The sequence below is a fragment of the Leptonotus elevatus genome, chromosome 8 (genome assembly GCF_054856555.1).
Source record: "Leptonotus elevatus isolate MCC_2025b chromosome 8, RoL_Lele_1.0, whole genome shotgun sequence".
Classification (NCBI taxonomy): Eukaryota; Metazoa; Chordata; class Actinopteri; order Syngnathiformes; family Syngnathidae; genus Leptonotus; species Leptonotus elevatus.
This window is the reverse complement of record NC_141246.1, coordinates 6577421-6649150: the sequence shown is the minus strand read 5'-3', so window position 1 is coordinate 6649150 and position 71730 is coordinate 6577421. Positions and strand designations below refer to the sequence as shown.

The 71730-nt window shown below is 38.6% G+C and overlaps 4 protein-coding genes and 2 pseudogenes across 5 annotated transcripts in view; 1 reads left to right on the top strand and 5 right to left on the bottom strand.

Moving 5' to 3' along the window:
* The window catches only part of LOC147169392 (polyunsaturated fatty acid lipoxygenase ALOX15B-like), a 36282-nt gene extending 26303 nt beyond the window's left edge, over positions 1 to 9979 (bottom strand). Inside the window, 1 exon segment of the mRNA XM_086082702.1 lies at positions 9793 to 9979. Coding sequence (XP_085938828.1) covers positions 9793 to 9933 — 141 coding nt within the window. The 5' untranslated portion in view covers positions 9934 to 9979.
* On the bottom strand, positions 1542 to 7791 carry LOC147169393 (TBC domain-containing protein kinase-like protein; annotated as a pseudogene). Its single transcript, XR_015095748.1, has 6 exons — positions 7776 to 7791; positions 7193 to 7347; positions 3818 to 3990; positions 3302 to 3462; positions 2734 to 2893; positions 1542 to 1673 (listed from the first exon to the last, which is right to left on the bottom strand). The product of XR_015095748.1 is annotated as a TBC domain-containing protein kinase-like protein (transcript).
* A 1593-nt stretch (positions 9980 to 11572) lies between the features above and the next one.
* Positions 11573 to 18184, bottom strand: LOC147169391 (arachidonate 12-lipoxygenase, 12R-type-like). The gene is made up of 14 exons (XM_086082863.1): positions 18044 to 18184; positions 16323 to 16527; positions 16152 to 16233; positions 15893 to 16015; positions 15670 to 15773; positions 15301 to 15467; positions 15010 to 15153; positions 14126 to 14329; positions 13935 to 14021; positions 13691 to 13860; positions 12997 to 13118; positions 12791 to 12891; positions 12548 to 12718; positions 11573 to 11752 (listed from the first exon to the last, which is right to left on the bottom strand). Exons 1-14 carry the CDS (start codon positions 18182 to 18184, stop codon positions 11573 to 11575), a joined length of 2001 nt encoding a protein of 666 aa, XP_085938989.1.
* Positions 18185 to 19507: 1323 nt separating this feature from the next.
* Positions 19508 to 40815, bottom strand: LOC147169390 (arachidonate 12-lipoxygenase, 12R-type-like; annotated as a pseudogene).
* A 1958-nt stretch (positions 40816 to 42773) lies between these two features.
* On the bottom strand, positions 42774 to 62624 carry tbck (TBC1 domain containing kinase). The gene is made up of 26 exons (XM_086081923.1): positions 62322 to 62624; positions 61782 to 61975; positions 61617 to 61689; positions 61131 to 61245; positions 60976 to 61049; positions 59758 to 59899; positions 59614 to 59674; positions 59476 to 59537; positions 58591 to 58652; positions 58074 to 58222; positions 56756 to 56894; positions 56576 to 56675; positions 55847 to 55896; positions 55455 to 55584; positions 55270 to 55368; positions 55131 to 55193; positions 54377 to 54503; positions 53007 to 53057; positions 52844 to 52927; positions 51931 to 52016; positions 50280 to 50316; positions 48511 to 48672; positions 45159 to 45331; positions 44600 to 44760; positions 44032 to 44191; positions 42774 to 42975 (listed from the first exon to the last, which is right to left on the bottom strand). The coding sequence occupies exons 2-26, from the start codon at positions 61972 to 61974 to the stop codon at positions 42865 to 42867; spliced, it is 2664 nt and encodes an 887-aa protein (XP_085938049.1). The 5' UTR covers position 61975; positions 62322 to 62624; the 3' UTR covers positions 42774 to 42864.
* A 92-nt stretch (positions 62625 to 62716) lies between these two features.
* Positions 62717 to 71001, top strand: LOC147169388 (aminoacyl tRNA synthase complex-interacting multifunctional protein 1-like). The gene is made up of 7 exons (XM_086081925.1): positions 62717 to 62851; positions 64453 to 64583; positions 64738 to 64851; positions 66594 to 66755; positions 68330 to 68532; positions 68692 to 68860; positions 70751 to 71001. The coding sequence occupies exons 1-7, from the start codon at positions 62769 to 62771 to the stop codon at positions 70915 to 70917; spliced, it is 1029 nt and encodes a 342-aa protein (XP_085938051.1). The 5' UTR covers positions 62717 to 62768; the 3' UTR covers positions 70918 to 71001.
* The last annotated feature ends 729 nt before the right edge of the window (positions 71002 to 71730 follow it).

The window sequence follows — 71730 nt, the reverse complement described above, 5'->3', positions numbered from 1 at the left end:
AAACGGGGTCATTTTTCCCGCCCAAAATAACAGGCATTGTACATTTTATTTGTGACACTTAAGTGGAACAGGGATTACTGAATGCTTTCACCTTTTACAATGCTTTTCTACCTTCAAATTGCTCAAAGTGAGGACCTTGATAGAACATGATCAAAATTCCTTGGCGGCAAGTAAAACGGTTTGTGACCATTAAAACTGTTGGTGAATGTCTGGCGAAATTCTCTGTGAGCGTTCTCGAGATCAGTCTTGGTCTCGAGGCTGGTCCCAAGACCACTTTTTAAGGGTCTTGGTCTTGTCTCGGAATTGAAAGAATTTTTAATCGGCCTTGTCTCGATAGGCGGACTCTGAATTTCTGATCAAGAAGGTGTGGGTTGAACCAGGAGGAAATAGAAAGAACAGAGATGATTGGCATACGGCATCCCTGCCAGGTAATGGCCCAACAAGATTACGCAACAAAAGCAGCAGCATTTCTCAACTTTTGCTGCTGGCGTTATCGAGTTTTACCCATCGCAAGAGTTACTTGGTGATTTAGTGTAGCAAGATTGCCGTTTGTCAAGAAACGGTTTCATCCCTACGTTACGCCCTTTTGCGGTTTGACCTTCTATCTAATTGGGTATGTTTCTGTATGTGGGCTGTTTTGAAAACAGTATTGAAGCTAAGGCTAAATATAAATGAGTCATTTTACTTTCAGTTGTACTTGCTAGTACTTGTTGGAGAAATCAAAAGTAATTTGCGAACTTTGCAAAGCCAAATCCAAATAGCATCTTAGTTGAACGTCTTTGGTGTATCATCTCAGAGCAAAATACCCTACTCAACTCAATACCTATGGGGTCCTCGTAAATCAACGCTGCTGGATTGTAGCGCTCGTAGGCAGGCCTCAATCTGCAAGCAAGGCGTTTTGAGAATTGTTTCTATGAGAAGAATATTAGAAAGACGTCTTTAAAGCTGTTAGTTTTTATTGTTTAGTTCAACAGTTGTAAAAAAAATATATATATATTTTCAAGGATCAAATGAAGCTAGTCTTTGTATTGAAATATATTTTATTTTTTTAATTGTTTTTATTTTGCCGTAAAAAAAGGACAGGAAGAAAAAAAACGTACAAAATAATGAACAAAATATAAACCGAAGATTGCCGTTTCTCAAGAAACGGTTTCATCCCTACTTTACTTTGGTGCGGTTTGACTTTTATCTAGTTGGTTATGTCTCTGTCTGTGGGCTGTTATGAAAACAGTATTGAAGCTAAGGCAAAATATAAATGAACTGTGACATCTGACTTTTTTTTGCAACTGAGTCTAAAACAATCTTGGACAAAAAAATTCATTCAGGTCAGACATCAAGGTGTGACGGCAACCCAACTGCTACATTAAACTACAGTTTTGATTATTGTTAGTATCATCAGATTGCAGAGGCTGATGAGTGTATAATTACTAGTTTTTATGTGACTTAAGAGGCGTGCACATTTTTTTTTAAATTAGTTTTGTTTATTCCTTCATGATGGTATCAGAAAAACACACACAAAGAATATGTACATAGTCTTTTCCATTTGGCTCAACCGCTTGGGCTCAGATCTGAGGGGAAGGGACAGTCAGGAGTCCTGTGGGCTTCAGCTTGTTGATCCCTCCGTCTAGGATGCAAACCCGTGGGAATTGCACCTTGACAAGGTGTGCAGCAAACTTAGGAGGAAGCAGAAAGACGGAAGATTTGAGAGAAGAAAAAACCCTGCAGTGGGGCGTTCTAGCATGTGCCGTGCATTATGTGCAGCCGCACAGGGCAGCATTGGTGGGGGGCGGCAATTCAAAGAAACGGCTTTCTTTTGTATAATGCCCAGTTTTCCTTGTTTTCAAAGGATTATTAACAGATTCATTCAGTTTTAATGAGAAAAGCATTATAACATATCAGGATTATAGCATATTGAAAAATGCATGTTGTAATGGGAGTCAATGGGACAGTAAATAGTTCTAGGGATGGGAGTGTATTGTCGATGAAAATCTACTTTTAATTGGCTTGCAATGAAAGATCTGAAGTTATTTTAAAGAACAGCTTGTTATAAACTCCTGTATGTGGCCAAAATGTAGCCTGTTAACCTTGAAACTCGATGATCTGTGAACTAAGGAAAAAAAGAAAATCTTGCCATCCTAAAATAAGTTATTTTTTTCAGAAAACATGAAAAACTGAACTAAGCACTGATGATATGTAGTAATAATTTCATTTCAAGGGACGGTAGAATTGAAGGATTTTAGCACACAACTCGGATTAAATACAATTTACTATAGGGCAGTCTCTTCAAAGGCTCGGAAAGCTTATTTTTTCTAACATGAAATAAGGGCACGTTTTCCACATTTGTTTTGTTTTTCCCAACTTAGTTAAGGCAAATTTTATTCCATTGAAAACACAAAGGAATTTGGATGATGTTCCATCATCATTAGGCAATCTGAAGTATGCATCTATTTTGTGACACAATTGCTGGCATGATACATGCAGGAAACCCACAATTGATGTCATACTTTTATAATATCCAGGAAATTTACTTATTAATATGATTAAGCTAATATTAAGTCATTTGACTTTCATTACCACATAAGAAAATAACTTCTGCGGATTGAATTTTGGAATGACCTCCCTTATTCATTCAAAATAGTTTATTTCCAGTTTTGTGAAAAAAAAAAAACAGTTACTACCAATTATGTATAAAATTCTTTGCCGGACCGTGTGCTTTTGTAAATGCGTCCTTACCACAGAAGCGCTTTTCATAGCGTGGCCGATGACGACAACAACCCGTCCTTTGTAGTTCTGGAGGGCTCCTGTCGTAGGACATTGCAGCACCTCGTCATCGGTGCCGAACGCCGTGCTGAAAGGAATGTTGATGCTGCCAGACATGTGGCCTTTGCTGAAGCTGGTTTCCGTGAGGTTAAAGACCATTTAAAACCATGCTGGATGCTACCTTACTTAAATAATCCATCGTTAGTTTTCCTCATAGCACATCAAAGAAATCTGTCAAATGCCCATCGCTGGACAAAAAGCTCTAACAATTGCAATTCCTCGGGGTGAAACCTACCTCTGCTTTCTTGGTATGAAACTCTAATCTAATTTAACTAACTGGCTGAATGTTTTGAACAATTTTCAAAAGTTGATTAGATAGGAAAAAGTACTTAAAAAAAGATGGGTGGCTGGAGTACAAGGAAACAAAATGAATCTTCCAACTGATGTTACAGCCTGTGCACACCATTTCCCGATGATGAAATCTACTAAGGAAATTGATAAAGAGAGAGAAACATATTTCACAACACCTTGGCAAGGATACTCCTCTGCACTCCGAATGTCTACAGCAATAATTCTTGGCCTGTTGGCTTTGGTCCGGTTATTTGCGGTGTACGACATCTCACACAGGTCGATGAAGTCCTCTGCCGAGATGCGAGGGGACACTTCAGCTTTCAGGTCCAGCAGCACAAGAGGTTCCCGAGACTGCAAAGAAAATTTGCAACTGGAGGTCACCTCGTATTTCATATATTGTATAGGCCTATACACATTCTGCTCGTGGTGATTGTTTCAGTTAACAACTTATATCGTAAAAGATCTGAAGGACGCTTTGTTTTTGGTTTTTGATGATTAATTTGTCTTATGGTCCCAAAATTGTAATGCGGTATGGGACTCTGTAACTGTAATAAGAATACTAACATATGATATGTAACTGGTCATATTACTTCGTTATTGCCTAAATGTAATACATTACTGTAAATAACACGTTAGCCCAACACTGGTAAAAAAAAAAATATATATATTTATATATATATATATATCATGTCAAATATATACTCACTAGGTCCGTCTTGGGGAAATCCTGGTAGTCGGATGAGTAGTACGTTGTGTTTTTCCCAAAGCCGTTGTCACCTGAGACCTTCGGTGGCTGCGCATGTTGTCTGTATGTTGCACTTTTTGGCGTCCAGAAGAAGAGGTTGATGGATTCACGGACGCAACGTTCAATGTCAATTTCTAAGGGGGAAAACAGCCAAATGAAACAAGCCATCCGTTGATCAAGGTTGCAAAACACTCAAAATGTCTCTAGCACTGAAGCAAAATGACAAAGAAAATATGGCCATAAAATGCTTCTCCTTGGAAGAGGTAATGACCGTTTATTTCTTCAAACTACATTCCCATGGTACAGCAGTGGGATATTTCGAAAGTCATTTACATAGACCCTTACATCCTTACATGCAAACAAAAAGTTGTACCTATTTGGTCCTTCCCTTTTCTATTTGTGTCTACTTTTAAGAGAGCTCAGTATTGTTCATTCGGTAATTTTACCGATTCGACATGTCATCATCATTGCGCTCTCTCTTTTTTTATTTTTTTATTTATTTTGCATGTATGTGTGTGTGTGCGTGCGTGTGAGTGTGTAGTCATTAGTTCACCTACAACCTATTAAAAATCCCATACCGTTCACCTAAACCGAATACTAAATGTGAAAGTTTAAGATTTCAGTTTTTTTTTGGAGGGGGGGGGGGGGGCAGACGTACTGATAACACTGAGAGCTCCCTGAACATTTTATTATAAGTTTTTTTTTTTTAAACATTTTGAAAAGTTTGAAAAGTTGTTCAATAAGTATTAATGTTAAAGACACTACAACAAAGTCAAGATTGGCATTTGTATTTTAAACAATTTTGACGGCAATATTATGTCTTACTGAAAATGAATATCGTCTTCAAATATCGGTTATCGGCCTCGTTGACTACTAATAATCTGCATCGGTATCGGCCCTGAAAAAACCCCATAGCAGTCTATCTCTAATATAGTTGTGACCAAAAGTTGTGACTTTGCTTTGCAATGAATTCACGAGAATTCTGCTGCCACACGCCATCAGATATTGTCTTAGACAGAGTGAGGCAACACTTGGCTCATTATTAAAAAGTATTTTGCATGCACTGTTCCATGGAACTGTTATCACTTGTAAGCTTGTGATCACTAGGAGTCATTTTCTCCCCTTTCTTGCATAAAGCACACTAAAAAGGCAATTTCTGGTTGTATGGCTATGCTGATAATTTTGGGACCTCCTGCACTCACACAACCTGGTGTGACTTAGTCTTTAAGCTTGAATGCATACTGCGCTGCAATCTTTTCTGTTCTTTTTGTTTGACATTGTTTTATTGAAGCTCCACAACAGAGTGTGCACTAAACCTTAAAACAAACGCAAAATAGAAAATGCGACTTTCTGATTCCTTCCTCCATTGCTGTTTATGAACATATGCGCTAAAACGATGATGGCCCTCAATGTGAATTTTCTCGACTTAACTCCTTAAAGCGTTTAGCAAAAGCATCAGCTCCTGCATTGTTTTTCCTCAGGTCTGAAGCAGCAATAAAGGGGCTGGCCGCTTTAGATATTAACTAGCTGGCAAGGGCTCTAGAGAAAACTTGGCAAAAGGAGCATTTGCCTGACATATTTGACCTTTATAAGGAGAACTGCCTCTGCCATGCCCTCATTCCTTGCATATGCACGTCAGGTAGTAAAAGCATTTGCCAAAGCAAGAACTTTACAAGGGAAGTTATCCCCCGAGCATTTTGTACATTCTGAATGCCACATGGTCACTCTGTGCAAATCGTATGTGTTTGTGTCGTGCGAGTGCTACAAAAAGAGAGCGCTAACCGAAAAGCCCGTAGGTAACAGCGTCAACTTGTGGTGTAATATTACCAGTGGAAACCACAGCACATATGTCAGTCTTAGTGATAAATAAACAAACAATAACAATAGAGGAGAGAGAATGTCTCTTGTATTTACTTCATGACATTTGGTTCTTGCATGTTGTTAGCCACGCTTAGAAGAGACTCAAGGAAGCAAAGTGAAGACTGTGAAGAAAAATACTGCAGCACCTAGGCTGACTGAGTACTTGAAATAATAGCGCCTCTCCCAAACTGAGCCAAGTACTGTGCAGTAATAGCCAGCTGTCTAAAAACTTTTGTCCATATAATGTCGCTTTAACTGGAGTGTTTTGGTGCCTGGGGCAGCCTGGTTGCATCTCATTTCCACACAGATGCACACTGAACTTGCAGTAGCAGATAAGGAGACGGATTTTACGGAGGAGGGATGCCAGTGCTTGCAGTGGTTTTATAGATGAACTTTGACTTAAAGTTGGGTTCAAGTGTGAAATTCAGGGCGGTTTGACAAAACTTGATAATAATAGTATTAGGACTCCAGGTTGGCTCAAGCAGAACGTGTGTGGGTCAGTACTGCCTTCTCAATAATTTTTTTGTTACTATAAATAGTACACCTCTGGAGGGGAGGTAATACTCTTTGCGCTCTAAAACAATGAGAGCGCCACTGCCACCTATTGTAGTGGATGTGCAACTTCACACTATTTTAGTATGGCCAAAAAAACATGTTTCGGTAATCAATTTCAATACAGTGGAAATTTAATCAATTTCAATTGCAAGAGCTAGGGCTGTGCAATTAATCAAAACTAAATTACAATTTCAATTATTACACTAAATCAGCATAATCGTAAAAAAATAAAAAATTATGAATACTAATTTAGAGTTGTTTACATTTATACATTTGCACCTTTATTTTAAAATAACAAATGTAATACATTTTGTTTAATCCAAAAGGAACTTGCATAATTATAGCGTTTCAAATAATTTTATTTGCCTTAATATTTTTTACGTTTAAACCTTTTCTTGTTTTGTGCCCAAAAATAAATGACCGTCCTAATTGCGATTTCAATTATTATCATTATAATCGAATATTTTCTTCATAATCGAGCATCCCAGAGGAGCAGCCCTACCAAGAGCACCATCTCGAGGAGTAAAAAAAAAAAAAAACATCACAAGTGGTTCGTGAAGCTTCATTTTACCATCACTAGTCACGAATGTTATGCGTGCTCCCTCTAGTGGCATGCCTAAGAATCACAGCCTAATCTGTAAATTGTATTTCACTGTTTTTGTGCAATTAACTCATTTAAGCATTTGTTTCCCTATATTTATAGGTAGTGCGTAATTTTACAAGTGTATCATGTTACAGTGGCTTACAATAATATTAAACATTTTTAGGGATAAAACCAGCCTCATTTTTTATGTGCATCTACAATTGCCTTACTGAGTTACTGTATTTTAACGTTGGTAATGATGGTGGTACGTTTTTTCGGGTGCTACATGGTGTAAAAGGTTTGAAAACCACTGCTGTAATGCATACGTTAAGGGTCACCTGGTAGGTCAGAGAACAGCAGGATGCACTCGTTGAAGCAAGAAGGCGGTCCCTGAGCTGCTGCAATATGGCCATGCCGATGCACAAGGGGAACGACGAGTTCCCCGACAGCAGTGTGTCCCACAGGTGGAAGATCTTGTGCAGTGGGAACACATCTGCAAAGGCGAGTGCAGATATGGAAAGAAGAAAAAAATTCAAAGAGACGCAGCAGCATGCCATGTGTTGAAAATATTAGGTGTACCGTTATGTTCTAGTGCCACTGTTCTGTTACGTTCATTTCAAAGGAGCATAAACAAAAGATGACATCACGCTTGCTCAGGAAACAGTTAATGATCAATCATGGCTGTTTGCTGCCGTCACATGACCAAACTCAGAAAACAGGTGAGCTGAGATTGGTCGTTGCCAGTTTCCTGATCACCTGTGATGTCATTTTCAGTCAACAGCAAGTGGCAAAATGTGTTTTTTAAAGGTATTAAATGTACATGAAAAATAATGAAGTCATCAAATTAATTCTAGACAAAATATTAACTTCTAATGCTGCTTAAAATGGCTGGAGGAGTCACATCACTTCAACACAAATCACCTGGGCAACTACACATGATTGCAAACTAAAAACTAAAATTAAATAAAACAATTCATCGCAATCAAATAAAATAAAATTATATGCCACACATAATTTAAAAAAAATGTAAATGGCCAAAATGATTATCCTGACTAAAATTAGACAAATATAGTTTCTATTTCTACTTGACTAAATAGAAATGAGATGAGGTAAATGAGATGAGGTTGAGTAAACTAACAAGCGCAATTAGACTAAAACTGAGACCAAATTTAACAAATGGTTGATCAAATTAACACTACCACCAAATACTACATCTCCTATAAATAATAAACAGGTCCAGATTCAGTGGAAGAGGATACATCAACTTTGTGTAACTGCAGTGGCAATCAGATGCAGTTTTCGGTATGACCGGTCAACACGAGACCTAGATCTTGTTGTGTGTGTGGTGCTTTGGTAGATGCGTCTAGATCTGGCCTCTATCAGGGTACAGAAACCCTAAGTCTGTGCAAACATCATGATATATGTCCCTTAATGCGGCCAAAGCAGCTCGGGGTTGCCCAATTTGCACTGATGTCCTTATTAAATCAGTCAAAAGTGCTCTTGCCAGTTCCAATGAAGGTGTAACATGAGCCGTGACCGGCGGCGGATGCAACAGTTTGCAAGCAATGACAGCAGACATTTTGTAAGACACCTTAGAACTGTTCTAATTTATGAAAAATGCATCACATGGCTCTATTAAAGACAGGCTGGTAAAACAAAAACAAGTAACATAGTGCTTAAAGAAAGAATCCAAATTTGAAAAAGGTTCAGAAGGTTATTGCGTCATACCCAGAGGTGCATTACTTTACCTAACCTGATTGAAGTAGGAACAAAACATGGGAGGGACAATTTCACCTCCCAAAATGAACCACAATAACATACAAGCATAGCACAGTACCTCAACCAAAACTAAGCATGCACTCTTTATTAAATACAATTCATGCATGAAAAGAGCATAATGCATTAATTAAAATGATATGGGAAAAAAAATACATTTATTTAAGTATGCTATACGGTCTATTTTTTTTTTTTTTTTTTTACTTCACTCCTATCATATTGAATTAGTACTTTTATGGTAATGAATACACAAAAGGATCATTCAATGGCATTTTTTCTGTTTAACTCCCAGGACCAGGAAAAAGTTGCTTCAACGTAATGATTTATTTTTCCCACACGTACCGCTCCTCTGAAGATGACCAAAGACCTCAGCCACATGCGGTCACTCTCACCTTCTGTGCCCACCAGCTTAACCTGGTTGTGTTATTTGTCCATTTTCTGGCATTTTTATGTTTTTCTGTGTTTCATCAAAGAAAAAGTATTTTAAAAAAATACACTCGGGACCTGACATTTCACCAGGATTGTTAAAAAATGCAGAAGTTCAAATTGGCGCCATGCTGCAATTTATAATTATTGCAAACAGGAGGGAGAGATTCACTCGAAATTCTTGTAATAATGCCCGATTTGGCTCATTGACTCCCGTTATAAATCACAGTTCTTGATATGCTGTAAACCTGATATGTTATAATGCATTTTCCGTGATTACTGGCGCAATCGCTTTTTTGACGAGTCATAAACATGAAAATAGAGGAATTTGTGTGTTGAGTGTTAACACCCAAAATCCACTAGGTGGCGCCATAGGCTAATAAATGAATTTGCTTGTGCAACGCCTGCTGCAGATTGGTCAAAATTAATGTGATAAAAACGGTTGGCATTACAAAAAAGTTTGGTGTTGATGTGTCTGAGCTCACTTTCAGTCTATTTGGGCATGCATATTAGCAGGCGTGCACGAGAAAATACAAAGGTACTGCCCACAAATGCAAAAAGAAATTCACTTGTTTATTGTTACTGGTTGGGTGTTGCAACTTCTTTACTCTTATTGGTTCTGGGCATTTTTGAGGTCGTTGTTCTCGCAATGATCACTACTTTTTACTACTCTGTTTAACTCCAAGGACCAGAAAAAAGTTGCTTCAACGTCATGATTTATTTTTCCCACACTTACTGCTCCTCTGAAGATGACCAAAGACCTCAGCCACGTGCGGTCACTCTCGCCTTCTGTGCCCACCAGCTTAATGTGCACAGGGTTCACGGTGGTGGCGTGAACTCGATCGCCAGTGTAAACGGTCACCTCATAATCCACCATTGTTATTCCGGAATGATAAGGTATCCTAATAGGGGTAACACCGTTCTTTTTCCAACCAGATGGAGTCTGCCACAACAGCTTTTTATGTACCTGTATTGTATATGCTAATTTGTGGGAGGTACCTGCAGCAGGTTTTTCTTAGGAATGTAAGACATGTATGAGCAATGGCTGATTCAAGGTTGCACCTGCAGATTTCGCCCTGTCACAAGTGAATTCAGATTAACATGCACTCATTGTAAGATGTGGAATAATCGTACCTGCCTGTCAAGTTGATTGCTTTTATCTTGTTTTGGATTGTTTTGTTAAATTGACTTTTATCTTAGGTTTGAGTTTTATTTGTAAAGGGAAGTGCTTTACAACTTTTTGCGCATCGGTTTGATAACGGTATATCAAAGACCAATACAGAACGGTTTCTGTTCAGATTTGATTCTTCAATTTAGGAAACAATTTCAAACAAAAACTAAGAATAATGCTAAGTTGAAAAGGGTTCATTGTATCAAAACACGCTGACCTGGAGTCTCGCTAAAATTTTTGTGGCCCGACACGGGTTCAAACTTTGGATATTTGTGCAACTTTTGATGTGTACTTGTTGGAAGACACTCTTTGCCTTCCGCGTGTTCGTTTTCTTTCGGGTAGTGAGAATGTTGGTTATCCGAATGCAGGCTGGAGATCGGTGGACAGTCACTTCAAAGCTTTTATTTCTACAGAATATTCCGGACACAAGTAAGTTTACAGACAAATGGCTGCAGTCCTCTCGCAAGTGTGTCGTTACAGCAGACTCCCAGCATTCTTATACTATCTGAAAAAGCAGTATCATAAAACCCCCAAATCTTCAGCAAACAGCCCCCAGCCCTCAGCTAAGACAGACATCATTCAATACACATTGACAAATGGCCCTTTGATGTGGAAATATAGTAGGTCTCAGACCTGACGTCACCTAGCATAAGATTAGACTTCAACCACAGACAAATGGCCCACTGTTGTGAAAATAGAGGAGGCTCCCCCAAACATAATTTAAACACTCACCCAGCTCTACTGAGGAAATTAAAGCAGTTATGACTAAATCTAAACAGTTAAAACTAAATCTAGGCAGAAGACCCTCAACAACTGTATGCTGACTTTAATTTTCAGCGGTTGTACTGAACCAGTAGCAACATGCATAGCATTATAGTATATATATATATATTTTTTTTTTATCAACGCTATCAAAAAATACCCTGAATATTTGTGCGGTCTTTCACAAAACAGCTCGAGTCAGATAAGAGGGGTAAAGGTAAAGTCATGAGTTTGATGGGCATCAGCTTGTTGATCCTTCCAACCAGGATTCAAATCTGTGAGACAACAAAAACTTACTTTGACTGAAGATGGAACTTCAAATGATGTCAAGCAAAAACTAATTGTTAAATTGTCAGATTTCTAAATTCTTGTGATATTTAAACAAGAAACAAGACTTCACATGCTTTCACTTTTTTGCTTGCTTGGCCTGCAACCAGCCTTACGGGACAAATTGTGATTAACCTTAGAGGTTCCCTGTGATACTTTATTTAAAAACATGTTGAATATTACTATTCATGAACACTCAAAACGCAAACATTTCCCAATCATGGCATCCTCCTCCTTGATTGTGATTTTCCAATGTTTAGATGGCCACACTGTTCTCAATTTTCTTTGGGTCCAGATAAGTGTAAGGGACTTTCAGATTTGTGTTTCTGTTGTTGATCTCAATCGACAACATTTCAAGCTCAGCTTTAAAATCCCTTTGCAACTGGAGGGGAGTCTCTTCAGTGTAATAGGCGTCGGGGTAGTGGCCGAGGGGGACCTGTCGACACAAAGAATATACATGAATATATAATAGTTCTCTCATCAACAAATTATCTTTTGATTTTAGTTACTTGAGCAACTCTATGCTGTCAGACAGATAATGGAGTATTTTCTATGTGCTCCTTAGGCTTGACCTTAGGCATGTGACTGTCCCTTGCAGTGTTATGAGGGGTTTCTTCAGGATTTTGGGGCCTGCGATCATGGACCGTTCAATCCCTTTACAACCGGTTCTCATCATTATCTTTGTAGAATATAGGATCTAATGCAATCGAATGTCCAGGCCAAACCCATCTATTACAGTTTTTTAATTTGGGCCTCAAATCTTGGTTTTGGCCTTCCATGTTCTCCTTGCAGGAGATCTTTACTTTCTGTGGGTCTTGCTCTCAAGTGAGGGAATATCGGACAGACGATCAGTTTAATGCACTTGCAGACTGTCGTGTGGAGACATCATTTTCTGGTAGATTGATGATCCTACCCTCATTTACGTTCACTAGCTTTTGTTTGTGGAAGTGAAGTGACAAGACTATCACAAATATAACACAATACAACAAATTTTCACCCTTAAAACACTTAGGACTTTCTGCAGCCGTACACCAGGGCAGCCATACACCAGGGCAGAGCTTCGACACACTGAACTAGCTAACTTGGAACTAAAGGAGGCGGGCATTAGAAAGTGGGATCTGAGCTTTGCTCCTTAGTCTGGTAACCCCACGACCCAGACTTGGATCAACGTAACAACAAGGGTCTGCTTTTTCCCACAACATTTTTGGCATGTCAACTTTGGTGTACTTACAAAGTCTGAGGACTGCCTGGTGAGCAGCCAGGCTATGGCCATTCCCTGAGCGGTCACGTTCTTCGGGGGCAACGTCTTTAGCATTGTCTTCACACTTGTTGTCTCCTTTTCAGTTGGTGGAGCGTGCTGCAGGGTGGCGGGGGTGTTGGGCATCCAGCCACCATAGTCATACTGCAATGAGGGTTTGCAATAAGACCAGAACTAATATGAAGGATGTGTCTATTGTTTATCACAGGGATTCACCTGTCCGTTGTTTATGGCTGCATGTTGGCACGAGCTGATGAACATCACCATGGTGACAAACTTGGTCAGTTCAGGCACAGTGGTGAAACTCTGAGGGATTCCTGGCAAAAAAAAAAGAACATGAGAGAACTGTATCACTCTCAGAACTTTGAGCTGCTGATGAATAAAATGTGCACTCATGTAGCATTATTCTCTGTAAATATCACCTGTTTGTGGTTGGGAAAGGAATCCGTATTTAAAAATTTCCCCAATCCAAGTCTGCAGTTCTGTGTCTTGTAGGACCTCGCCATCATTTTTGTAGTAGTGTTGTATCACTCCCTGTACAAATCTTTTGAGGGACAACTTGTATCATGACACATCGATTCAGCTAAATATGTTCACTGATACTTACAGACTCTATAATTGAAGAGAACCATACTCTCTCTTTCTCTGTATCTCTCTCTTTCTCTCTCTCTCTCTGACTGTCTCTCTCTGTCTCTCTGTGCCTTCCTCCTTTTCTACTCTCTAACCCAAACGGCAGAGGCAGATGGCTGTCCCAGTCTTTGGTCAAAGATTCTTCTCAAAATAATTCAGAGTTTTTCCTTTGCCTCTGTCGCCTAGTGCATGCTCATGTAAGTTTCATTTGGTGCTGCGTTAGTCTTTTAATAAGTGAGCGGTGTGGTATTTGACCTGTAACAGTTACAAGACTACTTCTTCGTTCATACAATGAGTAGTACCATTATGATTCTTGGGTTGGACAGTCCTGTTAGTGTCATAGTTACTTCAGAGGAGAAACTAAATTATGATATCTGAAAATTCAACCAGATCCTCGAGAAAATTCTGATTGACCTAAGTGTCACCTGACTATAAAGATTTGTAGAGATTGGTGTTAACAATAATTTCTCATGCAAAAAGTCATACTTGAGCATGATGCTCCACAGTTTGAGTCCATCATCTCTGTAGTAGAAGTTAGGCACGTCCTGCATGTCGCGATCAGCGATATCGTCGGGGATGCAAAGGGACCTGTAGGTGATCGAAGACAGCGATCTGGCCAAGATCTTCTTCAAAGCCTCTCCACCAGAAGCTGTAAACTGAGGAATAGTACAACGTATGAAGTAAGCAGAGCATCTTAAATGTCATGTTGAAAACAAAGGTAGATATTTACCTCGTTTATGAATCCAGTGGATCCTATGAGCTGGTTCCGAGCTAATTCATTTATCTGCAGAGTGTATCGAGTGTGGGGTATGAGGAGCTAAAGGGATAGAAGGAAGGACCATGAAACAAAATCTTGAGACAACATATGTTTTGATGAATAAAATCACTTGGTTAAAACCAGATTGAAGATGTTCCTGTTACCTTGTACAAGGGATGCACCATGGGCAAGTTGCGCAGCAGTGAAACCGCAAAAACTTCAGCCAACAGGTGAGTGCGCAGCAAGTGGGCGTTGATTTGGTGCTCTGAGAAATCGGCACTTCTCACAAAAATCTTAGCAATCAGCCAGTCGAACGTCGAGTCAGTTGGGAAAAAGATGGGGTTGTCCTCAGCCGGAATCTGCTTCAGCTGTGGTAGAGGGAGCAAATAAATTCAAATTAAGGATGGACCTTAGAAGGATGGTATGTTGGATTTTGTAACTGCAGATGCTACACTGCACTGAGACTTGTCTCCACGTATTTAATCCACTTTCTAACAGAAAACCATGGCATCACATTGAAGTGTTGATTTGAAACCCAGCTGTGAACCGGCGCAGCAGATATTAAAGGTCGCATTTTGATAAAGCCATCATAAGCCGTCATTTTCAAAAAGCAGAGAAGAGATCTTCAGGCAGCCAAGCCAGAAACCTTCTTGACTTTGAGGACCACGGCTTCAGTCTGCGAATCTAGAAGTACTGTCCCTGACCTACACACATTGTTGAAAAATTGTGTGACCCACTTTGGGGATGCTTCAACCATCTTGCCGCAACATCGCCGATCAGCGGCTTTGGCAATGAAAACACAGAATAAAATGCAGTCTATTCAAACTCTATATACCCCACCTCCTAATGGACCTTTGAGGTGAATAATCAACGGTTGAGAAACTCTGACAAACATTCCCAGAACACGCACATGAAATGCTTGGACCTGTTAGATCTGTTCAACAGGTAGTGCTCAGTGGACAGCTAATGCCCTCTCTTTGCTTGCAGGTTTATGGGACATTCACAGTTAAAAATATTTTACTTGTACATTGGATTAAGCTAATGTCACCTGAATGGCAATTGGCATCAGCTTGTCGTCTTGTCTTTTGTGAAGCAAGACAAGGGGCGCCATCAAGTACTGCTTCATCCCTTGTATGGTGTTTGCTGGCATTCCGTCCAGGTTCTTGTAGTCACATAGGTAAATGTTGCCTTGCTGTTTGGGAACGAACAAATCTGAATTTTTATATTGTAGATACTACATACTGTACTGTATAGTGCAATGCAGTGTTTATGTGCTGTTGAAAAAGTGGTTCTATAGGCTATATTCAAATTTTTCGTAAAACGAGAATGTGAACCGAACCTTCAACTCCTTGGAAAGGTTTGAGCCACCGGGAATGAAGACCATGTCATCAGTCACAGGGAAGTTCTTGGGCAGAGTTTTGCAACGTTGAATCAAGGTAGGATTGATTCCATTTAGGAACTGGTAAGCAAAAAACCAGTTCTCACTCCAGTGTTCCTTGACATGTTCTGACAAAACACATAAAACTTTACAGCACATTTGTCAAAAATAATAACAATACAGAAACTAATAATTGAAATACTCCTGTTACTACTTTGCTGGTGTTAATGTATTATTTAGTTTCTTTTTTTTTATCCTGACTCCTATAAACACCTGACAAATAACACGTAAGCACTTGGTGAAGATGGAAACGCCATTTGGCCTCAGTACCTAATAAGGGTGTGTTTTTGTTACTGAACACTTCATCGATTAAGTAAAGATGTTCCCAATTTTCCTTGTTGTTAATCAGCCCTTTCAGATAAAGCTCCTCCAACCTGGGAAACAAAGCAGGCAGCTTTTTTGCAAGAAATAGTAGCTATGGTAACTAAAAGAAAGTAGTTTCAGCATTGAAAGCATTGGTTCCATTATACTGTAAGATTTGGAGGGCTCTTACTCTGAAGCCGCTGTGAATGTAAACTCTGCATCTTTGGTGTAGGAGAACTGGACCTCATCTGGCAGGGTCGAAGTACCATCTGCCTTAATTGTGTAGGGCAAACCTGGGCCAATAAAATTCCAGCTATTGGGAGGTTTAAAGATTGTTATCTCACACAGAATGTTTTCCATATTTAAAAAAAAAAGAAGCAAATACAGTATTGAAAATAAATAATTATGTACATAAATAAGAAAATGCAGTACACAGTGAAGACACTCACTCATAGTCAGCACTTCGCTGGCTCAGCTCCTTCTGCCTCGCGTGCTCACCAAGAGGGCTGCTTTCATCAAAGATCCTCAGAGCTTTTAGAGCAAAACCACAAATATTGCATGAGTATCATTTGTAGCTATCAAGTATTCAATAGCAGACAAGCATACATATGACAACCCACCTTTGCCCTCTCTGAAGAGATGAATCTCCCTGTCACTGATCCAGCAGTACACTGGAAAGGTATAGACGTTATCCTCGGGTGATTTGATTTCCACCTTGTCAGGGAACCAAGCGTCATTGGGTAAAGCGATGATTGGTTGTTTGTGTAGTTGTATCATAAGCAGCTGTCCAAGGGAATTTGGGCAGGAAACAGTATAAGTTGACACCTGGAAAATTGACAGAAAGGGTTGTCTCTTGAAATAATTTATGCACAATTACAAGTAATTTTCGGGACAATTGTGTCATTTTGTGTTTTTCATTCCAGTCAGTGCAGAACTGTCTGGGTACACAAACCCAAGCCCTTGCACAAGCATGGTGAGCCTAGATTGCCGTTCTGCCAAAGTGACTGTTGTGGTACAAAGATCCAGCTGTGTCATTGCAAGAGCTGGGACAAGAGGGAAGAGAGTTCTGACCAAAGAACCAGTGGAGATCAATTCTAAGATAACTCACTCTATCCGGCCTCCAATGTACCGCCAGATCATGTCCATATCGCATGGCCAGTCGCGGATCTGTACATCTACGTAACCTCAAAAATAGTTTGAAATTTGGACACCAAACCGTGACCTTATATGGTATTCGATAAGACGTGTGCAGTATTTCGACTTCTCAAGCCATCTCATGAAAAAAGAAGAAGAAAAAAAAAATATATATATATATATATATATGTGTATATATATATATATGTGTATATATATATATGTGTATATATATATATGTATATATATATATATGTATATATATATATATGTATATATATATATGTATATATATATGTATATATATATATATATGTGTATATGTATATATATATATATGTGTATATGTATATATATATATATATGTGTATATATATATATATATATATGTGTATATATATATATATATATATGTGTATATGTATATATATATATATGTGTATATATATATGTATATATATATATGTATATATATATGTATATATATATATGTATATATATATATATATATATATATATGTATATATGTATATATATATATATGTGTATATATATGTAGTAACCTCCAGGTAAAAAGCAGGATCTATATATAAATATTTGACAATTTGACAAGTCACAGCAACAACTGCTGCTGATTTGCCAATTGAAAGTTGAAATACTAAGTTAGCTACTATGAAAAAAGAACAAAGATTTCAAAAACAATATGAATGTTTCAAGAAATAAACAATGCAATCAGTTTTTTTTTTACCTTAATTTTGGTGATCAATGCTATAGCTAAATTGCACACATTATATTTATGTTACATTATTTTGTATAAATTATGTCTTGGAAAAATTGTTTGCTATAAAGTAAACTCCCAACAGATTTTTTTTTTCGAGAACCTTGATTTTCCTTTCAGAATAAATATTGTCTATGGGGTATTGTATTTAAGTAATTACAGCATTTTATTTTTATTATTTTATTATTATTTCATTCATTCATTTTTAAGTGAGTACGTCCCGAAAGGAAGTTTTAATTCTAGCTGACACACTGATTGCAACGTAACTTCTAAATAATTCCACCTGACAATAAATTCATTTTGTAGTTGAAATCATTCATGCATTTCATGTTTTAATATGGATCTTGTGTATACCTTGGTTGGCAATCAATCATCTTTTGGCACTTTCAGTACAACTCCAACGAGCACACGAAATAGTGATATACTTACTGATCCTGTGAAGATGGGCAAAATGTTGAGACATGTGCTGTCACTCTCGCCATCAGTGCCCACCAGCTTGATGTGCACGCTGTTCGTGGTGGCGGCGGCAGCTCGGTTGCCTGTGTAGACGGTCACCTCATAGTTCACCATTATTACAGGACGATGAGAAATCCCAATACGGGCAATGGGCTTCTTCTTTGAACTAGAAACAATGAGCTACAACAGGTTCTTATATACTGTGAATGGGGGAGTGGGAGGTGTGAGAGGTTTTCGATTAGGGAGGTACCTGTGACAGGTTCATTAGGAATGTTAGACGTGTAGGAGTAATGACCAGTGCAAATGTGGTCATTCCCAATTAGATCAAAAGCTCAGATGAGATCAAAGGGGAAGGTAAAATCAAGAGTTTGATGAGCATCAGGTTGTTGAGCCCTTCAGCCAGGATTCAAACTTGTTCAAGGTTCACCTGTATAAGGTTTGTTGCCACCATTGTTGTACGGCTTCCCTGCCAAAAAACTATTAGGTTACGCAACAACAACTTTTCAACTGTAAGAGCTGGTAGTTTCTCTTTGCTTTCATGACAGGAGTAAAAAAAAGAAAAGACAAAATGTTAAAAGCAAATATGTAAGAAAAGCTTTGAGAGGGTACAAAAAAAAAAAGAATTTAATATCGTGAGGTATTTCAGTTATCAGCATGATTGAGATATATATGTGTAAAGTATTCCATTACATTTTGAGTTAACGCGCAAAACCAGTAACTACGTTAAAAAATTTAAATGACAAAAAAAAAACATTTACATGCATTCGAGACAGAGATTAGTTTATGACCGGCCGGCCCTTGCAAAATCTTTGATTAAAAATATAACGTGAAATATGCAGTGCCAACATCATAAAATGAAAACATTGGTTCGGTCTGAAAAGGCAACAAAGCAATGACAAAAACCTGTCCATTAGGTTGCCTTTTTTAAACTTCCATTGGACACAGATGGAACTCACCTACTGAACAATTAACCTCCATTACAGGCATTTGTTTTGTTTAGCCGAGTTTTAATTCCATTTTCTTGCGCTGTGTCTTCCTGGATGGCGACACTTTAAAATGGACGATGGGGAAACCACATTAAAGCAACCCAACTGTGATGCTCTATCGTTCACACACACATTATGGCACAATTCTACTTTGACGAAAGAATGAAGTCCAAGTAGTGTCAAGCAAGAACTAATGGTTAAATAGTCAGATTTGTAAATTCTTGTGATATTTAAACTTTTATTTGCAACAAACAAATACATACATTGTTTAATAAAAACAAGGTTTCACATGCTTTTCACTTACCCTGCAAGTATTCAAGTCGATACAGAGCACAACAAGAAAAAATATATATATTTGACTTACAGGTAACTAACAAGTCCTTCCTCTTTTGTTTATTGTTGGAAAAGTCAACCAGCCTCATGAAACAAATTGTGATTAACTTTCCGATGTTTAAATGGCCACACTGTTCTCAACCTTCTTAGGATCCAGATAAGTGTAAGGGATTTCCAGACTTTCATTTCTGTTGTTGATCGTAATCGCCAACATGTCAAGCTCAGCTTTAAAATCCATTTGCAACTGTCTCTTCAGCGTAATGGGCCTCGGGGTAGTGGCCGAGCGGGACCTGTTGACATAAAGAACATCTGTGAATATATATAACACTTCTGTCATCAACCAATTCTCTTTTTATTTTAGACACTTTGATCAGCTTGACCTGGTCAGACAGATACTAGATTGTTTTCACAACCAGTCCTCATGTGCTCCTTTGGCTGGGAAAAGACATGTGAGCGTGTCCATTGCAGTGTTCTGAGGGGGATTCTTCATGACTATGAGGCCTACTATCAATCCCTTTACAACTGGAGTAGAAGCTTTGTTTGCATTTCTAGCAAGTCAAACTTCTGCTTGGTTGAATCCTCCACCGGTTATGATCTGAATTGAATTTAATAAAATGTCAAGGCAGCATTGTAGACAAGAGGTTAGCACTTGTGCCTTACAGTTCTACCATTCGGGTCTCGAATCTTGGTTTTGTCTTTCCTGTGTAAAGTTTGCATTGTTTCCTTGTGCTTGCAGGAGATTTTTCCTTTCTCTGGGTCTTGCTCTCAAGGGAGGGAACATTGTATCATGCGATTGACAGATGATCATTTAAATGCACTTGCAGACTGTCATGTATTAATGTTCCTACCCTCACTTATGGGCACTAACTTTTATTCATGGCTGAAGTGACAAGACCATCACAAAAATCACAAATACAATACAATACAATACAATGAATTTCCTTCAGAGGCAGGCTGGAATCACCCTTAGGAAAGTTTAGACATCCAGGAGTGACTCTGACTTTCCGCAGCCGTACACCAGGGCAGAGCTACGACACACTGAACTAGCTAACTTGGAACTCATGGAGGCGGCTTGAGAAAGGGGGATCTTAGCGTTGCTAGTTAGAGTGGTACCCCCACGACCCAGATCTGGATCAGCGTAACAATAAGTGTCTGTTTTTTCCCCACAAAATTTTTGTCACGTCAACTTTGGTGTACTTACAAAGTCTGAGGACTGCCTGCTGAGCAGCCAGACCGTCGCCATTCCCTGAGCAGTCACGTTGATCGGGGGTAATGTCTCTAGCATAGTGGCCTCGCTTGTTGTCCCCTTTTCAATTGGTGGAGCTCGCTGCAGGGTGACGGGAGTGTTGGGCATCCAGCCACCATAGTCATACTGCAATGAGGGTTTGCATTAAGACCGGAAGTAATACAAAGGTTATTTCTGTTTATCACACCTTTCCGCTGTTTACAGCTGCATGTTGGCACGAGCTGGTGAACATCACCATGGTGGCAAACTTGGTCAGTTCAGGTACAGTGGTGAAACGCTCAGGGATTTCTGAGAATGGAAAATAAGAACATGATTAAACTTTATCACTGCCAGAACCTTGAACTGCTGATAAATAAAATGTGCACGCACTTAGCAATGTGTAGCATCATTCTCTGTAAATATCACCTGTTTGTGGCTGGGAAAGGAATCCGTGTTCAAAGATGTCCCCAATCCAAGTCTGCAGTTCTGAGTCTTGTAGGACCTCCTTGTCACTTTTGTAGTAGTACTGTATTACTCTCTGCACATATCTTTTGAGACATATCCATTCTGCTAAATATTTTCAATTATACTTACAGACTCTATAGTATCCGACAGTGGTTCTCAACCCCGATCCTCGAGTACCCCTATCCAGCCTGTTTTCCATGTCTCCCTTAGCCAACACAGCTAAGAATCGTTATCAGGCTTCATGCAGGCTTGGCTGATTAGCTGATCAGTTGAAACACCTGTGTTGGCTGAGGGAGACATGGAAAACAGGCTGGATAGGGTTACTCGAGGACCGGGGTTGAAAACCACTGGTATAGGGTAAGGAGAAATATATCTGCACGTTCAATCAGATCCTCGAGAAAATTTAAATTTGACCTAAGTGTCGCCCCACTACAAAAATTTGTCAAGACTGGTGTTGCAATAATTTGTCATGCAAAAAGTCGTACTTGAAAATGATGCTCCAGTTGGAGTCCATCATCTCTGTAGTAGAAATTGGGAACGTCCTGCAAGTCGCGATTAGCAATGTTGTCAGGGATGCAAAGGGATCTGTAGGTGATCGAGGACAGCGATCTTTCCAAGATCTTCGTCAAAGCCTCTCCATCAGAAGCAGCAAACTGAGGAATGGTACAGTACATGGTGTAAAGGCCTCGATACACCAATCTGACGTAGGCCAAATGTGACCAACGCCTCCCCCCTGTGGCATCAGCCTGGCCGTCGGCACGTCACGCGATTGAAAAATTACAGAAAAACACACCATAACAGACAGGCACCGACGCCATTTATTAAGTATCTTCTGCATGAGAACTAATCCCCCTCCCTATCTTTGGTGGCGGTGACGTGGGCCTCGTAGGATGTCTTGGAATTTTATTTGAGCATTCATGGCTGACGCAGATTCGCGCGAGTTATGAAATAAATGACAGCGATTGACGACGACGCGCGAGGAATTCAAATCAGTGTAACCAGTTCACAGTGACATAATGTTAAAGAGATTACATTAGTATTTTAAGACCTTCCACAGTTAACTATAGGCTATATGCTTGATTAAAGCTTACCTTTGACACCATGGCGATGTAGTTTTTTATAATCCACTATGCTTGCTTTGAATTCATTTGGACAGAATGTTTACTGATAAAGGCTACTTTTGTCACTATTCCATGGAGGTCTCAAAGAAAGTGGGTGTGCGTTTAGTCCGCAGAGGCGGTGCGGAGGTGGGTCTGCACCTAATGACGTCAAAAAGTGAGCACCTGCTTGTTTTCTCACGGTGGGAGGGTCTGGTGCTTGGAGAGCAGAATGGCCTAGAATATCTCATAGAGGGGTGAATGGAGGAAAACACCACTTCGGTGATGTTTTTGGTGGGGAATTAACATTTTAACATGGCTAAAAGCTCAAAAAGTTCCTTTTTTACGTTACAGTCCCTTTAAGAAATATGTTTGAAGACAATGAGGATGTTGAACATTTCGAAGGCTTTGTAACTGAATGCATGATGAATGATTACCACTTGATCCTTGAGGTTATTTCAAGTGCGCTCCAGTGTTGAAGGTAAATTAACCGCAGATGCAACACAGTTTGTTGATTAAAAAAAAAATATATATATATATTGAAGGTTTATAATAATAAACAGATTTGTGTCAACGCCATAGGAGTAAGCTCTGAAATGATTTTGGAATTATGTTTCTATCTGTTTCAGGAGATGTCGAGATATTTAGTAGGCGGTGACAATATTGTTGAATTTCCAGGAAAACTTCAAGTTTTCAGGGGTGATTCAAAAGTCACCTACAGGTTTTAGAGGCATGTTTTGGCAGGCGCTTTAGGCCTAAATGGGTTAATCAGGCGGCGCAAGCCGACGCCCGGACGCTTTCCGACGTCGGATTGGTGTATCGAGGCCTTAAAACAGAACAGCTTAAATGTCATGCTGAAAGGAAAGGTTGACTTTTACCAGGGTGAAGACTCCAATGGGTCCTATGAGCTGCTCCCGAGCTAATTATTGATATGTAGAGTGTATCGAGTGTGAGGTATGAGAAGCTAAAGGGATAGAAGGAAAGACCATGAAACAAAATCTTGAGACAACAGATGTCTTGATTGACATTTAGTTGGTTGAGAAAAGCTCCTGTTACCTTGTACAGTGGGTGCACCATGGGCAGGTTGCGCAGCAGTGACACTGCAAAAACTTCAGCCAACAAGTGAGTGCGCAGCAAGTGGGCGTTGATTTGGTGCTCTGAGAAATCAGCACTACTCAAATATAATCAAAAGTAAATATGGACGTTTGGGGGACATCATGTTGTATTTTTATAACTGACAATTCTACAAATGATCTGCACTGTAGCTCCATTCTCCCCTGAGATACTTCTCCACTTATTATTATTTTTTTAACGGAAAATCATTGCCTCAGATTGAGGTGTTGATTTTTAACCCAGCCATGTCACATTTTGATAAAGCCATCATAATTACAAACCATCAACGCAACCAATACAGACTCCATATCCCTCACCTTCTACCGGACCTATGAGGTAAAAATTCAACTATTAGGAGAATCTGCCAAACATTCCCAGCACGCCGACATTATATGCTTGGGCCTGTCAGATTTGTTCAACAGGTGGTCAGCTAAGCCCCTCTCTTTACTTGAGGGTCCATGACATTCAGTCGCAGATCTGATGATATATTCACAGTACAAAGTTGATCACTGGCCTGTGACTGGGAGTCTGGTGTCACGTGCACTTATGGTCGAGCATATGGGACCCAACGTGATGTTAGTAAGTAGATAAGAAGTCTTGTAACATAGCCCGTCTATCTATCCAATACTGCAGAATCTCTCTACCTTACCCATAAACGCAGGCTTTGGACATTCACCATTACAAATATTTGACCCGTACATTGGATTAATCTAATGTCACCTGAATGGCAATTGGCATCAGCTTGTCGTCGGGTCTTTTGTGAAGCAAGACGACGGGAGCCACTAAGTGTTGCTGCATCCCTTGTATGGTGTGTGCTAGCATTCCGTCAAGGTTCTTGTAGTCACACAGGTACACGTTACCTTGCTGTTTGACGGCAAATAAATATGAATGCTTATATTGTCTGTACTACATACCGTATAATCAAGTGCAAAGCCGAGTTTTTGTGTTGTTGACAAAACAGCTCTGAATATTCAAATCTCAATTAAAACGATTGTGAGAAGAATATGAAACAAACTGTTACCTTCATCTCATTGTACAAGTTTGAGTAACCGGGAATGGAGACCATGTCATCAGTCATGGGGAAATTCTCGGGCAGAGTTTTGATACGTTGAATCAAGGTGGGATTGACTCCATTTAGGAACTGATATGAAAATAACCAGTCCTCCTTCCAGTGTTCTTGGACGTAATCTGACAAAAGGAATAAACGTTTAAAGCACATTGTAGTAAGATAAAATAGAACTGTCAAAGTTAAAGTGTTGACTCTGGAGATTCATTTAGACAAAATAGACAAAAATGACCTTATCAAGTTCATCTTGATAAGGTGTGTCGTGAACAGGGAGGAAATAGAAAGAACAAAGAGATGATTGGCATATGGCATCCCTGCCTACTAATTATCTTTGCAAAAGTGAGTAAATCATGAAGTTTTAATTCTAGATGACACACTAATTGCAACGTGGCTTCCAAATAATTAAAACTGCATTCACATCTTTCAATTAAAACTGACAATATATTTATTTTTTGTGTGCGTGCAAGTATACTCATCATTTCATGTTTTAATATGGTGCCTTGTGGGGACCTTGGTTGGCAACCAATCAGCTTTTGGCACTTTAGGTACAAACTCAAATGAGAACACAAAATAAAAATAGTGTTTTAATGTACTTACTGATCCTCTGGAGTGATCAAAGACTTGAGCCATGTGCGGTTGCTCTTGCCATCTGTGCCCACCAGCTTGATGTGCACGTTGTTCACCGTGTCGGCGTGATATCGGTTGCCTGTGTAGACGGTCACCTTATAGTTCACCATTATTACGACTGAATGATGAGGAATACTAATACGGGAAATTTGATTTCTCGTTCAAGTAGAGACAACCGGCCACAAGTTTCTTGTATATTATGTATGGTTGTTAGGGGGAGGTACCAGTGACTGAGTGAATGAGTGGTTTTTATTTTCGTTTTATTGTCTGATGTATCTGCGCAATGTTGTGACATTTTAATTTGCAAGCTAAGGACTTCCACATTTAAATCCCATTAACAGTAAATGCAGATGCAGTACAGTAAGGCACTCAAGAATCGGACTCATCTGGTGCATCATGTTAATGACGATATTCCTTTTTGCACAACTGTATGATTGTCAGATGTGATCACCCGATATAATCGTTAAGTAACAAATTTGGTCAAATAAGGAATGTGATTTGTTCAGATTATCTTTTGATCAACGAATTAGAAGCAATCAAAAATGAAGGATGCAGACAACCAACCAAGTGATATGCAACGGGGGGAAAATCTTGTTAAATGGGGTCATTTTTCCCGCCCAGAATAACAGGCATTGTACATTTTATTTGTGACAATTAAGTGGAACAGGGATTACTGAATGCTTTCACCCTTTACAAAGCTTTTCTACCTTCAAAGTGAGGACCCTGATAGACCAACGATCAAAATTCCTTGGCGGCAAGTAAAACGGTTTGTGACCATTAAAACTGTTGGTCAATGTCTGGCGAAATTCTTTATGAGCGTTCTCGAGATCAGTCTTGGTCTTGAGGCTGGTCCCAAGACCACTTTTTAAGGGTCTCGGTCTTGTCTCGGAATTGAAGGAATTTTTAGTCGGCCTTGTCTCGATAGGCGGACTCTGAATTTCTGATCAAGACTGGTCGAGGGTTTTTTTTGTATGATTTTTCCTTGATCTATACAGTACTGTACAGCATTTTTCTGGGATTGGGTTCAGTCATTTTTACTGATGCTATTTAAAAAAAAAAGTGTATGCAGTCTTTCCCAACTGCAACTTGCAACCTGTGGGAAGTTCATCTTGATAAGGTGTGGGGTGAACCAGGAGGAAATAGAAAGAACAGAGATGATTGGCATACGGCATCCCTGCCAGGTAATGGCCCAACAAGATTACGCAACAAAAGCAGCAGCATTTCTCAACTTTTGCTGCTGGCGTTATCGAGTTTTACCCATCGCAAGAGTTACTTGGTTATTTAGTGTAGCAAGATTGCAGTTTGTCAAGAAACGGTTTCATCCCTACGTTACGCCCTTTTTGCGGTTTGACCTTCTATCTAATTGGGTATGTTTCTGTATGTGGGCTGTTTTGAAAACAGTATTGAAGCTAAGGCAAAATATAAATGAGTCATTTTACTTTCAGTTGTACTTGCTAGTACTTGTTGGAGAAATCAAAAGTAATTTACGAACTTTGCAAAGCCAAATCCAAATAGCATCTTAGTTGAACGTCTTTGGTGTATCATCTCAGAGCAAAATACCCTACTCAACTCAATACCTATGGGGTCCTCGTAAATCAACGCTGCTGGATTGTAGCGCTCGTAGGCAGGCCTCAATCTGCAAGCAAGGCGTTTTGAGAATTGTTTCTATGAGAAGAATATTAGAAAGACGTCTTTAAAGCTGTTAGTTTTTATTGTTTCGTTCAACAGTTGTAAATAAAAATAATATATATTTCCAAGGATCAAATTAAGCTAGTCTTTGTATTGAAATATATTTTATTTTTTTAATTGTTTTTATTTTGCCGTTAAAAAAAAGACAGAGGAAAAAATGAAAAAAGTACAAAATAATGAACAAAATATAAACCGAAGATTGCCGTTTCTCAAGAAACGGTTTCATCCCTACTTTACTTTGGTGCGGTTTGACCTTTATCTAGTTGGTTATGTCTCTGTCTGTGGGCTGTTATGAAAACAGTATTGAAGCTAAGGCAAAATATAAATGAACTGTGACATGTGAGTGTTGACTTGTTTTGCAACTGAGTCTAAAACAATCTTGGACAAAAAAATTAATTCAGGTCAGACATCAAGTTGTGAAGAAAACCCAACTGCTACATCCAACTACAGTTCAACTACAGTTTTGATTATTATTAGTATCATCAGATTGCAGAGGCTGATGAGTGTATAATTTACTGTTTGTTATGTGACTTAAGAGGCATATTTTTTCCTCAAATATCTTGGAAATACAGTACTGTACTACTACCTCCTTCGACATTAAAAAAGATATAGTGGGACTGTTTAATGTTAGCTAGTGCAAGAGACGTGCAAATGTTTTTAAATTAGTTTTGTTCATTCCTTCATGATGGTATCAGAAAAACACACACACAAAGAATATGTACATAGTCTTTTCCATTTGGCTCAACCGCTTGGGCTCAGATCTGAGGGGAAGGGACAGTCAGGAGTCCTGTGGGCTTCAGCTTGTTGATCCCTCCGTCTAGGATGCAAACCTGTGGGAATTTCACCTTGACAAGGTGTGCAGCAAACTTAGGAGGAAGCAGAAAGACGGAAGATTTGACAGAAGAAAAACCCCTGCAGTGGGGCGTTCTAGCATGTGCCGTGCATTATGTGCAGCCGCACAGGGCAGCATTGGTGGGTGGCGGCAATTCAAAGAAACGGCTTTCTATTGTATAATGCCCAGTTTTACTTGTTTTCAAAGGATTTTTAACAGATTCATTCAGTTTTAATGAGAAAAGCATTATAACATATCAGGATTATAGCATATTGAAAAATGCATGTTGTAATGGGAGTCAATGGGACAGTAAATAGTTCTAGGGATGGGAGTGTATTGTCGATGAAAATCTACTTTTAATTGGCTTGCAATGAAAGATCTGAAGTTATTTTAAAGAACAGCTTGTTATAAGCTCCTGTATGTGGCCAAAATGTAGCCTGTTAACCTTGAAACTCAACGATCTGTGAACTAAGGAAAAAAAGAAAATCTTGCCATCCTAAAATAAGTCTCTTTTTTTTTAGAAAACATGAAAAACTGAACCAAGCACTGATTATATGTATTAACAATTTATATTGTGAAAGATCTGAAGGGCCGCTTTGTTTTTTGTTTTTGATGATTAATTTGTCCTATCGTCCCAAAATTGTAATGCGGTATGGGACTCTGTAACTGTAAAAAGAATACTAACATATGATATGTAACTGGTCATATTACTTCGTTATTGCCTAAATGTAATACATTACTGTAATACATTACTGTAAATAACACGTTAGCCCAACACTGGTAAAAAAAAAATATATATACATATATATATCTATATATACAGTGCTGCTCAAAAGTTTGTGAACCCTGCAGGCATGGTTTTATATATATATATATATATATATATATATATATATATATATATATATATATATATATTTATATATATATATATATATATATATATATTTATATAGTGAGTATATATATATATATATATATATTTATATAGTGAGTATATATATATATATATATATATATATATATACTCACTAGGTCCGTCTTGGGGAAGTCCTGGTAGTCGGATGAGTAGTACGTTGTGTTTTTCCCAAAGCCGTTGTCACCTGAGACCTTCGGTGGCTGCGCATGTTGTCTGTATGTTGCACTTTTTGGCGTCCAGAAGAAGAGGTTGATGGATTCACGGACGCAACGTTCAATGTCAATTTCTAAGGGGGAAAACAGCCAAATGAAACAAGCCATCCGTTGATCAAGGTTGCAAAACACTCAAAATGTCTCTAGCACTGAAGCAAAATGACAAAGAAAATATGGCCATAAAATGCTTCTCTAACTTTCCAACGCCATCTATCAAATGCTTACCAGCTCCAATGAAAATCACAAACATAAAGAAGACGCCTACTTTGTATAAACTTTTGTACATTCCTATTTGAAGAAATTTTCTCATTTTTTTTCATTAAAAAAATACACACAAAATCTGACCAACAATCTTTACCATTTTAAATATATTTTCTATTTGAGGATTTTTACATCAATTCCAAAATTGTACTCATTTAAATATGTATTTCATGCTGCGTAGAAAATGCGATTAATCGCAATTAATTATGAAAAATTATGCAATTAATTAATGAAAAAATTGTAATCGCTTGAAAGAACTAATAATAATACAAAATAATAAGAATTGAAATACCAGAGTTTGGCACATCAATTAATTTAAATTTTGAGTGTCCATCCTTCTGTCATTGGCAATCTGCCAATATTTTAAGCCAAACCACATAATAATTGTCATTTGTGAGCGCAAATGGTCATTGACGGACAAAAACCCACTTGCGGCAATGCTTAAGTAAATTTCCTGTCATTTGTTTACCTCCAACTAAAGAGGTGTTCGTTATTGACAAACCTTGTAGGGTATCAAACACATGATGGCAGACAAGCGCACAAAAATCAAATTAACCCACCTGTGCCCTCTCTGAAGAGGTGGTGAGCCTCCCCACAACAGATCCAGCAGTGCACTGGAAAGGTGTAGACGTCATTCTTGGGTGATTTGATTTCCACCTTATCAGGGAACCAAGCGTCATCATACGAATCGGCGTTAGGTCGTTTGACGAGTTTGATCAGAAGCAGCCGTCCAAGGGAGTTTGGGCAGGAAACAGTACAAGTTGACCCCTGAAAAAATGACAGGAAATGTTGTCTCAAGAAATAAATAATAGACCCTGTACTTTTATTTTGATGACCAATGCTAAAGCTAGTTTGCGCATTGGTTTAATTTATATTCTTGTTAAATTATGCCTCCGAAAAAAGGTTTGCTAACAAGTACATTCCCAGCAGTTTTTTTTTCTCCTTCGAGAACCTTGATTTTCTTTTAGGTAGTGTACTACACTAATTATCTTTGCAAAAGTGATTAAATCATGAAAGTAAGTTTTTATTCCAGATGACACACTAATTGCAACGTGGCTTCCAAATAATTAAAGCTGCATTCACATCTTTCAATTAAAACTGACAATATATATATTTTTTTTTGTGCGTGCAAGTATACTCATCATTTCATGTTTTAATATGGTGCCCTGTGGGGACCTTGGTTGGCAACCAATCAGCTTTTGGCACTTTAGGTACAAACTCAAATGAGAACACAAAATAAAAATAGTGTTTTACTGTACTTACTGATCCTCTGGAGTGATCAAAGACTTGAGCCATGTGCGGTTGCTCTTGCCATCTGTGCCCACCAGCTTGATGTGCACGTTGTTCACCGTGTCGGCGTGATTTCGGTTGCCTGTGTAGACGGTCACCTTATAGTTCACCATTATTACTACTGAATGATGAGGAATACTAATACGGGAAATTAGATTTCTCGTTCAAGTAGAGACAACCGGCCACAAGTTTCTTGTATATTATGTATGGTTGTTAGGGGGAGGTACCAGTGACTGAGTGAGTGAGTGGTTTTTATTTTCGTTTTATTGTCTGATGTATCTGCGCAATGTTGTGACATTTTAATTTGCAAGCTAAGCACTTCCACATTTAAATCCCATTAACAGTAAATGCAGATGCAGTACAGTAAGGCACTCAAGAATCGGACTCATCTGGTGCATCATGTTAATGACGATATTCCTTTTTGCACAACTGTATGATTATGTCAGATGTGATCACCCGATATAATCGTTAAGTAACAAAGTTGGTCAAATAAGGAATGTGATTTGTTCAGATTATCTTTTGATCAACGAATTAGAAGCAATCAAAAATGAAGGACGCAGAACAACCATGGTGATATGCAACAGGGGGAAATCTTATTAAACGGGGTCATTTTTCCCGCCCAAAATAACAGGCATTGTACATTTTATTTGTGACACTTAAGTGGAACAGGGATTACTGAATGCTTTCACCCTTTACAAAGCTTTTCTACCTTCAAAGTGCTCAAAGTGAGGACCCTGATAGACCATGATCAAAATTCCTTGGCGGCAAGTAAAACGGTTTGTGACCATTAAAACTGTTGGTCAATGTCTGGCGAAATTCTTTGTGAGCGTTCTCGAGATCAGTCTTGGTCTCGAGGCTGGTCCCAAGACCACTTTTTAAGGGTCTCGGTCTTGTCTCGGAATTGAAGGAATTTTTAGTCGGCCTTGTCTCGATAGGCGGACTCTGAATTTCTGATCAAGACTGGTCGAGGGTTTTTTTTGTATGATTTTTCCTTGATGTATACAGTACTGTACAGCATTTTTCTGGGATTGGGTTCAGTCATTTTTACTGATGCTATTTAAAAAAAAAAGTGTATGCAGTCTTTCCCAACTGCAACTTGCAACCTGTGGGAAGTTCATCTTGATAAGGTGTGGGGTGAACCAGGAGGAAATAGAAAGAACAGAGATGATTGGCATACGGCATCCCTGCCAGGTAATGGCCCAACAAGATTAGGCAACAAAAGCAGCAGCATTTCTCAACTTTTGCTGCTGGCGTTATCGAGTTTTACCCATCGCAAGAGTTACTTGGTGATTTAGTGTAGCAAGATTGCCGTTTGTCAAGAAACGGTTTCATCCCTACTTTACGCCCTTGGGTGCGGTTTGACCTTCTATCTAATTGGGTATGTTTCTGTATGTGGGCTGTTTTGAAAACAGTATTGAAGCTTAGCCAAAATATAAATCAGTCATTTTACTTTCAGTTGTACTTGCTTGTCACTTGTTGGAGAAATCAAAAGTAATTTGCGAACTTTGCAAAGCCAAATCCAAATAGCATCTTAGCTGAACGTCTTTGGTGTATCATCTCAGAGCAACATACCCTACTCAACTCAATACCTATGGGGTTCTCGTAAATCAACGCTGCTGGATTGTAGCGCTCGTAGGCAGGCCTAAATCTGCAAGCAAGGCGTTTTGAGAATTGTTTCTATGAGAAGAATATTAGAAAGACGTCTTTAAAGCTGTTAGTTTTTATTGTTTAGTTCAACAGTTGTAAAAAATATATATATATATTTTCAAGGATCAAATGAAGCTAGTCTTTGTATTGAAATATATATATTTTTTTTAATTGTTTTTATTTTGCCGTAAAAAAAAGGACAGGAAGAAAAAAAAAGTACAAAATAATGAACAAAATATAAACCTCACTTTCCAACGCCATCTATCAAATGCTTACCAGCTCCAATGAAAATCACAAACATAAAGAAGATGCCTACTTTGTATAAACTTTTGTACATTCCTATTTGAACAAATTTTCTTTTTTTTAAATTAAAAAAATACACACAAAATCTGACCAACAATCTTTACCATTTTAAATATATTTTCTATTTGAGGATTTTTACATCAATTCCCAAATTGTATTCATTTAAATATGTATTTCAAGCTGCGTAGAAAATGTGATTAATCGCGATTAATTATGAAAAATTGTGCAATTAATTAATTACAAAATTGTAATCGCTTGAAAGAACTAATAATAATACAAAATAATAAGAATTGAAATACCAGAGTTTGGCACATCAATTAATTTAAATTTTGAGTGTCCATCCTTCTGTCATTGGCAATCTGCCAATATTTTAAGCCAAACCACATAATAATTGTCATTTGTGAGCGCAAATGGTCATTGACGGACAAAAACCCACTTGCGGCAATGCTTAAGTAAATTTCCTGTCATTTGTTTACCTCCAACTAAAGAGGTGTTCGTTATTGACAAACCTTCTGTCAATATTGACGGAATGCCCACCTCTGTTAAATACTACAGTTACTACTTTGCTGGTATTAATGCCTTCTTTTATTTGCTCTTGATTCTTAGAAACACTTGACGAACAACACTTAAAACACTTTTAGGCCTCGGTCAGCTACCTGATAAGGGTGTGTCTTTGTTATGGAACACGTCATTGATATCATCAAGATTTTTCCAATTTTCTTGGTTGTCAGCCAGCCCTTTTATGTTAAGCTCAACCAACCTGGGAAAAAAGCAGGCAGATTTTACATAGCAAAAAAAAAAACAACAACAACAAACAATGTTGATTGATCCCATCATATTGTAAATTTTGGATGGCTCTTATCCTGCAACCACTGTGAATAAAAATTTTGTAACTTTGGTGAATGAGAACTGGATCGCAACTGTGGCAGGGTCAAAGGACCATCTGCCTTAATGGTGTGGGGGACACCTGGGGCATAAGAATCCCATCTGTTGGGTGGTTTAAAGATTAATGTAGCCTCATACAGAACACTTTAATTATAAAAAAAAAGTAAACATTGGATGACACTCACTCATAGTCTGCACTTCGCTGGATCAGCTCCCCCTTCCTCGCGTTCTGTCCAAGAGAGTGGCTTTCATCAAAGATCCTCAGAGCTGTCAGAGCAAAACCACAAACATATTGCATGAGGAGGATTATTTGTAGGGTATCAAACACATGATGGCAGACAAGCGCACACAAATCAAATTAACCCACCTGTGCCCTCTCTGAAGAGGTGGTGAGCCTCCCCACTACAGATCCAGCAGTGCACTGGAAAGGTGTAGACGTCATTCTTGGGTGATTTGATTTCCACCTTATCAGGGAACCAAGCGTCATCATACGAATCAGCGTTAGGTCGTTTGACGAGTTTGATCAGAACCAGCCGTCCAAGGGAGTTTGGGCAGGAAACAGTACAAGTTGACCCCTGAAAAAATGACAGGAAATGTTGTCTCAAGAAATAAATAATAGACCCTGTACTTTTATTTTGATGACCAATGCTAAAGCTAGTTTGCGCATTGGTTTAATTTATATTCTTGTTAAATTATGCCTCCGAAAAAAGGTTTGCTAACAAGTACATTCCCAGCAGTTTTTTTTTCTCCTTCGAGAACCTTGATTTTCTTTTAGGTAGTGTACTACACTAATTATCTTTGCAAAAGTGATTAAATCATGAAAGTAAGTTTTTATTCCAGATGACACACTAATTGCAACGTGGCTTCCAAATAATTAAAGCTGCATTCACATCTTTCAATTAAAACTGACAATATTTTTATTTATTTTTTTGTGCGTGCAAGTATACTCATCATTTCATGTTTTAATATGGTGCCTTGTGGGGACCTTGGTTGGCAACCAATCAGCTTTTGGCACTTTAGGTACAAACTCAAATGAGAACACAAAATAAAAATAGTGTTTTACTGTACTTACTGATCCTCTGGAGTGATCAAAGACTTGAGCCATGTGCGGTTGCTCTTGCCATCTGTGCCCACCAGCTTGATGTGCACGTTGTTCACCGTGTCGGCGTGATTTCGGTTGCCTGTGTAGACGGTCACCTTATAGTTCACCATTATTACTACTGAATGATGAGGAATACTAATACGGGAAATTAGATTTCTCGTTCAAGTAGAGACAACCGGCCACAAGTTTCTTGTATATTATGTATGGTTGTTAGGGGGAGGTACCAGTGACTGAGTGAATGAGTGGTTTTTATTTTCGTTTTATTGTCTGATGTATCTGCGCAATGTTGTGACATTTTAATTTGCAAACTAAGCACTTCCACATTTAAATCCCATTAACAGTAAATGCAGATGCAGTACAGTAAGGCACTCAAGAATCGGACTCATCTGGTGCATCATGTTAATGACGATATTCCTTTTTGCACAACTGTATGATTATGTCAGATGTGATCACCCGATATAATCGTTAAGTAACAAAGTTGGTCAAATAAGGAATGTGATTTGTTCAGATTATCTTTTGATCAACGAATTAGAAGCAATCAAAAATGAAGGACGCAGAACAACCATGGTGATATGCAACAGGGGGAAATCTTATTAAACGGGGTCATTTTTCCCGCCCAAAATAACAAGCATTGTACATTTTATTTGTGACACTTAAGTGGAACAGGGATTACTGAATGCTTTCACCCTTTACAAAGCTTTTCTACGCTCAAAGGGCTCAAAGTGAGGACCTTGATAGAACATGATCAAAATTCCTTGGCGGCAAGTAAAACGGTTTGTGACCATTAAAACTGTTGGTGAATGTCTGGCGAAATTCTTTGTGAGCGTTCTCGAGATCAGTCTTGGTCTCGAGGCTGGTCCCAAGACCACTTTTTAAGGGTCTCGGTCTTGTCTCGGAATTGAAGGAATTTTTAGTCGGCCTTGTCTCAATAGGCGGACTCTGCATTTCTGATCAAGAAGGTGTGGGGTGAACCAGGAGGAAATAGAAAGAACAGAGATGATTGGCATACGGCATCCCTGCCAGGTAATGGCCCAACAAGATTACGCAACAAAAGCAGCAGCATTTCTCAACTTTTGCTGCTGGCGTTATCGAGTTTTACCCATCGCAAGAGTTACTTGGTGATTTAGTGTAGCAAGATTGCCGTTTGTCAAGAAACGGTTTCATCCCTACTTTACGCCCTTTTGCGGTTTGACCTTCTATCTAAATGGGTATGTTTCTGTATGTGGGCTGTTTTGAAAACAGTATTGAAGCTAAGGCAAAATATAAATGAGTCATTTTACTTTCAGTTGTACTTGCTAGTACTTGTTGGAGAAATCAAAAGTAATTTGCGAACTTTGCAAAGCCAAATCCAAATAGCATCTTAGTTGAACGTCTTTGGTGTATCATCTCAGAGCAAAATACCCTACTCAACTCAATACCTATGGGGTCCTCGTAAATCAACGCTGCTGGATTGTAGCGCTCGTAGGCAGGCCTCAATCTGCAAGCAAGGCGTTTTGAGAATTGTTTCTATGAGAAGAATATTAGAAAGACGTCTTTAAAGCTGTTAGTTTTTATTGTTTAGTTCAACAGTTGTAAAAAAAAATATATATGTATATTTTCAAGGATCAAATGAAGCTAGTCTTTGTATTGAAATATATTTTATTTTTTTAATTGTTTTTATTTTGCCGTAAAAAAAGGACAGGAAGAAAAAAAACGTACAAAATAATGAACAAAATATAAACCGAAGATTGCCGTTTCTCAAGAAACGGTTTCATCCCTACTTTACTTTGGTGCGGTTTGACCTTTATCTAGTTGGTTATGTCTCTGTCTGTGGGCTGTTATGAAAACAGTATTGAAGCTAAGGCAAAATATAAATGAACTGTGACATCTGACTTTTTTTTGCAACTGAGTCTAAAACAATCTTGGACAAAAAAATTCATTCAGGTCAGACATCAAGGTGTGACGGTAACCCAACTGCTACATTAAACTACAGTTTTGATTATTGTTAGTATCATCAGATTGCAGAGGCTGATGAGTGTATAATTACTAGTTTTTATGTGACTTAAGAGGCGTGCACATTTTTTTTTTTTAATTAGTTTTGTTTATTCCTTCATGATGGTATCAGAAAAAAACACACACAAAGAATATGTACATAGTCTTTTCCATTTGGCTCAACCGCTTGGGCTCAGATCTGAGGGGAAGGGACAGTCAGGAGTCCTGTGGGCTTCAGCTTGTTGATCCCTCCGTCTAGGATGCAAACCCGTGGGAATTTCACCTTGACAAGGTGTGCAGCAAACTTATGAGGAAGCAGAAAGACGGAAGATTTGAGAGAAGAAAAAACCCTGCAGTGGGGCGTTCTAGCATGTGCCGTGCATTATGTGCAGCCGCACAGGGCAGCATTGGTGGGGGGCGGCAATTCAAAGAAACGGCTTTCTTTTGTATAATGCCCAGTTTTCCTTGTTTTCAAAGGATTATTAACAGATTCATTCAGTTTTAATGAGAAAAGCATTATAACATATCAGGATTATAGCATATTGAAAAATGCATGTTGTAATGGGAGTCAATGGGACAGTAAATAGTTCTCGGGATGGCAGTGTATTGTCGATAGAAATCTACTTTTAATTGGCTTGCAATGAAAGATCTGAAGTTATTTTAAAGAACAGCTTGTTATAAACTCATGTATGTGGCCAAAATGTAGCCTGTTAACCTTGAAACTCAACGATCTGTAAACTAAGGGAAAAAAAAAATCTTGTCATTCTAAAATAAGTAATTTTTTTCAGAAAACATGAAAAACTGAACCAAGCACTGATTATATGTATTAACAATTTATATTGTGAAAGATCTGAAGGGCCGCTTTGTTTTTTGTTTTTGATGATTAATTTGTCTTATCGTCCCAAAATTGTAATGCGGTATGGGACTCTGTAACTGTAAAAAGAATACTAACATATGATATGTAACTGGTCATATTACTTCGTTATTGCCTAAATGTAATACATTACTGTAAATAACACGTTAGCCCAACACTGGTCAAAAAAAAAAAAAAAATATATATATATATATATATATATATATATATATATATATATATATATATATATATATATATCTCATGTAAAATATATACTCACTAGGTCCGTCTTGGGGAAGTCCTGGTAGTCGGATGAGTAGTACGTTGTGTTTTTCCCAAAGCCGTTGTCACCTGAGACCTTCGGTGGCTGCGCATGTTGTCTGTATGTTGCACTTTTTGGCGTCCAGAAGAAGAGGTTGATGGATTCACGGACGCAACGTTCAATGTCAATTTCTAAGGGGGGAAACAGCCAAATGAAACAAGCCATCCGTTGATCAAGGTTGCAAAACACTCAAAATGTCTCGAGCACTGAAGCAAAATGACAAAGAAAATATGGCCATAAAATGCTTCTCCTTGGAAGAGGTAATGACCGTTTATTTCTTTAAACTACATTCCCATGATACAGCAGTGGGGTATTTCGAAAGTCATTTACATAGATCCTTACATGCAAACAAAAAGTTGTACCTTTTTGGTCCTTCCCCCCACCCTAGCCGCCCCTTTTCTATTTGTGTACCTTTTCTAACCTCATACAGTATTTACTTGTACCTATGGTTTCAATTGTGAACCCTACCAGGTACTTTTTTGTTGTTGCTAACTTTGGAGAACAAAAATAGACCCCGACACTACACGACCCTTTTATTCTGAGAGTGTAGGAAATTACAAGTCCTGTTTAATGTCTTAAGTCAGTCTATTTGACTAAACTGCATGTCATCGTAGTGCGACAATAGTAACTGTGGTCTGTTGTTCACTGTCAAACCTACAGGCTGGAGCCCATAAGTTTCCTTGCCCAATTCCTTTTACAGAGACACACACTAATGTTCCGTGAAGGCAAATAAAAAATTATCGGGCAGAGTTTTGACACGTTGAATCAAGGTGGGATTGACTCCATTTAGGAACTGGTATGCAAATAACCAGTCCTCCTTCCAGTGTTCTTGGACGTAATCTGACAAAAGGAATAAACATTTAAAGCACGTTATAGTAAGATAAAATAGAACTGTCAAAGTTAAAGCGTTGACTCTGGAGATTCATTTAGACAAAATAGGTCATTTTACTTTCAGTTGTACTTGCTTGTCACTTGTTGGAGAAATCAAAAGTAATTTGCGAACTTTGCAAAGCCAAATCCAAATAGCATCTTAGTTGAACGTCTTTGGTGTATCATCTCAGAGCAAAATACCCTACTCAACTCAATACCTATGGGGTTCTCGTAAATCAACGCTGCTGGATTGTAGCGCTCGTAGGCAGGCCTAAATCTGCAAGCAAGGCGTTTTGAGAATTGTTTCTATGAGAAGAATATTAGAAAGACGTCTTTAAAGCTCAGTTAGTTTTTATTGTTTAGTTCAACAGTTGTGAAAAAAACAATTGTATCAAAGGATGAAATGAAGCCAGTCTTTGATTTGAAATATATTTTCTTTTCTTTTTTTAATAGTTTTTATTTTGCCGTAAAAAGTAAGAGGAAGAAAAAAAAAAAGGTACAAAATAATGATCAAAATATAAACGTAACTTTCCAATGCCATCTATCAAATGCTTACCAGCTCCAATGAAAATCACAAACATAAAGGAGACGCCTACTTTGTATAAACTTTTGTACATTCCTATTTGAACACATTTTTTTTTCATTAAAAAAAACACACAAAACAGTCTATCATTTTAAATATATTTTCTATTTGATGATTTTTACATCAATTCCAAAATTTTACTCATTTAAATATGTATTTCAAGCTGCGTAGAAAAATGCGACTAATCGCGATTAATTATGAAAAATTGTGCAATTAATTAAAGAACTTGCTTGAAAGAACTAATAATGATAAAAAATAATAAAAATTGAAATGCCAGAGTTTGGCACATCAATTAATATAAATTTTGAGTGTCCATCCTTCTGTCATTCGCAATCTGCCAATATTTTAAGCCAAACCACATTATAATTGTCATTTGTGAGCGCAAATGGTCATTGACGGACAAAAACCCACTTGCGGCAATGCTTAAGTAAATTTCCTGTCATTTGTTTACCTCCAACTAAAGAGGTGTTCGTTATTGACAAACCTTCCGTCAATATTGACGGAATGCCCACCTCTGTTAAATACTACAGTTACTACTTTGCTGGTATTAATGCCTTCTTTTATTTGCTCTTGACTCTTAGAAACACTTGACGAACAACACTTAAAACACTTTTAGGCCTCGGTCAGCTACCTGATAAGGGTGTGTCTTTGTTATGGAACACGTCATTGATATCATCAAGATTTTTCCAATTTTCTTGGTTGTCAGCCAGCCCTTTTATGTTAAGATCAACCAACCTGGGAAAAAAGCAGGCATATTTTACATAGCAAAAAAACAAACAACAACAACAAACAATGTTGATTGATCCCATCATATTGTAAAATTTGGATGGCTCTTACCCTGCAACCACTGTGAATAAAAACTCTGTAGCTTTGGTGAACAAGAACTGGACCGCAACTGGCAGGGTCAAAGGACCATCTGCCTTAATGGTGTGGGGCACACCTGGGGCATAAGAATCCCATCTGTTGGGTGGTTTAAAGATTAATGTAGCCTTATACAGAACACTTTAATTATAAAAAAGTAAACATTGGATTGGAAGTTCTGTATACACAGTGAGGACACTCGCTCATAGTCTGCACTTCGCTGGATCAGCTCCCCCTTCCTCGCGTTCTGTCCAAGAGAGTGGCTTTCATCAAAGATCCTCAGAGCTGTCAGAGCAAAACCACAAACATATTGCATGAGGAGGATTATTTGTAGGGTATCAAACACATGATGGCAGACAAGCGCACAAAAATCAGATTAACCCACCTGTGCCCTCTCTGAAGAGGTGAGCCTCCCCACTACAGATCCAGCAGTGCACTGGAAAGGTGTAGACGTCATTCTTGGGTGATTTGATTTCCACCTTATCAGGGAACCAAGCGTCATCATACGAATCGGCGTTAGGTCGTTTGACTAGTTTGATCAGAACCAGCCGTCCAAGGAAGTTTGGGCAGGAAACAGTACAAGTTGACCCCTGAAAAAATGACAGGAAATGTTGTCTCAAGAAATAAATAATAGACCCTGTACTTTTATTTTGATGACCAATGCTAAAGCTAGTTTGCGCATTGGTTTAATTTATATTCTTGTTAAATTATGCCTCCGAAAAAAGGTTTGCTAACAAGTACATTCCCAGCAGTTTTTTTTTCTCCTTCGAGAACCTTGATTTTCTTTTAGGTAGTGTACTACACTAATTATCTTTGCAAAAGTGAGTAAATCATGAAAGGAAGTTTTTATTCCAGATGACACACTAATTGCAACGTGGCTTCCAAATAATTAAAGCTGCATTCACATCGTTCAATTAAAACTGACAATATATATTTTTTTTTTTGTGCGCGTGCAACTATACTCATCATTTCATGTTTTAATATGGTGCCTTGTGGTGGGGACCTTGGTTGGCAACCAATCAGCTTTTGGCACTTTAGGTACAAACTCAAATGAGAACACAAAATAAAAATAGTGTTTTACTGTACTTACTGATCCTCTGGAGTGATCAAAGACTTGAGCCATGTGCGGTTGCTCTTGCCATCTGTGCCCACCAGCTTGATGTGCACGTTGTTCACCGTGTCGGCGTGATATCGGTTGCCTGTGTAGACGGTCACCTTATAGTTCACCATTATTACTACTGAATGATGAGGAATACTAATACGGGAAATTAGATTTCTCGTTCAAGTAGAGACAACCGGCCACAAGTTTCTTGTATATTATGTATGGTTGTTAGGGGGAGGTACCAGTGACTGAGTGAGTGAGTGGTTTTTATTTTCGTTTTATTGTCTGATGTATCTGCGCAATGTTGTGACATTTTAATTTGCAAGCTAAGCACTTCCACATTTAAATCCCATGAACAGTAGATGCAGATGCAGTACAGTAAGGCACTCAAGAATCGGACTCATCTGGTGCATCATGTTAATGACGATATTCCTTTTTGCACAACTGTATGATTATGTCAGATGTGATCACCCGATATAATCGTTAAGTAACAAAGTTGGTCAAATAAGGAATGTGATTTGTTCAGATTATCTTTTGATCAACGAATTAGAAGCAATCAAAAATGAAGGACGCAGAACAACCATGGTGATATGCAACAGGGGGAAATCTTATTAAACGGGGTCATTTTTCCCGCCCAAAATAACAGGCATTGTACATTTTATTTGTGACACTTAAGTGGAACAGGGATTACTGAATGCTTTCACCCTTTACAAAACTTTTCTACCCTCAAAGTGCTCAAAGTGAGGACCTTGATAGAACATGATCAAAATTCCTTGGCGGCAAGTAAAACGGTTTGTGACCATTAAAACTGTTGGTGAATGTCTGGGGAAATTCTTTGTGAGCGTTCTCGAGATCAGTCTTGGTCTCGAGGCTGGTCCCAACACCACTTTTTAAGGGTCTTGGTCTTGTCTCGGAATTGAAAGAATTTTTAATCGGCCTTGTCTCGATAGGCGGACTCTGAATTTCTGATCAAGAAGGTGTGGGGTGAACCAGGAGGAAATAAAAAGAACAGAGATGATTGGCATACGGCATCCCTGCCAGGTAATGGCCCAACAAGATCACGCAACAAAAGCAGCAGCATTTCTCAACTTTTGCTGCTGGCGTTATCGAGTTTTACCCATCGCAAGAGTTACTTGGTGATTTAGTGTAGCAAGATTGCCGTTTGTCAAGAAACGGTTTCATCCCTACGTTACGCCCTTTTGCGGTTTGACCTTCTATTTAATTGGGTATGTTTCTGTATGTGGGCTGTTTTGAAAACAGTATTGAAGCTAAGGCTAAATATAAATGAGTCATTTTACTTTCAGTTGTACTTGCTAGTACTTGTTGGAGAAATCAAAAGTAATTTGCGAACTTTGCAAAGCCAAATCCAAATAGCATCTTAGTTGAACGTCTTTTGTGTATCATCTCAGAGCAAAATACCCTACTCAACTCAATACCTATGGGGTTCTCGTAAATCAACGCTGCTGGATTGTAGCGCTCGTAGGCAGGCCTAAATCTGCAAGCAAGGCGTTTTGAGAATTGTTCCTATGAGAAGAATATTAGAAAGACGTCTTTAAAGCTGTTAGTTTTTATTGTTTAGTTCAACAGTTGTAAAAAAAATATATATATATTTTCAAGGATCAAATGAAGCTAGTCTTTGTATTGAAATATATTTTATTTTTTTAATTGTTTTTATTTTGCCGTAAAAAAAGGACAGGAAGAAAAAAAACGTACAAAATAATGAACAAAATATAAACCGAAGATTGCCGTTTCTCAAGAAACGGTTTCATCCCTACTTTACTTTGGTGCGGTTTGACCTTTATCTAGTTGGTTATGTCTCTGTCTGTGGGCTGTTATGAAAACAGTATTGAAGCTAAGGCAAAATATAAATGAACTGTGACATCTGACTTTTTTTTGCAACTGAGTCTAAAACAATCTTGGACAAAAAAATTCATTCAGGTCAGACATTAAGGTGTGACGGTAACCCAACTGCTACATTAAACTACAGTTTTGATTATTGTTAGTATCATCAGATTGCAGAGGCTGATGAGTGTATAATTACTAGTTTTTATGTGACTTAAGAGGCGTGCACATTTTTTTTTTAATTAGTTTTGTTTATTCCTTCATGATGGTATCAGAAAAAAACACACACAAAGAATATGTACATAGTCTTTTCCATTTGACTCAACCGCTTGGGCTCAGATCTGAGGGGAAGGGACAGTCAGGAGTCCTGTGGGCTTCAGCTTGTTGATCCCTCCGTCTAGGATGCAAACCCGTGGGAATTGCACCTTGACAAGGTGTGCAGCAAACTAGGAGGAAGCAGAAAGACGGAAGATTTGAGAGAAGAAAAAACCCTGCAGTGGGGCGTTCTAGCATGTGCCGTGCATTATGTGCAGCCGCACAGGGCAGCATTGGTGGGTGGCGGCAATTCAAAGAAACGGCTTTCTATTGTATAATGCCCAGTTTTACTTGTTTTCAAAGGATTATTAACAGATTCATTCAGTTTTAATGAGAAAAGCATTATAACATATCAGGATTATAGCATATTGAAAAATGCATGTTGTAATGGGAGTCAATGGGACAGTAAATAGTTCTAGGGATGGGAGTGTATTGTCGATGAAAATCTACTTTTAATTGGCTTGCAATGAAAGATCTGAAGTTATTTTAAAGAACAGCTTGTTATAAGATCCTGTATGTGGCCAAAATGTAGCCTGTTAACCTTGAAACTCAACGATCTGTGAACTAACGAAAAAAAGAAAATCTTGCCATCCTAAAATAAGTCTTTTTTTTTTAGAAAACATGAAAAACTGAACTAAGCACTGATTATATGTATTAATAATTTCATTTCAGGGGACGGTAGAATTGAAGGATTTTAGCACACAACTTGGATTAAATACAATTTACTATAGGGCAGTCTCTTCAAAGGCTCGGAAAGCTTATTTTTTCTAACATGAAATAAGGGCACGTTTTCCACATTTGTTTTGTTTTTCCCAACTTAGTTAAGGCAAATTTTATTCCATTGAAAACACAAAGGAATTTGGATGATGTTCCATCATCATTAGGCAATCTGAAGTATGCATCTATTTTGTGACACAATTGCTGGTATGATACATGCAGGAAACCCACAATTGATGTCATACTTTTATAATATCCAGGAAATGTACTTATTAATATGATTAAGCTAATATTAAGTCATTTGACTTTCATTACCACATAAGAAAATAACTTCTGCGGATTTAATTTTGGAATGACCTCCCTTATTCATTCAAAATAGTTTATTTCCAGTTTTGTGAAAAAAAACAGTTACTACCAATTATGTATAAAATTCTTTGCCGGACCGTGTGCTTTTGTAAATGCGTCCTTACCACAGAAGCGCTTTTCATAGCGTGGCCGATGACGACAACAACCCGTCCTTTGTAGTTCTGGAGGGCTCCTGTCGTAGGACATTGCAGCACCTCGTCATCGGTGCCGAACGCCGTGCTGAAAGGAATGTTGATGCTGCCAGACATGTGGCCTTTGCTGAAGCTGGTTTCCGTGAGGTTAAAGACCATTTAAAACCATGCTGGATGCTACCTTACTTAAATAATCCATCGTTAGTTTTCCTCATAGCACCTCAAAGAAATCTGTCAAATGCCCATCGCTGGACAAAAAGCTCTAACAATTGCAATTCCTCGGGGTGAAACCTACCTCTGCTTTCTTGGTATGAAACTCTAATCTAATTTAACTAACTGGCTGAATGTTTTGAACAATTTTCAAAAGTTGATTAGATAGGAAAAAGTACTTAAAAAAAGATGGGTGGCTGGAGTACAAGGAAACAAAATGAATCTTCCAACTGATGTTACAGCCTGTGCACACCATTTCCCGATGATGAAATCTACTAAGGAAATTGATAAAGAGAGAGAAACATATTTCACAACACCTTGGCAAGGATACTCCTCTGCACTCCGAATGTCTACAGCAATAATTCTTGGCCTGTTGGCTTTGGTCCGGTTATTTGCGGTGTACGACATCTCACACAGGTCGATGAAGTCCTCTGCCGAGATGCGAGGGGACACTTCAGCTTTCAGGTCCAGCAGCACAAGAGGTTCCCGAGACTGCAAAGAAAATTTGCAACTGGAGGTCACCTCGTATTTCATATATTGTATAGGCCTATACACATTCTGCTCGTGGTGATTGTTTCAGTTAACAACTTATATCGTAAAAGATCTGAAGGATGCTTTGTTTTTGGTTTTTGATGATTAATTTGTCTTATGGTCCCAAAATTGTAATGCGGTATGGGACTCTGTAACTGTAATAAGAATATTAACATATGATATGTAACTGGTCATATTACTTCATTATTGCCTAAATGTAATACATTACTGTAAATAACACGTTAGCCCAACACTGGTAAAAAAAAAAATTATATATATATATATATTTATATATATATATATATATATATATTTATATATATATATATATATATATATCATGTAAAATATATACTCACTAGGTCCGTCTTGGGGAAGTCCTGGTAGTCGGATGAGTAGTACGTTGTGTTTTTCCCAAAGCCGTTGTCACCTGAGACCTTCGGTGGCTGCGCATGTTGTCTGTATGTTGCACTTTTTGGCGTCCAGAAGAAGAGGTTGATGGATTCACGGACGCAACGTTCAATGTCAATTTCTAAGGGGGAAAACAGCCAAATGAAACAAGCCATCCGTTGATCAAGGTTGCAAAACACTCAAAATGTCTCTAGCACTGAAGCAAAATGACAAAGAAAATATGGCCATAAAATGCTTCTCCTTGGAAGAGGTAATGAATGTTTATTTCTTCAAACTACATTCCCATGATACAGCAGTGGGATATTTCGAAAGTCATTTACGGAGACCCTTACATGCAAACAAAAAGTTGTACCTATTTGGTCCTTCCCTTTTCTATTTGTGTCTACTTTTAAGAGAGCTCAGTATTGTTCATTCGGTAATTTTACCGATTCGACATGTCATCATCATTGCGCTCTCTCTTTTTTTATTTTTTTATTTATTTTGCATGTATGTGCGTGTGAGTGTCTAGTCATTAGTTCACCTACAACCTATTAAAAATCCCATACCGTTCACCTAAACCGAATACTAAATGTGAAAGTTTAAGATTTCAGGTTTTTTTGGGGGGGGGGGGGGCAGACGTACTGATAACACTGAGAGCTCCCTGAACATTTTATTATAAGTTGTTTTTTTTTTAAACATTTTGAAAAGTTTGAAAAGTTGTTCAATAAGTATTAATGTTAAAGACACTACAACAAAGTCAAGATTGGCATTTGTATTTTAAACAATTTTGACGGCAATATTATGTCTTACTGAAAATGAATATCGTCTTCAAATATCGGTTATCGGCCTCGTTGACTACTAATAATCTGCATCGGTATCGGCCCTGAAAAAACCCCATAGCAGTCTATCTCTAATATAGTTGTGACCAAAAGTTGTGACTTTGCTTTGCAATGAATTCACGAGAATTCTGCTGCCACACGCCATCAGATATTGTCTTAGACAGAGTGAGGCAACACTTGGCTCATTATTAAAAAGTATTTTGCATGCACTGTTCCATGGAACTGTTATCACTTGTAAGCTTGTGATCACTAGGAGTCATTTTCTCCCCTTTCTTGCATAAAGCACACTAAAAAGGCAATTTCTGGTTGTATGGCTATGCTGATAATTTTGGGACCTCCTGCACTCACACAACCTGGTGTGACTTAGTCTTTAAGCTTGAATGCATACTGCGCTGCAATCTTTTCTGTTCTTTTTGTTTGACATTGTTTTATTGAAGCTCCACAACAGAGTGTGCACTAAACCTTAAAACAAACGCAAAATAGAAAATGCGACTTTCTGATTCCTTCCTCCATTGCTGTTTATGAACACATGCGCTAAAACGATGATGGCCCTCAATGTGAATTTTCTCGACTTAACTCCTTAAAGCGTTTAGCAAAAGCATCAGCTCCTGCATTGTTTTTCCTCAGGTCTGAAGCAGCAATAAAGGGGCTGGCCGCTTTAGATATTAACTAGCTGGCAAGGGCTCTAGAGAAAACTTGGCAAAAGGAGCATTTGCCTGACATATTTGACCTTTATAAGGAGAACTGCCTCTGCCATGCCCTCATTCCTTGCATATGCACGTCAGGTAGTAAAAGCATTTGCCAAAGCAAGAACTTTACAAGGGAAGTTATCCCCCGAGCATTTTGTACATTCTGAATGCCACATGGTCACTCTGTGCAAATCGTATGTGTTTGTGTCGTGCGAGTGCTACAAAAAGAGAGCGCTAACCGAAAAGCCCGTAGGTAACAGCGTCAACTTGTGGTGTAATATTACCAGTGGAAACCACAGCACATATGTCAGTCTTAGTGATAAATAAACAAACAATAACAATAGAGGAGAGAGAATGTCTCTTGTATTTACTTCATGACATTTGGTTCTTGCATGTTGTTAGCCACGCTTAGAAGAGACTCAAGGAAGCAAAGTGAAGACTGTGAAGAAAAATACTGCAGCACCTAGGCTGACTGAGTACTTGAAATAATAGCGCCTCTCCCAAACTGAGCCAAGTACTGTGCAGTAATAGCCAGCTGTCTAAAAACTTTTGTCCATATAATGTCGCTTTAACTGGAGTGTTTTGGTGCCTGGGGCAGCCTGGTTGCATCTCATTTCCACACAGATGCACACTGAACTTGCAGTAGCAGATAAGGAGACGGATTTTACGGAGGAGGGATGCCAGTGCTTGCAGTGGTTTTATAGATGAACTTTGACTTAAAGTTGGGTTCAAGTGTGAAATTCAGGGCGGTTTGACAAAACTTGATAATAATAGTATTAGGACTCCAGGTTGGCTCAAGCAGAACGTGTGTGGGTCAGTACTGCCTTCTCAATAATTTTTTTGTTACTATAAATAGTACACCTCTGGAGGGGAGGTAATACTCTTTGCGCTCTAAAACAATGAGAGCGCCACTGCCACCTATTGTAGTGGATGTGCAACTTCACACTATTTTAGTATGGCCAAAAAAACATGTTTCGGTAATCAATTTCAATACAGTGGAAATTTAATCAATTTCAATTGCAAGAGCTAGGGCTGTGCAATTAATCAAAACTAAATTACAATTTCAATTATTACACTAAATCAGCATAATCGTAAAAAAACAAAAAATTATGAATACTAATTTTGAGTTGTTTACATTTATACATTTGCACCTTTATTTTAAAATAACAAATGTAATACATTTTGTTTAATCCAAAAGGAACTTGCATAATTATAGCGTTTCAAATAATTTTATTTGCCTTAATATTTTTTACGTTTAAACCTTTTCTCGTTTTGTGCCCAAAAATAAACGACCATCCTAATTGCGATTTCAATTATTATCATTATAATCAAATATTTTCTTCATAATCGAGCATCCCAGAGGAGCAGCCCTACCAAGAGCACCATTTCGAGGAGTAAAAAAAAAAAAACCCATCACAAGTGGTTCGTGAAGCTTCATTTTACCATCACTAGTCACGAATGGTATGCGGGCTCCCTCTAGTGGCATGCCTAAGAATCACAGCCTAATCTGTAAATTGTATTTCACTGTTTTTGTGCAATTAACTCATTTAAGCATTTGTTTCCCTATATTTATAGGTAGTGCGTAATTTTACAAGTGTATCATGTTACAGTGGCTTACAATAATATTAAACATTTTTAGGGATAAAACCAGCCTCATTTTTTATGTGCATCTACAATTGCCTTACTGAGTTACTGTATTTTAACGTTGGTAATGATGGTGGTATGTTTTTTCGGGTGCTACATGGTGTAAAAAGTTTGAAAACCACTGCTGTAATGCATACGTTAAGGGTCACCTGGTAGGTCAGAGAACAGCAGGATGCACTCGTTGAAGCCATTTGCAAGAAGGCGGTCCCTGAGCTGCTGCAATATGGCCATGCCGATGCACAAGGGGAACGACGAGTTCCCCAGCAGGAGCGTGTCCCACAGGTGGAAAATCTTGTGCAGTGGGAACACATCTGCAGAGGCGGGTGCAGATATGGGAAGAAAAAAAAAAGAAGAAAAAAATTCAAAGAGACGCAGCAGCATGCCAGACAACAGGATCGGGATACTATGAAAGCACTTTGTATATAAAAAGGCATGATTTGCATATGTGAATTATACATTGGCTAAAGCCTGGTTGTGTTGAAAAAAAGAAAGAAAAAAAAGCCATCCCAGAATAGAAATGTGCTGAGGAACGGTTGCCCATGGGGAATTTTTAGCCGTTCTATTTTTTCTTAATGATAGTCTTCACATTTGAAGGCAATCACGCACCTGTTTGGATGCCCGTGGGTGCACAGAGGCGTCGGGGAGGCAGTCGATGCGAATGCATGTATATTTATGTATGTGACGAGAACATGACCCTGAAAAAGTGGCGGATGCTCGAAAGGTGGACATTAGCAGTCAGAGCAGAACACCCTAATGCTGGACTCTGCCTCAGGGGGGTGAGAAGGAGGTAAGAAGGTCATGCTTCACACTCCTTTCCATCATAGCTGCGCTGTCAACGTGTGTGCTTCTCATGCTGGGTTATATTGTGGAGACTAAACCAGAAAAGACGTACAGTTTGGACAATGACAGCGTTTATATCATTGAACCACCACTTTTTAAGGGCTTCCTTCCAAACTCAACATTGGGGACAGTATTTCCAACTTGAAAATGTGAACGTCTCTCGTACCAGTTAAAGTACCACTGATTGTCACGCCCACCTAAGCGGGGTGAAATTTGGTCTCCGCATTTGACCCATCCCCTAAGGTGGCGGTGAGCAGCAGCAGGGGCTTGCGCTCGGGAATCATTTGGTGATCTAATTTTTTTTACTTTTTAACGTTAATTTGAGTACTATGTTAAAGTCACACCTTAGATTACTAGTTAATCAAAATGGCAGCCAATAATGATGAATGTTATTTTTTCCTTTATTTTTGAACATGTATAAAAAGAAAAAGCATAGATAAGGAAAAAAATAAAACCGATATCAACAACTAGCAAATACACATGTTCGGAAAAGGATTAGGAAGAAGCATCAACTTTTTTTTTTTAACGCTTACCTGTTTGAAACCTAATTTATATAACAATAACAATCCTTGCAATTTTACATAAGAATATAGATCTATAATACACAGTACATATTCTATCCATATATAACAAACACGAAATACATAAACATATATATAAATACGAAATTATGTATATGATTGTCATGAGTTTATTTTATTATTACTACATACATTGCAGTATATATTATATTATAAACTGGCATCACTGGTCTTCAGTTATTGGCGGGACTTGGTCCCTATCCCCCATGAATAGCGAGGGTTAACCACGCTCAAGGATTAAGTTGACACTCAAGATCCTTCAATGTTGACATCATCCAGCATTTGATTATCTGATTGCCGTATGGGTCGCAAAATGTCATTTGCTGGGTTACGTCGTGTAAACGGTGAAGAAATATTCCAGCTCTACTGTTAAGCACTAAATAACTACAATTATTATTATTCTTTTTACTATACTCATTATAGTCCCTCTCAAAGGTAAATTGAAGTCAACAGTCACTCAATGGGTGACAAATGTCTTGTGAGACATAACTACTCACGTGTGAACATGGTCAGGAACCAAGGAATGGCATACAGCTGTGAATGTGGGAGACAAGGGTGAAAAACATTAGTGAGATTAAGCAACATTTGCTCTCCACAATGTGCTGAATTGAGTATAACAAAAGAGGCTATAATCAGTGACTTAACTCTGCAAGCCCTGAAGGAACAGACAGCAAAGGAGGAGCAAAAACTGCTGACTCTGATTACGAGTCATAATTAATCTCATTATGCCAATTTGTAATCTCTCAATTCCGCCCCTGAGGACTCCTATAAATGCTAAATTAGAGTACATAATGCATTGTGATGTATGGTCGTCGGTTAACAAAGCGCCTGTACACACATTTGCCAGGTGTATGGGGGGAAGGTTATCGCTGGATGTGGACAGCTGGCGCTTATCTCGGACACTCAGCTGACAGCTAATTGGGAGGCGCGGAGGGGAGACGAGGAGTGTGCCATCGTTTCGCTCCGTGCACTCAAATGATAAGCAACGTCGCCGGTCTCGATTTCAACTTGGGCCAGATTGCATGAGTGGCAGCATAAATGGCACACATGGGGAGATGTCGCCAAACGGAAAAAGACTTGAATCAAACCTCTGGATACACATTATGTGAGACACCTTGCATCCTACAGCAGTACATCGAATTAACCTCAGATTTATTTATTTATTTTATATCGACATTCAGTGAAAAACTCGAATGTATTTGCATTTTTGTGCTCTTTCTATAATGCTCTTAAGATGCCACAAGACGGCTCCAAAGCCCAGAAAGTATTAATTGGTGTCAAGGAAGTATTTGAAGTGATCTCCGCTGATGTACTAACAGGAGAAAAGTTTAGCCTGGGTTGTCACTGGAATTCGTGGAGAGTCTTTGTCGCGTGTGCATGTACATGCAATTGTACATCAAAATGTCAACATATAAAACATTTCTTTGCGAACATCTTTGCAACCTTGAACGAAGCCTGACGAAAAAACAATATTCGCTACGTGCGCACACTCTATGGGCTTTTAGGGAATGTGCCTCAGATTTGTTCGAATTTGTATTAGGATACCGCATCTTGGGGAAAAAAACATTATTTTTTTCTTCCCAAATAGCCAAGCTATCTTCAGTCAACATAACGACAAAATGGATACAAAGTTTAAAAGTTCTTTACTTGCCATTTTGATGTCATATCTTCTTTCTTTTTTTCTTACTGACCATTAGGTCATCCTAGATAATTTGAGTAATGAGAGTGAAAAAAACAAAACAGAAGTGTTTCATTCATATTTCTATTAAATACTCCCATAAATTTGGTGCTGTGCTGACCTAAGTGCTGGTTGAGAGAGAGGAAATTGTGATTCATGGTCCTTGCGGTCTAATGACTTGGATTGATATCAAACATTGCAACATAATTCTGCTTGGATAATATTTTGGGGGGAAATCCTTTTGAGAGGGAATTGAGCAGTTTTACGCATGTTATGCATGCTTAGTATCAAACTTTAAAAAACAAAAAAACAAAAAAACACTGACTCTAAGCAAATACATTCAGCCGGGGTTGCTTGAAGAGATGAAACAGCACAGTCACTCTCTTTTTCTGCTAAATGCTCACAGATTTTAAACCGCATCTTTTCAACACAAACTAGCCAAAAGATGCTAATAATGTCTGTATCCTTACGTCAGGGATGAAGCCGATGTCGTTCAAGTGGTTGCTCAGCTCGGGGTCATGGAAGGCGATCATTTGCGAGAAGACGGTCAGGTACTCTGAAAAATGAGAGCATCTTCTGCGTTTGCTATTCAACCAATCAGAAGCCAGAAAAACAGCAACAGCAATCAACTTAGTTGTGCATTTGGACGCTTCGGGCCTCAAGTATGGCTAGACAAAGGAAGATTTAGACATGCACTAAAAACCTTTGTAGACCTTTGTAAAGAGCCTTTCCTAAACTGTTCCCACACATCTGGAAGCATTCAGTTGTCCAAAAACATCTTGGCAAGATGACGTTATCAAATTGTGGGGGAACTACAGGCTGAAGATTTATATTGTATCAATACATTCGGTCAGGATGAGATTGGCACAGGGAACAGGGATTACAGATCTAAACAGTAGCAGACATTTTTTGATTGCTTAACCTTGGATGTATAATTTGTCTATGTTGGCAGCAAAGGCATGCATTTTTTTTTTTTATTATCAACAAAAGAGCTCTGACCAGACAGATAAACATAAAGCTGACTCTGCGGACCACCTAAAAGGGTAGCGAGATGATAATAGTCCAGTTTGTGCCTTTTTATTCGTCATGCAGGAACAGTTTTTAATGCTGTTTTATTTATTTCCCTCTTGCCACATGATGCGCCCACAGCTGTGGGAATGCATTAAGAGCATTGAAACAACCCCCCCCCCCCCCCCAAAGAAAATGCAATCAACACTGAGCAGCTGGCTGCAGACCGTGATAATTTGCTTTTGAACTGCGCTGCAACCAGAGCTTTTGCGTTTTGTTTTCTCCTTGAGCAGCTCAACATCACGCAGGCTTAAACGAGGCAGCAATGGGAATGGTGAGATCACAAGTACAACTAATCATTTTTCTCCATCTCACCTTGGATGACGTGCGAGTTGTCCTTCAGGAAAAAGTTGTAGAGGTATTTTGGGATGAATGCGGACATGCATGCGTATGCCAACGCTGTGGAGAGCACAAAAATGTAAATGGACAAAAAAAATAATAATTCAAAAACAAAAAGCATCAATTTGTGATTTCGTACCCTCGTTGTTAAAATTCAAGTAAAGAAATGGGGCGCAAAGAGAATCCAAACCTAAAAGAGAAAAAGACAATTGTCACTTGTAAAATATAAGAGCAGATGCGTACATTCAACTGTATCTAAAAAAACAAAAACAAAAAACAGCTACAACAAAGTCAAGTTTTATTGAGATTGGGATGAAGGTAAAAAATCCCTAAATATGCAATTTGGATCAGATCTTGACTAGATGTGGTTAGGTTAGGCACATTTTGGTTCCAAATGAACCGGATTAGCTGTCTTTCATCACACCGACAGTATATGAAGTCATATATGGAACACAACATTTGAATTATGATAAAAAGTCCAGAAAATAAAAGTCTAAATATTGCATTATTTTTTACACTAGCTACATATTGTACTTTTTTCAGGAAAAAAGAGACCTAATACTACCAAAAAAAAGAAAAAATACATTGTATCTTAACAAGATCTGCAACAGCTGTTACCTTGAAACAATCAGACATTTATGCTCTTAATCTAACAGCTTTATTACAACGTTCCCTCGTTTTTCGCTGGGGTTAGGTTCTTGCAATAAATAAAATCCGCGAAGTAGTTAGTTTTATGTTTTACATTTATTATACATGTTTTGGGACTCTAAAATCCCTCACCACTCAGTTTATGCACTTTTTCCATTGAGGCATTTACATTTTCTCACATTCCTCTCTTGTTTAAACATTCTTAATGTTCAAACCTTTTATAAAATAGGTACATTACTGTAAAAAAAAAAAAAAAAAATCACACAAAATTGCACAAAAAAAATCTGCGAAACAGCGTTATAACGAGGGAACACTGTATTGTAATACTGTAGCCTTTTTCCAATCAATACTGCAGGTTTCACCTTTAAATTACCCTTTAAAATAAAATCTGTAAAACTGTTTGTTTTTTTACTGAAGTTGATTGAATCAATAAATCAATCTATAAAAATGTATTACGACTGTCATATTTTTTTCATTTTTACTGTAATTCTTTGTATTAAATACATCTTTCTTAATTCAATGTTTTTAATTAAAATTCACTTTATCATACGGTTATTTTACTTCTGGCTAAGGCAGAGATCAGAGCCGCATCGAGAAAGAGTTTGGCCAACTGCTGGTCACATGACATATGGACGCCATCTTGTTTCCCTGCTGAAACGAGTTGGCCAAACTCTCGCTACATACGCTCTGGCAGAGATGGGACAGGACTCCCCCCTTGTGGCCAATCGCATATCACACCACACGGTGTCAAGAGGGTTCCAAGCAAGGATGCTAGATAATCATTCAGGTGGTGTGAAAACTTCAGTCGTGTTGCATAGTAAAAGTTGGTAAAAACAGATGATGTGCCTGGTTTAGACTGACCCTGCCAGTAGACCAGGTCGGGATGGGAGACCACCCAGGCTTTCAGGAGACGTCTGAACTTTACGTGACCCTGGGGGGAGGACAGCAGCTCGTCGTATTGGTGGCAGCGTGGGATGTCCACCTCGATCTGTGAGCGGAAATAGGCTTGCATTTAAATGTCATGACTCATGACAGAATTATTTTGAATAGGGGTGTTAGGAAAAATCGATTCGGCAATTCTCGAATCGATTCGATATGCGGCCGAATCGATTTTTTAACATCAATTTTTTTATAGGAATATTCAACAAAACGACTTACTCAGGGTTAGGCTTCACACATTAAGCATGGAAGAATGTTATATGAATGGAACATTAAGCCTTTATATTTAATTTCAGTGCTGTTCAGACGTGAAACAGACTGCAACCTGTTTGTTAAATGCAGTGGCTCAGTTATAAGCCTGAATTTTTAGATGAATACATTTTCAAACAAATCTTACAGTGTACATGTACAAGTTTACTGATTAGTGTTTTCTAAATTTGAGTTTTAAAAAAAATTGCAATAATCAATTTATAGATTCACATCGGGATTAATCGGTATCCTATGAATCGTGATACGACTCGAATCGCCAGGTACTCGGCAATTCACACCCCTAATTTTTTATGTACCAAAGTAGATTTTTCAGCTATGTGTACTTCACTTGAGATATATTTCAGACTTTTACTCCCTTTGTTTGAAAACAGATGTGTATTCCGTGCCATCATTGCCGCGCTGTTACCTGTCTGTCAGTTGGAATGGGCGTGTCCTTGTCGGTGCTTTCGTATTTGGCCTGAATGTCTCCCTTTGCAAAAATAAAAGATACAAAAAAACCGATGCATTCGGGTGGCACGACATTTTTACCAGAGCACGTTTTCTACCTCGATGCCCAGCAGTGCGGCCCAGGCTAGTCCACGCACAAGAGGGGGGATGTCAACCCTGGCCTCTTTGTACACTAGATTCTTCTTATAAGGATACGCCTGACAACATGAATACATGAATTTAGTGATATTAGCTATTAGCAACAAGTGTGTCTTTGCATCAGAGCATGGAGGCAAGGGGGGACCTTGAGCAGCCTGTCGAAGAGGATGACACGGATGAGTTGGTACTCTGTGTCTCTCTCGCGGATGATGAGCGGTAGCGTGACGGTGGCCGACAGCTCGTTGGCGCTGTTGGAGTGCGCCAGACTCGACTGTCTGGGGCAAGCAGATGAAGAACGTTCAGCGTGTGGCGTCATTACTCAAAGTCAAATGTGCATGTATGCGCCCTGCGATCGAATGGCGAATAGTTTTTTCACCCTTAATCAACCGGCATAGGCTGCTGCAGAACCCCGCAAGCCCGAACAGGATAAGCGGTATAGAAAATGGATAGATAGACGTACACATCTGCAGGTGGCTAAATCAAAGCAATGTGGCAATGGTGTGAAAAATTAAGAGGCTGAAAGCGACGTCCACTTACTCGTCCTCCAGCAGGGGGAAATAAGTTTCTCCTGCGACGTCCTTCAGTCTCTGGAAAAGGACAAAATGTCATCTTCAAAAGTAGCATCAATTATTTTACTGCTTGCGTGGAGTCTTTAATCACATACAGTATTAAGAAAATTCTAAGTAAATAGCTCACTATAGTTTTCCAGAGGTAATATAAATTTTTGACTTATCTTAGTTTTTATTTCAAACAAAATAAAAGTACAGTTTCCAGGGTCATCAGTCTTGTTAACCTATAAAACCAAAACATTTATGTGTAATAATCTGATATTGTTTATTGTAATACATCTTAAATCATTGCTTGTGGTTATTAACTCATTCACTGCCATTGACGTCAAAAATTAATTTGAACTATTATATTTGTTTCCACTTTTGTTAACAAGAGTATGAAAACCTATAAAAAAAATATTGTACATTTAGAACAGATATAAAATTTGTGATTAATCGTGAGTTAACTATTGAAAAAATTATCGCCTGACGCCCCTAATTTAAAAAATAAAAAATATATATTTTTTAAATGTCTAGGTTTTCATACTCTTGTTAACAAAATGGGAAAAAATATAAAACTAATAGAAATAGTTAAAATTTATTTTTGACGTTTATAGGCGTCAATGGCAGTGAATGAGTTAAAAAAAATACATGGAAAGAGGACCTTGAAAAAGAAAATTGTGTACAACATTTTTGGATACACTCTTGTTAGTCTTACATTTCTGAGCTGGCACAGAGAAAGCGTCACCGTGGTGTCGTCAAGCAAGAAACTGCGATCCCTGCCCTGGCCGAACGACTCCCCGTCCTCCAGCACAAAACTACATATGAACAAGAGTCAGGGAGATATTAAGAATATTGTTCAGTCGTGTGCCAACAAACAAACAGCGAAGTACTGTACTTGGGCAGCGTGCATATGGGAGGTTTCGACTGGATGATCTCTTTGTTGGTCAGCTCTTTCTCAAGGTCGCCGCCTGCAAGGCACCACAGGTGGTACACCTCATTGATGGCCCGCTCTGAGAGGTAGTTGTCGTCGTCCCCTGAAAGCAAAATGATTATCAATGTCTCTTTGTATTGATATACAAACGATTTACAAATATTGAAGCCACTGACTACAGAAGCGTATTACATTCACTTGAGAAAAAAAAACAACTCCTGTTTTTCTGACAATTTTTTTGCGGGAGCTTTGTTTTTTAGTGAATTTTTTTTTCTGTTTTTCTGATTTGTTTTAATCTGTTTTAATGAATATATTTTTCTGTCCAAAAAATATTTTGAAAAACAGGCTGAAAAAAATATTCTGAAAAACAGAAAAAAAAAATTTTTAAAAACTGAAAAAAAATTATTCAGAAAAACAGAGAAAATATTTTGTTTGAAACTGAAAAAAATATTCTATATAACAAAAAAAAAGCTCCCGCCAAAAATTAGTCAGAAAACAGGAGGGGTTCTGTTTTTCGGAGTTGTTTTTTTTTTTTTACCTCTGAACTCCAAAAGACTTGTTGCATACCTCCATATGCAATAAGATGGTCATATTTACTTACTGGCTGGCAATAAAAGAATGAATGTCTATACTGTAATGTGGTTTGTTCTCTAATCTCTGAGGGAAAACCCCTTTAAAAAAAAAAAACTGAAAAACAGAAAAAAAAATATTCGGAAAAATAATTATCTTATGAAACGGGAAAATTACTCAAAAAAACTGAAAAGAAATATTCAGAAAAACAGAGAGAATATTTTGTTTGAAACAGAAAAAAATATTCAATATAACAAAAAAAAAAGCTCCCGCCAAAAATTTGTCAGAAAACAGGACTTTTTTTTTTCCAAGTGACTGACCACATAATATAATTAGCATGAAAAGATGAGAATCTTACTTTTTTTCCATGAACTACCTTTACCACGTACTATAAACATAAATATGTATTTATTTATTTTTTTAAACACAATGCATAATAACCAAAGTTGGATTGGAGAGAGAATTATTAATTATTATGATTATTGCTACTACTAATACTACTACTGGGGATGGGCATTCCAACCCCAAAAAACACTTTGTATACAAGATTAGCATCCAAACAATTAAATAATTATAAGAATCCTAACAAATTCAGGAAATAGAATCTGAAAAATCCACTTGAATCATTCCGGTTTTAGACATTTGGCCGGCGCTATTGACGAGCATCTAAGGTGAAATATCGGTATGCGCAAAGCGAGCATTTGAGGCCAACCTTTGCAAAGGTCGGCGATGTCCTCGGGTAGCTCCAGATGTGCACAGCGTAGCGAGGAGGAGAACAGGCTCACGGGCTTCTGGTAGGGCATGTAGAGGCACGACACGCCGTCGAACACGGCGTCCCCCAACAACTCGGCGGGGCTCGGCCTGGAAGGTTGCGCACAGAGCATCTGTTTGTTGGTGTCATTTTTTGGGGTTTAATATCTCCTGAGGATGGGGAACATATTTGTAAACAGTTCGTCTGAGGTTGTTTTTTTTAAACCTGAATGGCAGGCTGCACCGATTGGCCGCATTACAGAAAAATGGAAAGTTGCAAAAGTCACTTTTCACTACAACCATCCATCAATTATTGTTTTGTTAATTTGAAAAACTGCTACAATAAACATGAAAAGTCTACACATCATGTTCAAATGCCTGGTTTGTGTGATATAAACTAATGAAAGCTAAATATTACAATCGCCCAGCCGTATATATGATGTTCAAAAAGCACCTTGGGAAAAGAGGAAATAACATACCGCTTGGATGGAAGGAAGGTCAAGCATTTTCGCAGCAACTCTAGAACGTTCTCGGGCAGCTCCTGTCAAAAAGATTTTAACAGCAAACTTGAAGCAAATTAACTCATTCACTGCCATAAATTCATTAAACAAAAGAAAAGATTATAAAAAATTAGGGGCAAGAGGCGATTCCATTTTTTTTATTGTAATTAATTGCATGACTTCACTAGTTAACTCGCGATTAATCACAAATTTCATATCTGTTCTAAATGAACAATTAAAAAAATTCTAAGTTTTCATACTCTTGTTAACAAAAGTGGAACAAAATGTTAAACCAGCAGAAACTGTTCCAATTAATTTTTGACATTTATAGCCGTTGCAAAGTTGTATTTACAAATTAGCTATTTTAAATTAAATCAGAAACCAGTACAATCAAAGACTTTATTCAAAGGAAAAGTGGTGTTATATACAAAAATTAAATTTATAACAAATATTAAGCTGTGGTTCGTCTGAAGCATACGCAGAAACCTCCCCGTTGTGTTCAAATCAAATCAAAGTTGAGTAGGGCTGGGTATCGATTCAGATTTCCAAAATTGATTTGATTCGATTCAGAAGGGTTCGATTCACAATTCACATTGATTTTCGATTCAGTTACGGATTTCAAGCAGTACCAATTTTACTTTTATATGGAAGACATTCTCAGAAGCACCAATGCTGCAAATAGTAGAAACTTCTTGCTCTTACTTGATGCATTAGTATGAAAAAAATATGAATATTTACATTTAAAACTGAATCCAATGCAGTTACATTAATCATGTATGTTTTATTGAACATGACATGATCAATACAATAAATAATAATTGAAATTGATTACAAGCACAGCACTGTGTAAATAAAGTGGACTACCTTAATGCTTTCCAAGCAGCCGTGCTCTTCAGCGAGGACTGTGACAATGTCATCCATGCAGCCTGGAAAGGACACAGACAACATAACGATAGATGTCTAGCAAAACGTGTATCCATTCTTAGTAGAAGACTGGCTTACCCAGAGTTAGAATGAACTTCAGCCTCTCGTTTATGTCAATGTTATGCAGTAGCCGGCGACCCTGATCCACCGAAAACACAAAAGAGGTGTTAAAGCAACAAGACTTTCTTGAATGTATTGTAGTCTTATGTAAAGCATTCTTACAGAACACAGTTCAAACAGCAGAACGCCAAGTGACCACACATCAGATTTGGGTCCCGAGGGCCGCGGGGCTTCATCGTGGGAAGGGTCACTGGGGTGAAAGCAGCCCTGCGCAATCACCTCTGGAGCCAGGTATGATGGGTACCTGCGAGAATCACACATTTTGAATATTTTTGGAAGTAGTCAGGTTAACCCTATAAAGCCAAATGGATCATATTAAATACAAGACATTTTGAGCCCTCTATTTCATGAGTATAATATTTTCCCCTCCATTAAAAACGAATATGATCTGACACATGCAATGCACGGATAATCCATTAGAGGGCAGTATCACCCATCTGATGGCTTTTCCAGCGACCTTGCAAGATCACCCCAATTGAGAAAGGAGAGACATCTAATTTATTAGTATTAATAAAGGGAAATGTTCTTTCAGATTTTTGGGAAATACTAATATGTTTGATGTGTTATTATATTTTTGATACTTATAAATGTACAAATTTGAAACATTGTTTCATGCAAAAATAATGGGGTGGGGGGGGGGGGGTTGTTCAAAAGGACCAATAAATACTCTATTTACAAAAAATCCGAATTTTCTCTCATATTTCATAGTTCCGGCTTTATAGGGTTAATGATGAGGTAACCTGAATTACCTGTATAAAATAGTCTAGTACTAACCTATGCTAACGGAGTTGAAAAATGATAGATATACATAAACCACTTCTAGACCATAAATATAAAACATACAAACAAAAAATCCCTTCAAAAATTGTGCTGCACAGTATTTGAACAAGAAATATTTTTTTCCCATTAGTCATCATCAGACATCCTTCCTCTTTGCAAATGATGAAATAACACCACATTAGATGCTTGTTGATGGGTCACGGGCATTTTGGTTTGATTCACTGGATTATTTTTTTTGCACCTATCCTTTGTTAGTTGCTGTTTTTGTTTGTTTGTTTGTTTGTTTTTCTCAGGCCAAAGCAATATCCATCAAGCAACAACTTGCTTCCAAGGGAATGTTGTGAGAGAAGGAGATTGATTTATACAAAAGTAGTCACTTAGTGCCATCTTGCGGTTTCAATCTGCAATTACAAGCACAGTGTCATTTACTCAACATTCACTGCTCTGATGCTGCTATTTTTTCAGGTTTCCTGTCTGAAAAAGATCAAAAAAGACTTTTTCGGCGTAGCAAATAAGGAGCAAGAAAAAAAAGCTGCATACCCAATTGGAAAGTCCACGTCAGCGCCGTGATCGGTCATGTGATAGAGGCCAAACTTTGCCAGCTTGACGTTGCCCTCCAACAGAGAAATACACCTCTCACGTTAACATCAGCTCACAAAATCACTGCATTATTTTTGAATTAAGCATAATCCTACCTTGCTATCCAGGAGAACATTGTGCACATTGAGGGCCCGATGCACCATACCATGTTTGTTCATAAAGGCCAGACCTTCCAGGATCTCGTAGGCGATTTGCAGAACCCTCTCTGGGCTGAACACACACATTTGTGTCACACACTATGCAAAATAAAGGTCTGTAATAATCATTGAATTGAATGTATTTATTGTCATTGTAACAAAACAATGACATTGAAGCGATTCTTACGGTGCATACAGCATAAAAAGTAAAATGGGAATAGCTTAAACGAAAAAAATTATTATGATTATTTTATTATGACAGCTGAACAGTTCGAGGGAATGCAAAGCGCAACCGGTGATTTTTCTGTGCCATAGTAATAACTCTCTGTAGCGCTTTCCTTTCTGCTATTGTGCAGCTGACAAACTAAACACAATGTGTCACTCCTACTAGAGCAGCCACCAAATTCCTTAATGGTTAATGTAAATTATTAACAAAATTCTAACCTGACTTTGTTTCCCTGTTTTTGGAAATGACTCAAACTGCTCTCATGGTGTTCAGCAACAACGATGAGACGTTCTGCAGGAAGAGAAGAAGATACAATAGAAACAGGTAGGGATATGCTGAGTGATAATCAGTCACGTAAATTGCAGGAGTTATATTATGTATACCATGCTTTCCTCTGGAGATGTCCACATATTGGCAGAGTCTGGGATGGGTGACGGTCTTCAGGATCTGAAAGCGACCCAATATTTTGATGGAGTTGGGGGTCAGGGGGAGACCGTTGCTGCCGCACACATCATGAGGGAGTGCTGAAGCGAAGAATGTAAAAGCCCCCAACTGGGCATCCTTGAGTGGCTGCATCCTGTATAACACAATACAGAGGATGGGGGGGGGGGGGAGCTCATTTTGGTTATAGTTACTGACACATGGTGATCCTTGGCACTACGTGAAATTAACTCTGCAGTTCTATTATCATCATTTGCATTTAATAAATACTACCATGACATACACACATATATAACAAGTGACATGTATTTAATATACAATATTTATAGAAAATATATGGATGGATAGTTTTTAATGGTTTAAACTAAGAACTATCCAATCATCACAGTGCACATTAATACTGCAGTCATCCTACACTCATGAACACATTAAAAATGTCGCTTTCCGGTAGGAAACGAAGGAATAGAAAATGTACACATTACCTGTGAAATGTGTCTCTATTCCCGCTTCACCTTAAAGAAGTCTGTTCGTCCTAGAACATGAACAACAGGTTGATATAAACAGTATTTTTTCATTTATGAAGTCGGATGTTATCGCCAGCGACGAATGCAGTGAACGTGATCGGTGACATCATATAAGTGCGACAAAGCTTAAAGGACAATTGCGGTTATGGGGTGCAAATAAAGAAGATTTAAAGTAAGAATGTTTACAGTGTTCTTTCCTTTTTTTAAATCCTACTGTAAAAATGTCATTATGAACTAATTATTAACCGGCGATTGTTTCGGCCAGCTGCCGAAACGATTGATATATCATAACTATAAAAGCTATCATATATCATCGGAGCGTCCGTATGCTTTACAGATCTATTACTTTACAGATTCGGTGGGCCTAATTTAGCATCCATGCGCCTGCCTGTGCTAAATTAGTGTATGCTAGCACAGCCTAGCAGTGAAGGCTGGAAGCCCTCGCCGACACTCGCGGTAACGTGTAGAGGTGAATGCCCAAAGTCCATGTAAGTTTCAGCTATTTTTTTTTATGTTTTATTCCCTATTTTTGCGAAAGCAGTCTTACAAGCAACGCCAGCTACGAATAAATAGTTAGTTGACATAATTGTTAGCGACCTAGCAGCACAAAGATCGACTACCTTAGACTATTTTGATGTTTTCTACATGCTTTCATGTTGACTGTGGCAACACTCCCAAATATGTTTAGCATAGCTGACATAAAAAAATATTGAAAATGTCCCTGTTTTGAAGAATATGACCAATATGGTTAAGACAGTCTAGAATTTCTAACCATTAATAGAGGGTCGTATAGCTATTTTTAGAGTGCAGTTCCTATTGAAGACGTAAGGTGACGCTATGACAGTACTCATGTATATTAATCCTAGTGGTGCACAAAATGCAAACATACTTTGCTATATTTTATATACTGTGTGTATGTACAGATGGAATGCATGATTGAGTAACAAAAGGAGAATTAACCTGTGCATGCGTTAAATGCTTATCCAAATTAGTTCAGGCTTTATGTGGCATGCCCCGCTGGCCCTGTTTAAATTAAATTAAGAAAAACAGTTATTTGATCCATATTTAGTTTTTTCTATCAACCACAGAGCTTAAATGTTTCTAATTTTCCCTGTCCTTTGATATTCATTTTTTCCGTCTTGAGCCAGCTGTTTTACCTCACATTCATTTCTTGAGAGCTTCGCCCTCATTTAAAAAAACAAACTAATAATTGGATGTTAAGACTCTAAAGTTTTTTTGTTTTGTTTTTAAACCTTATTTCCAAAGTTTGTACTACTTTTTTTTGGTCATCCTAGTAATTGACTTCAGTCCGGTCAAATGTTTGTTCCTCTGTTGTCAGTTTATTTAGTTTCATTTGGGATTGGCTGGTTAATCGTTTATCTTGTGGACAGAGGTCACCTTTTTCTGACTTCAAGCATTCAGTTAATAGACAAGGGCGTGTCATGATGATCTGCTGTTGCTATTTTCACAAGCAAAAGAAATTATGGGAGTGACGGCTCTCGACCAATCGACAGTCTGCAGTGAGTCAGTCTAGGTTCCAACTTTAGATGCCATGTTGCATTTTGCCATTTGAGGAAAATCATAACTACAATGTGGCCCATGACAAAAATGATTTTGACACCCCTGACCTAAAGAGTGGGGCCTTGACACACTTGCATCCTGTTTGAATCAGACTTTCTTTTCATTTCTGGACAATGTTATGGTCACTTGTCCTGACCAGGGTCCTATGGCTGACATAAAAGTACATCTAAGAACGTTAGTAAATGCACATACCTCTTCCTGCTAAATATAAATATTGTGAGTCTGCTATCACATTGATCACCATTGTAATGTCATAGAATGTAACAAAACGGGTTGAATGGTGTCATTTGTGCATCTTGAACTGTCAAGAAATATGATTTAATCTATCAGATGTATACATGCATCCTGCCATGCAATTCTAAAAACAAATATAACCTTAGAAGAACTGTTAATAAAAATGCCAATAGATGAGATTTCCATTTCATTATAGAGGTTCAAACTAACAAAATTTCAAATCTGTGAATGCCAAATTGAACGTGTGCTCACTGTAAAACCATTTACTTTTCAGGTTTTTATCCCGTTCCTTCCTCAAAATGTCAAGTCCCAATCCCTTGGCAAGGCTGGAGCAGCGAGCCGCTGAGGCTGACCAGATCATCGAGTACCTCAAACAGCAAGTCCAGCTGCTCAAAGAGAAAGCCAGTAAATCTTTAAACCATATCATAGTCAAGTCAAGAGCTAAGCCTTTTGCTAAATTTCACCCAGTAGTATATTTGTTCCGTTGAGTAGCACTTCCTTAAATTCTGAGTTTTTGTGCTGTTGCGAGAGACGTTAACAAGAATTTACCTCTTCGTAGGCGTCCAGGCCAGTGTCAGGGAGGAGAAGAAACTGCTGGTGGAAAATGCCAAGCTGAAGCAGGACATAGAGGACCTGAAAAAACAGCTACTGGAAAAAGAGAAGAAGAGGGGAGGTAAAGTCTCTTTTGGCCTTACTGTTTGTCCACTCTAGAACACACAGCAAGGGACATTAAAAGTAATTTTTTTTTTATAGCTTTATTACGTATGTACTCCTGCAAAATCTAATCACATTCATGCTAGGGTTTAATATTTTGCAGTTTGGTACAATATGACAGTACATATGGCAGTTGCCCATATGCCCCCCCCCCCTCCCCAACCAAAAAAATTGTTCATCTTTATTTTTTCTTTTCTTCTCAGACAGCTCAGTATTGTTCATTCGGTAATCTTAGATTTGAGATGTCATCATCATTCCGCTCTTTTTATTTTTATTTTTTTTTTGTATGTGTGTGACTATGTACATGTGCGGGCGTGTGAGTGTGTACTCATTAATTCACCCAAAACCTATTAAAAATCCCATACCGTTTGCCTAAAACGAATACTTCAGAATCCAGCTAGAGTCGTGAGGTTGTCAGGAGACCCGAGGAAGGATCAAAGAAAAGGAAAGGAAAGCAAAATCCAGCACCGACCAGACATCACCTACTACCCACCGGGTAACCATACCAGAATCTTTCACCAACCCCAGAAACATCTAAATTCCAACAAATTAGGGAGACCTCAAGAGACCAAAGGAAAGACTGAGGAAAGGAAGACTTCGTCTTTCCAAAAGCAAGACAAACAATGCCATGAACATTATTGGCTTCCAATGTGCACATTATAAAAATAGCATATTGAATAATGCTTTTTTTTAAATCTGGAAAAGACCAAGAGCCGTCTTTAGGTTGTAGATTAAGCGGTAGAGTAACCACCTTTAACCCTAACCGTCACGCACAAATCTTTGTCAGCACTGTGAGCATCTAAATGATTTACTCTACTAGTGTTTTTCTTTTTCTTTAGCTTTTTTCTGATACCGCTATTAGTGATGATTGATCGCTCCGTAACGTTTCCTGGATGGGAGCCTGGTTGACTTTCTTTTATCAAATATTGACTGTAGGGAAGGATGATTCCCCACCACCACCAATTACCATCATAGCACTGTTAGCACAATTTATTATTTTTCCACTCATTTATTTAATAATCACACTCTCAAAATACTTCATAACAACACGTTAATACCACAGATCTAAAATCCTTATTCTCACTGGGGCGTGACACTTTTGGAACTGGAACGATCTTTCCACAGTACAGGAATACTATGACTGTCCAAGGACCTATGAAAGATGTGACACCAAGCATCAGACAGTTCGGAGGAACAGTTTTTGAACAAACATGCCGGCGGCAAATCATCCGGTCCCATAAATCTCTTATTACCAAGACTTTTCAAAACAAACTGGGCCAATTTTCACATTGTATGATGGTTCATCCAAGAGAGAGTTCATGATTTCCTCAAACGTGGGTAAGGAAGAGTTCTGCAAACCCACAAACTCACAGATGGGAGACAACCACTCTACCACTAAGCCATTGCCGCACCGCATTGATTGTATTGACAGAAATAAATTTGTGAGTTAAATACATCAATTCATCTTGTACAGTATTGCTTATCCTCAATAAGGGTTGCTGTTTTTTAAAATAATTGTATGAATAATTTTGTTGATGGGTGCTTTTTTGTAGCTTGAGTACCTGCCAGCAAAAATGTCCATGCATTTGCCTGCCAGGTATATTGGTCTCAAAGGGAAAAATGAACTGCAAAGTTTTGATGGACACTTACCCGGAACATTTTCAACATATGATGACATCTACTTTTTTCCTTTTCTCACAGTGCGTGACGTTGCCATGCCATCAGTGGAAGTCTCTGTGAAGTCCAATGCCACTCCTCCCCCACCCGGTGGTGCTGCGCCTTCTGTCACTCCCACCGCCAGCAGTATCCAGAGTCCTCCCCCCAAAAACGACAGCCACGATAAGAAGAAGCCTGAGAAAAAAGGTGAGATGGCGCACATCAACATTCTTCTCGTTATTAATCCTTTTGAAGTCGTGACACGAACACCGACTGGTGATGTCTGTCATGTCGCACGTGGTGAGCTGCAGATTGAATTGGAATTTGTTTGTGTGCTCTACATTGAAGCTATTAAAAGTGCCCTTTCAGCACTTTTTAAAGCTGTCGGACACATTCAAAGCAGGCAATTCATCTGGGAATGTTCCCTTTTCTCATATCAGGTGTTGATGGGTTGTAGGGGTGTGAATTACCGAGTACCTGGCGATTCGATTCGTATCACGATTCATAGGGCACGATTCGATTCGATGCAGATTAATCCCGATACGAAGCGATTTTTATTTTATTTTTACTCAAATTTAGAAAATACAAATCAGTAAACTTGTACATGTACACTGTAAGATTTGTATGAAAATGTATTTATTTATCTGAAAATTCTGGCTTATAACTGAGCCATTGCATGCTTAATGTGTGAATCCTAACCCTAAGTAAGATGTTTTGTTGAATATTCCCATAAAAAATCGATTCGGACGCATATTGTATTGCCGAATCGATTTTTTCCAACACCCCTAATGGGTTGTATTTTATGAAATGGAGAAAAATAACATAAATCGGTGGTGAATTTATTGCGTTGCAAGTGTTTTAAATAAGTTTACGTTCCTAAAAAGCCACAGCTGAGTTTCATTTGTTCAGCGGGCCTTTTAGTCATCCGTTTTTAGCTTTTCATGTCAAAACTAATCGCATTCTTGTAGTGGGCATCAGTGGCATTCAGCATTTTTGATTTAAATGGACGAGTTGAAATCGTAATCCAGATGGATGCCTCCCTATTAAGATAAACCAGCGGTTTGCGTCTTTGGTGAATTTTCTCTGAATGTTTTCGGATAAACATTCCTTAGAAACTTGCGCTGCCCGTTTTTCGTTAGGCTACCATGAAAACACTCACAGATGCTCCTTTCCCAAACATGTTGGGAACACAGTGGAACCTTCAAAGTTGAATTCAATGCATTCCGTGATGGTGGCTGACTTCCAAATTGTTCTAATAATAGATTTCCCCAAAATAAGTGAGGGCATTTGTTCCTTGCTTGAGTCATACAAACGTTCTTAACTGTACAGGTGATGTTTTTTTTTTTGTAAATCCTTGCCTGTAATACAAATGTAAAAGTTAATAAGAAGACTTAATTAAACTGCTCACATTTTGAAGTTTGAAGATTGGTTTGGATGCATTTTTTTGTAAATTGCCAGACAAAATGGTTTTGTAGACTTCAAAATTCCTTCTGCTGCTGCCATCGTGAGTTATGTCATCAATAAAGACGAGTGACTGTGAGCCCTTTCTCGAATCAGCCATGCAAGGCCAAGCCCTGACATTACCTTCGCCATGCTTCACAATATGATCTTGTGTGTTTTGGATCACAAGCAGATACTTTCTTTCTCCATGCTTTGGCCTTTCCTGAGACCAAGATTAACCTCTACCGCAAATGGCTTAAGTTGAGTTAAGCCAAATAGTTTGGCTTCCACTGTACTTTGAAATCCGAATTTATATGGCATAACTGTCTTTTAATGCATAGAGAAAAAGCCACAGCAGATGGCGGCCGCTGGTCAGGACGACGTCAAGGTGGACGTGTCTCGGCTGGATCTCCGCGTCGGACGCATCATCACGGCGGAGAAGCACCCGGACGCAGACAGTCTCTATGTGGAGCAGGTGGATGTCGGGGAGCCTTCGCCCAGAACTGTGGTCAGCGGGCTGGTCAAGCATGTGCCTTTAGACCAGGTACGCTCTCACTTTGAACTGAGGCTGGAAAAGATGCTTACATTTGTTACGCAATGTAAAATTCCTCTTGATTAAAGTATGTCGTAAGGGGTTTGACTTTTCCCCCCTCCTGTCTTTGGATAATTGGACCTTAAGAATGTTTTTACCTCTCTGGTGCAGATGCAGAACCGCTTGGCAATTCTGCTGTGTAACCTGAAGCCAGCCAAGATGAGAGGGGTGACGTCCCAGGCCATGGTCATGTGCGCCAGTTCGCCCGACGTGGTGGAAATCCTCGACCCTCCGAGCGGTGCCGTGCCAGGGGACAGAGTCACTTTCCAGGGCTTCTCAGGTTATTTTTCTTCTTTCTTCTAGCAAAAATTGAGTTTTCCACCTGCGCGTCCTTACAAATGATTGGCCGATCCTCTGGCTGCCAGAAACAACACAGCGATTTCGCCGTTCAAATCCTCTGACGACGATAATCGGAGGGAAAAAATTGCGTCATCTGTGCTGTTTGTTAGCAACTCAATTACCCGTGACGAACTTACCAACGCTGCTGCCAAGAAGCTAACCTGCTTGCATCTTTAAGATGACATTTAAGTAAATTTTCAACAACTGATTTTTCAAATGTGAGGGACCCTACATGCAAAGAGGAAAAAAATAGTGTTCTTACTGCTCTCATAATCTGTGGTGTACTCACTGACCCAATACAGCACAACACATACCTAAAAAAATAAAAACATTTAAGTCTGTTGTAGTACCAAGACTGACCTGTGAGAGGCAGGCTGTTGCCAGAGGGCTTGCCTTCTATATCAAGGACCACCAACTCTGTTCCTCGAGAACCCCCATCCTGCATGTTTTAGATGGTCCCTGCCTCCAACCCACTTGATTCAAATGGCCCCTGTTCTAGACTGATGAAAAATGCAAAAAAAAAAAAAGAAGAAGAAGAAAGCAGTGTGGGGTGAAATTCTAAAACAAATGTTTGTAATTACCTATAGTAATAGTTTAAACCCTAAATATACCAAAAACTATATTGTTTCATGCTTATCTTAAAATATTAACAAAAATAAATAATAGCCTACAGATGAAAAAATGCATTTGACATGTTCATTTATGCCTATGAAACCTGTGAATTTCAGTTTTTAAGTAAGAAAGAGATTGTTCTTTTATTATCGTTTAGTAGCAACTCAGGAGAACAAAAACTTACACGTGCAGCGAAGACTCTCCAAACTGTCTGCTAACAGCCCGGGCTAAGCTTAGCTAAGATCCCAGAACAGTCAATCGTTTCAACATACTTCCCTGATACTGATACAAATTACAACTTTCCTATTAGCTTTGGCAGCATCTTGGAGCATTACAGAAAGAGCACAAAATGACAACAATGACTGAGAATAGGTGAATTTTTCAGCAAATGGTTGAATTTGCGAATGGCGAAGCGCAAATAGTTGACTGCAGTAGAAGAACAAATGGAACTAAGCTTATCTGGTAACTAAATTGATGTTGCAAACTCTTCTCCTTGTCATTTCTCTTGCGGTGAATAACTTGTGAGACATGTTCTCCTAGCTCCTTATTTATGTCTGGCAATATTACAAGCTTCAGGTCACGTAATCATAATCACGGAGTCTGTGGCTCGTGGCAAATGTGGCTCAGACCCAAGCATTTGCGATCGTAAATTTAACAGGTTGTACATATTGACTGACAACCCTGACCGTTTTCTGAGGAGAGGAGAGGGGGCGGGGGGGATCACTTTTCCTACTCTACAGGTTAATCACCCAGGATAACCAATCAAAGACATCTGACAGGTGAGCATTTACTGACTTTGATGGCAAAAGACCCTCAAGTTAGTCCCATGTGAATGGTATATGGGCACCTCGCTACAATATTTTAAATGACTTTTCTTTGGTGTTAAAATGCAATGATACCTTGACAACAGCAGCAAACTGTGGTCTAAAGAGAAACAAAGTGTGGTATTCGTTTTAAGGTGGAGCCACAGCTGCAGCCGTCATGTTGATGGTTTTGCTGACGGTCACACAATAGAGAAGACTTTTTTTTTTCCTGTGGTCCGTTTTTGGGTTGGGACTGCTTTGTATTGAATCCAACATCTTTTTTTCTTGTGCTAACCATGTCCATCGAACTCCTGATGTTTCCAATCACTCACCCAGGCGTTAAGAATGCTAATATGTGTTGTAAGTGGAAATTTGACAGGTTGCTACTGCAATCTAATGATGTTTAACACTTACAGGCGAGCCTGACAAAGAGTTGAACCCCAAGAAAAAAGTGTGGGAGCAGATTCAGCCCGACCTGCGCACAGACGGCGAGTGCGTGGCGACTTACAAGGGGGCACCGTTCGAAGTAGCCGGTAAAGGAGTGTGCCGGGCACAGACCATGAGCAACAGCGGCATCAAATAAAAGAAGACGAGCTGCTCCGCCGGTGACAAATGGAAGTGGAAAAGCATTTGAAGGGCTTCAATAAAATTTTGATCATCTTCCTAATGTGAGTTCTAACGTTCGTATCCTAAAGAAAAGCATGCTTCACACTGGGTTTGGTGTTCTTAGGGTGCAGGCTACAGTGTTTTGAGTGTTTTGTTAGGTTCCACACTGTAAAAATATTCGTCACGGGTCAACCAAGGTGTAGTTGCCTTAAGTATACCACATTGGACCACACATTTGTCCGCGCTCAGTTGAGCGTGGTAGATGACGAAGCCCGCAGATAATTTAAAAACAAGAACTACCGCTCAGCGCCTGGCGTATGACATTCAGAAGGTTCTCAGTGTTTAATGGCTCGGGAAAAAAGTTTTAAATCTTACTAGCCTCAAGTGAGCCCCAAATGCTGAAAATAGAAGCAGAGTAAAGTATGAAATGGGGAAATGCAGCATAAAACAACCAATGCTGATGTCCAGCAGGCTCGGGTAGTCCAGACAAAGGGCCTTTTCTAGCAAGTAAGCACTTTTCCAGAAGCAAGCACACGGACACGAGACTACTATGTCCAGTCATACGCCCCTTTTTCAAGTTGTCCAATTCAAAACTGTTCCCAGATGACTAATGAAAATGTCTAAATGGTCATGAATCTCATGTCATCGCTGTGGGCAAAATCTGTGAATCCAACAAAAATCAGTGCAGCTCTGCTTAGCTTTCTTTTGACAGACCGTGATAGTGGCTTGAAAGTGGCAAATGTTCCCTCAGCCTTGCAATTCAAGGGTAGTGAAACATATTTTCAGAAAT

What these genes read in the sequence shown, in the direction of transcription:
- LOC147169391 (XM_086082863.1), bottom strand. Translation starts at nt 18,184, where the DNA reads ATGGTGAACTATGAGGTGACCGTCTACACAGGCAACCGAGCTGCCGCC. An exon ending in CAGCGAAGTGCTGACTATGA is followed by an intron (nt 16,016 to 16,151) that starts GTGAGTGTCTTC and finishes ACCTCCCAATAG; the next exon opens with CTGGAATTTTATTGGCCCAG. An exon ending in CTGTGGAGCATCATGCTCAA is followed by an intron (nt 13,119 to 13,690) that starts GTATGACTTTTT and finishes GTCCCTCAAAAG; the next exon opens with ATTTGTACAGGGAGTGATAC.
- tbck (XM_086081923.1), bottom strand. Translation starts at nt 61,974, where the DNA reads ATGCAGCCACTCAAGGATGCCCAGTTGGGGGCTTTTACATTCTTCGCT. An exon ending in CTTGAATTTTAACAACGAGG is followed by an intron (nt 52,928 to 53,006) that starts GTACGAAATCAC and finishes TGCTCTCCACAG; the next exon opens with CGTTGGCATACGCATGCATG. An exon ending in GACATTCGGAGTGCAGAGGA is followed by an intron (nt 44,192 to 44,599) that starts GTATCCTTGCCA and finishes CACGGAAACCAG; the next exon opens with CTTCAGCAAAGGCCACATGT.
- LOC147169388 (XM_086081925.1), top strand. Translation starts at nt 62,769, where the DNA reads ATGCTAGCACAGCCTAGCAGTGAAGGCTGGAAGCCCTCGCCGACACTC. An exon ending in GCTGCTCAAAGAGAAAGCCA is followed by an intron (nt 64,584 to 64,737) that starts GTAAATCTTTAA and finishes ACCTCTTCGTAG; the next exon opens with GCGTCCAGGCCAGTGTCAGG. An exon ending in AGCATGTGCCTTTAGACCAG is followed by an intron (nt 68,533 to 68,691) that starts GTACGCTCTCAC and finishes TCTCTGGTGCAG; the next exon opens with ATGCAGAACCGCTTGGCAAT.